We start from the raw sequence: 62250 nt of genomic DNA, 5'->3' as shown, positions 1-62250 counted from the left end.
CAAGCGGATATGGAAAGCATCTCACGTTTTTCAGTAGGAAGATCCCACGTTGACCACATACTAGTTTGTTCCTACTTCGTTTATGGGTTCAACACAAGGCAAATCCATCAAAGAAAGCTATTTTATGGGTATGAATTTAATAAGAGACTTTCTGAGACCAGGCCAAAAGCCAGATGAGCCAACACAACACCGAGAAGGAACAAAGATGGCCGACTGGGAATGTTCACCAGGACAGTGTTATTGACGAAAGAACAAACAAGCACATCGACGGAATAAAAGCATCCAAGCGTGGTCCAGACTTTATGGAGAATGGCATGGTGACTCTTAACAACTTTGTTTGAATGGAGGCAGCCAGGCGGTGATGCATAAGGCTGAGTTCACACACTATAGGGAGCAAGGACCCAGGTTCAAGCCTCAGGGGAAAATTTCAGAAGAGGTGAAGCAGGGCTGTAGGTGTTTCCCTGTCTCTCTGTCCCCTCCCCTATTTCCCCTTCCTCTCTCAATATCTGTCTCTAGCCAATAATAAGTAATTTTTTAAATATTTATTTATTTATTCCATTTTGTTGCCCTGGTTTTATTGTTGTAGTTATTATTGTTGTTGTTGTTGGATAGGACAGAGAGAAATGGAGAGAGGAGGCGAAGACAGAGAAGGGGAGAGAAAGACATCGACACCTGCAGACCTGCTTCACCGCCTGTGAAGCGACTCCCCTGCAGGTGGGGAGCCGGGGGCTCGAACCAGGATCCTTACGTCGGTCCTGGTGCTTTGTGACACCTGAGCTTAACACACTGCCCGACTCCCAGTAAGTAAATTTTTAAAAATACCTTTGGCATCCCAGAGACACACCCCACTAGGGAAAGAGAGAGGCAGACTGGGAGTATGGACCGACCAGTCAACGCCCATGTTTAGCGGGGAAGCAGTTACAGAAGCCAGACCTTCTACCTTCTACAACCCTCAATGACCCTGGGTCCATGCTCCCAGAGGGATAGAGAATGGGAAAGCTATCAGGGGAGGGGAGGGTTATGGAGATTGGGTGGTGGGAATTGTGTGGAGTTGTACCCCTCCTACCTTATGGTTTTGTTAATTAATCCTTTCTTAAATAAAAAAAAATACCTTTGGCAGTGCAATACCACTCCTAGGAATTCATTCAATGCACACAAAAGACAAACTGAAAAGCATAGCTAATACAGCCATATCCATAGCTTCAATATTCACAATAAAGTGTGCAAGCAAGCTAAACACATTACAAAAGACAACTAAATAAAGAAGCACTAGACATACCCTCAACAGAATACTACTTGCCCGTTAAAAAAGATATTATGGAGGCCAGGTGGTGGTGTCCCCCAGTTGAACGCAAACCTTGCCAAGCGCAAGGAGGAGTTTGAAGCCCCCATGAGGCAGTGCAAGAGTGCTCTCTCCTCTTTCCCTATCAACCCCCTTTAATTACGCGCTGTTCTATCAAATAAAGTAAATTAAATTACGTTTAGAAAAATGATGGCGTGGTATCATTCACGACAAAATCAATGGCACTCAGAGTGGTGATGCCAAGTAGAACCACTGAGTAAGTTCAAGTCACTCCAGGTCAGTTTCACTCACACATGAGGATGACTATGGTGGTGAAGAGAATAAATAAACCGTGAGTCAGATATGTCTCTATAGGCATGAAACCATAAACCTAAAATCGTGTAGTACTGAGGACCAATGAGGAATCAATGATTTTTAGATGAAAAGAATAAAGAACTCAGGGCTGGGTGGTGGCGTACCTGGTTAAGTACACATGCTACAGTGCGCAATGTCCTGGGTTCCGGCCCCCGGTCCCCAACTGTAGGGGGAAAGCTTCATGAGTGGTGAAGCAGGGCTGCAGGTGTCTGTCTCTCTCCCTATCTCCCCATTCCTCTCAATTTCTGGCTGTCTCTATTCAATAAAAATAATTTTAAAAAAAGAATACAAAAAAGAACACAGTCACTGATATCTGACCAAAGAAATAAAAAGCAAAACTTTGGGAATCGGGCGGTAGCGCAGCGGGTTAAGCGCATGGGGCACAAAGCTCAAGGACCGACGTAAGGATCCCAGATCGAGCCCCCGGGTCCCCACCTTCAGGGGAATCGCTTCACAGGCAGTGAAGCAGGTCTGCAGGTGTCTGTCTTTCTCTCCCCTCTCTCTCTGTCTTCCCCTCCCTCTCTCCATTTCTTTCTGTCCTATCCAATAACAGCGACATCAACAACAACAACAATAGTAACTACAACAACAATAAAAAACAACAAGGGCAACAAAAGGGAACATAAATAGATTTAAAAAAGCAAAACATTGGAACAAAGACAGTGTTCTCAGTAAGAAATGCAGAGAATACAGAGCCGGGGGGTGGTGCACCTGGTTCAGGGCACATGTTGCAATGTGCAAGGACCTGGGTTCGAGTCCCCAGTCCCCACTTACAGGGGGAAAGCTTCACAAGTGGTATACAGGGCTGCAGGTCTCTCTGTCTCTCACCCTCTCTACCCCTCCATTCTCTCTCGATTTCTGACAGTCTCTATCCGATCCATAAATAAAGATAATTAAAAACTAAATAAACGCAGAGAAAACAAGACACCCACATGACGTCCTTCATAAAACTTATCTCGAGAGGTCTAGGCAGACAGTATCACGACCGTGCAAAAGAGCCTCATGCTTGAGGCTCTCGGGTCCCAGGTTCAATCCCTCACACCACCATCAGCCAGAGCTGGTCTGCCTGTCTGTGTCTCTATATATCTCTCTCTCACTAAAATTTTAAAAATTAAAAAAATTTTCTCAAGATATGTGAGACAAAAATGGAGGGAAAGTTCGACTATCAGTATCAAACTCTTAGTAGATGACACTGGAGAAAAGCTAATAATCTTGGAATTGATCTTCTAAATGTAAAAGCAATGACAAGGTCCATAAGCTGTGCCTAGTAATGAGATGTAAGATGTGTTAAAGAAACCATTAGCATCAAAACTTTCTTCTTCGCAAAAATGAGACTCGGTAGAACATAGCACAGATCACTGACCAAGAGGAAATGTTCAGAAGAGACATTCTGATAAGGAAGGACTGAGGAACGTAAGACCATCAGACACAGCAAGCACACTCCTTGGTAATTATCACAAAGCGCATGAAAACATACACCCACATAATAGCCTTGTTTTGGTATGTTGACAGCATCCTGATCTCTACGTTTAAAAATATTTCCCGTAGGGAGTCGGGCGGTAGCGCAGCGGGTTAAGTGCAGTTGGCGCAAAGCGCAGGGACTGGCATAAGGATCCTGGTTCAAGCTCTGGCTCCCCACCTGCAGGGGAGTCGCTTCACAGACAGTGAAGCAGGTCTGCAGGTGTCTGTCTGTCTCTCCCCCTCTCTGTCTCCCCCTCCTCTCTCCATTTCTCTCTGTCCTACCCAGCAACAATGACAGCAATAACTACAACAATAAAAAAACAACAAGGGCAACAAAAGGGAATAAATATAAAAAATAATAAAAAAATTCCCAGGAGGGAGGGAGGTGTAAATGGTTGGATAAGAGACATCGAGAAAGAAAGAAGACAGGGCAACGCTCAGAGAAATTGAAGATGGGAACTGCCAAGAGAAATAATACCATCGAAAGAAACTACCTAGTGGCTGGACTCCAACTTTAGAACATTCTGGAAAAGACAAAAAGAAAGAAGGTTGGCAAAGAAAAGGAAAAAGTGCAGTGGTTGCCAGATGTTAGTGCAGACAAAAAACAACAGATGAGGTCATGGAGACGTTTAGGGGCAAGGAGATATTATTGTGTGACTCTACAACGTTCATGGTGGCTCACTGAACCATTCATTCCAAAGTCCTGGAATCCATATTCAGGAGTCTGAAAAGCTGAGCTTGAAGCCCTGGGATGTGCTCAGCAGGGTACTAAGAACCCACCCCTGCAGGGGTGCTGATGACGCTGGGAAGGGACTGGTTACGTAGACGCAGAACTCTGAACCTTCCCGTCACACGGTGCCCTGAATCTGCTGGGAGTAGCTAACAGAAAGATAGAGGCAGGGAGAAACAAAGAATGGAAGAGGAAGCGAGAAAGAGAGAGAAGTACTTGCCGCCCTGCTTCACTGTTAGTGAAGCCCCCCGCCGACCCCCACAGATGGGGGATGGAGGCTTGAACTCGGATCCTTGTGCCTAATAACATGAACATTATTTATTCAACAGGAAGCAACTGTTTATATATATATATATATACACACTACCATCTGACTAAATCTAAAAGCCTCCGACCATTGGAACTCAGCAACTGAAACTCTTAAGTCTTATCATTGGATCCACTTAATCATTTACGAACACAAATACAATTTACACTCAAAAGTCTTAATAGAATAACACTCACTCTGCCTCTGCCTCACTTCTGTTCCTGCTGCAAGCTCACGCCCCAAAGAGAAATTAGGCTAATTTGCTCTTCCTGGTGAACAGCACACCTACAGGCTTCACAAACGTTCCAGAGTCAGCACTGCCGGGCAGCTGCTCAGATCTGAAGGCAGGATGCTCTGCCCTGCGCTCACATGGACCACTGTTTATTCCTCCAGTGACTGATTGATTCACCAGCAGCCAAATCAATAGAGAAAAATCCCTAAATCCCACGAATAAGAACCTTGAAGTGGCCAAGATCAACAGGGTCGCACAGGTGGGACTAATTACTTTCCTGCCTCGCAGAAGCGCAGGACTTGTCTGGGATGCCCACTCCTCCCTCTCGGCGCTGTGGACCAGTGTTCTGAATGTGGTGCCTAATTGACTTCCTGCCATCTGAGTCCCGCAAGGAAACTCAAAAGTGGCCACCACCTTCTTGTGGGCATTGCCACAAGTGCCAACGACCTGGGTCAGATTAGAAAACGCTAGTGAGCTAAAGGTAATACTTAGCTAAAATATGGTCCACAAGTCAAAAATCAAATAGGAAGGTTGGGTGATGGTACACTTGCTTAGCGTTCATGTCACCAAGCACAAGGAGCTGGGTTCAAGCCTCCACCCCCCAGGACTGCAGGTGCCTCTCTTTTTCCCTTTCTTTCTCCCCTTCCCTTCTCAATCTCTCTCAGTCTTCAAATAAGTAAATCTTCAAAAAAAATGATAATAATGATAATGATAAAATACAATGCCAGTCAACTCAAAGAGAACAGAAATGCCACTGTCCTATTTTCGCTTTTTTATTTTGAAAAAATCTTATTTATTGATTGATTCATGAGAGGATGAGAGAAGAGAACCAGACATTTCTCTGAAACTTGTGCTGCTGGGGATTGAACTTGTGACCTCACAGTTGAGAATCCAACACTTTATCCACTGCATCACCTCCGAGACCACCCGTCTTATTTTCTTAAAGGACTAAATTGGAATGATCTTATGTTGTTTTTGTATATCATACATTCTACATTCTTCTGTAGGTCTATCCATTTTCATAAAAGAACCATAAAAAAAAAAACCACCCAAGATCCCCACCACCCAAAGCATCTAGGGGAACTTGTGTTCCCACACTTTCTACCACAGAAATACCAACCAAGACTTCCACAAGTGGAAAGTCAGCAGATATGGAGCAGAGGGGAAGCCTGAACTTAGACCGTTAGGTGAAACACAAAGCGAGTGAATGCCAAAGTCAAGAGATCGATCAATAAATCAATAAGTGAGATAATGCCAAAATCAATAAATCAAAAAATGTCAAATGCTACATGCTGTTACTCATATGACATCACCCAAGGATGATGTTACTCGATGATGATGATGTGGACAAAATCCAACTGTGGCGACTAACGGGGAAGGAGTGAGGGTGAAAGTGTTAAAACATGGTTGGGGGAGTGGGAGAAGGCAGTCGGAGTGTTGGGCTCTCAGGCACAAGGTCCTAAGTTTGATACCAAGTGTAGCATGTGAGGGGTTGATACGCTGGCTCTCTCTGCTCCAGCTTACCATCAGTAGATAAATAAATAAATACATGAATAAATAAATACATCTTTAATAAAACAACTAGGGGCGCTGGGCAAGGATGCGTCTGGCTGAGCACACCCGCTACCCTGTTCAAGGATCCAGGTTTAAGTCCCCAGTCCCCACTGGCAGGAGAGATAAAGTAGGTGTCTGTCCTTCTTACTCCCCCCTCTATTTCGATCTCCCCTATTCCTCTCAATTTCTCTGTCTCTATCCAGTAAAATAAAAATAAATGAAATAGGGAGTCCAGCGGTAGCGCAATGGGTTAAATGCACGTGATGCAAAGCTCAAGGACCGGCGCGAGGATCCTGGTTCGAGCCCCCGGCTCCCCACCTGTAGGGGAGTCACTTCACAGGCGGTGAAGCAGGTCTGCAGGTGTCTGTCTTTCTCTCCCCCTCTCTGTCTTCCCCTCCTCTCTCCATTTCTCTCCTATTCAATAACAATGACATCACAATAATAACTACAACAACAATAAAAAAACAAGGGCCACAAAAAAGAAAATAAATAAAATTTTTTAAATAAATAAATGAAATATAACAAGCAGCGGTAACAGACCATCTGAACAGAGGTGAACTGTGCTCCTAACGTACATATCATGTTGTAAGCCAATGTCACCCCAAGGGAAAAAAAATAGAAGAAAATGCCGCTAGAATCATGCTTCACTGTGCAGCTGTGCAAACTGCCTCGGAGGCATGAAGTGGAGCCACAGGCTTACGGTCTTGTAAGCCAATGTCATAACCACAGATTTACAGTCAAAAACGAGAGTGCAACTGTCTCCCTTCAAACACTCAAGGGACATTCGATTAATGAATGATTAGGTAGATTGTCACTACTGACCCAATGGCCTGTGCAGTCTCGACTGTTCCACTCAATCTGACTTATAAAGATACCTAACACCCAGGGCAAGAATCAGATATGGCTTCTCCGAGATCAGCCAGAAAGAGAAGGGTGAAGATGGGACGATCCCGGTGGTCCGGGAGGTGACGCAAAGGATAAAGCACTGAACTCTCAAGCATGAGGTCCCGAGTTCAAACCCCTCGCCCCCCACCCCGGGCAGCACACGTATCGGTATGATGTCTGGCTCTTTCTCTCTCTCCTCCTATCATTCTCATTAATAAATAAATAAAATATTTTTTAAAAAAAGATGGGAAGATCCCACTCATGGGCAAAAGCTGAAAAAGAAGAACAAAAGAGGAAAACCAAAAGACACAAAGAAGAACTCGGACTGGGTTTGGTGTATTTGGCACCAGAGTAAAGGACTCTGGAGGCTGGGGGTGGAGGGGGGAACATGATGAAGGAGGAGGAAGACCTAGGCTGGGGGGGGGGGGCGGTGAGAGTGTTTTGCAGAAAACTGAGAGATTTTACATCTGCACTAACAACTCTATATACTATAACCATTAATCCCGATTAAAAATCGTAATAATAAAAAATAGGGCCGGGAGTCCGGCGGTAGTGCAGCGGGTTAAACACACGTGGCGCGAAACGTAAAGACCGGCTTAAGGATCCCGGTTCGAGCCTCCGGCTCCCCACCTGCAGGGGAGTCGCTTCCCAGGCGGTGAAGCAGGTCTGCAGGTGTCTGTCTTTCTCTCCCCCTCTCTGCCTTCCCCTCCTCTCTCCATTTCTCTCTGTTCTTTCCAACAACAACAATAACAACTACAACAACCATAAAAATCAACAAGGGCACAAGATCAGAAGAGAAAACACAAGCAGAACCTGAACTGGAATTGGCGTATTGCACCAAAGTAAAAGACTCTGGGGTGGGTGGGTGGGGAGAATACAGATCCAAGAAGGATGACAGAGGACCTAGTGGGGGTTGTGCTGTTATATAAAAACAGAGAAATATTATGCATGTACAAACTATTGTATTTACTGTTGAATGTAAAACATTAGTTCCCCAATAAAGAAATTTTAAAAAAATCAACAAGGGAAACAAAAGGGAAAATAAATTTAAAATAGGGCTTAGAACATTATTCCAATAACGGATGTCCCTTGTACAGAATTGGGGAAATTATCTTTTGTGTCCTGTTTTCAGCAATAGCTCACCGAAATTCTACTTTACATATTCAATATTCACTTGCCTTTATAAGTAACCTGAATGTGTTTTTATTTGTACAGTTTTACTGGAAAGATGTTTGCTTAAAGACTGCTATTGTCTGGGAGTTTGGGTTTTCTAAAAGATTTTATTTTACTTTTTATTTTTTTAAAGGTAAATATTTTTAAAATATTTTTTTAATCTTTATTTATTTGTTGTATAGAGACAGTCAGAAATTGAGAGGGAAGGGAGGGATAGAGAGGGAGAAAGACAGAGAGACACCTGCAGCCCTGCTTCACCACTTGTGAAGCTTTCCCCCTGCAGGTGGGGACTGGGGGCTCGAACCTGGTCCTTGCTCACTAGAACATGTGCACTCAACCAGGTGTGCCATCACCTGGCCCCAAAGATTTTATTTATTTATGAGAAAGATAAGAGGAGAGAGAGAGACAGAGAGAGAGAGAACCAGACATCACTCTGGTACATATCCTGCCGGGGATGGAACTCAGGACCTCGTGCTTGAGAGTCTAATGCTTTATCCACAGCACCACCTCCCAGACCACGGGAGTTTTTAAGAATAAAAAATTTTAAGGGGCTATGGTCTGGGAGGTGGCGTTGTGAACAAAGCATGAGGTCCTGAGAGAGGTCTCTCCTATTTTTCTCATGAATAAATAAATCAACTTTTTAAAAAAGTCTTTAAGGGGCCTGTTTTGGCACAAGTGGTTGAATGCAAATGTTATCATGCACAAGGACCCAGGTCCAAGCCCCTTCAAAGGGGAAGCTTTGTGAATAAAGTGAGGTCTGTAGCGTCTCTGTCTCTCTCCCTTTTTTGTTAGGAGGACTGAGGCCACATTCACTAACTTCCTCACCACAAAAATGCAAGCTGGCCTAGGAATAAAACTTTTTTTTTCAGATAGGAGAGAGATAAAGAGGAGAGAGAGCACTGATTTTAAAAGCTCTCCATATGTTTATTAGTCCCAGACGTCACCCAGATGGTCTTCTTTTAATATTTATTTTCCCTTTTGTTGCCCTTGTTTTTTTTCATTGTTGTTGTAGTTATTATTGTTGTTGTTACTGATGTCATCGTTGTTGGATAGGACAGAGAGAAATGGAGAGAGATGGGGAAGACAGAGATAGGGAGAGACAGACACCTGCAGACCTGCTTCACCACCTTGAAGCGACTCCCCTGCAGGTGGGGAGCCGGGGGCTCGAACCTCCTGTCTTTTTTTTTTTTTTGGGTGGTGAATAAGCCAGTCACACCTCCTGAACAAAATCCTGAGGGGGTCTTGTCTCTATGCTTGGGCCTCACACTACCTCAGCACCATTGGACACAGAGGCTTAGAAAGCCACAGCCTAGCGCCGGGACACACTTCTCCTAAGTTTAACGCCTTCCAGAACTCTGAGCCCTAACAGCCTCAGAAGAAAACTCTGCATGCCATTACCTTTAATTGCAAGGTCACTGTCCTCAAAACTGGGGCTCTGACCTCAGAGTTTTAGGGTGTAATCAAGACTGTTGATTCAGAGACCCCAGTGTCCTCATCATTGGTCCCAGCTTGGACACCTCCCACTCAGACTCTCCATGTGCACTTAACCCGCTGCGCTACCATCAGACTCCCAGTTATCATGGTTGTTGTTGTTGGATATAACAGAGAGAGAAATGGAGAGAGGAGGGGAAGACAGAGAGGGGGAGAGAAAGACAGACACCTGCAGACCTGCTTCACCGCCTGGGAAGCGACTCCCCTGCAGGTGGGGAATCGAAGGCTCGAACAGGGATCTTTATGCCAGTCCTTGCACTTTGCGCCATGTGCAATTAACCCGCTGCACTACCGCCCGACTCCCTTTTTTAAAAAAATATTTATTTATTCCCTTTGGTGCCCTTGTTATTTTATTGTTGTTGTTATTGATGTCATCATTGTTGGATAGGACAGAGAGAAATGGAGAGAGGAGGGGAAGACAGAGAGGGGGAGAGAAAGACAGACACCTGCAGACCTGCTTCACCACCTGTGAAGCGACTTCCCCGCAGTTGAGGAGCCAGGGACTCGAACCAGGATCCTTACACTGGTCCTTGTGCTTTGTGCCACCTGCACTTAACCCGCTGCGCTACCGCCCGACTCCCTAGACCAACAAATCTGGGAACTAAGGTGACTGTTAAATGGAGGGGAAGGGGAGTCGGGCAGTAGCGCAGTGGGTTAAGCACACGTGGTATGACGAGCAAAGACTGGCGTAAGGATCCTGGTTCGAGTCCCCGGCTCCCCACCTGCAATGATGACGTCAATAACAACAACAATAATAACAACAATAAAAAACAAGGGCAAAAAGGGAATCGATCAATCAATCAATATATATATTTTTAAAAATTAAAATTAAAAAAATTGGAGGAGGGGGAGCCAGGGAGTTACAATAGTTAGGGGAGGGTGTCTCAGGTGTGAGGGGTCTAGAATTTATGTAATCATCAATACACACACACCCATTGGTGGGAGACTGTATGGCAAAACATTCTTCAGGACTACATATCAGTGCTAAGCTACAAGCTAGTCCAGAGGAAGTAAGTACAGATGAGAAGTTTCCAAGATCCCGAGTCTTAAGCCCCCAGTTGAAGACCAATATAGCAAATACCTTTCTCCTGGAGGAACTAATAGTCCGCATCTTTTTCAGTGGAAACTTACACATGCAAAGCAAAACATGACAGGCAATTGTCCTGAAATGCGCAAGACACCCTGCCATATTTTTTCACCAGGTTTTAATGGCACTGAGGCAGATTAATCATAAGCTACAATTCTGCATGGGTCCCGACTGGCGTTCATTGCTTTGATTTAGTGATACATCCATTTATTACTTTGAAAAAAAAATCCAAAGCAACCCCCATTAACCAACCTCCCAACCCACAAACATAAACTGTGGTAATTACTTACATCAGCCCCCTCTCTCCTTACTCACAGACTCTGCAAAAGCCATGCTCTTTGCAAAGAGGGGGTCGGCCGCGGGGTGTTCATTTGGTGAGGCAAACGCAGGCTCTCAAAGAGAAAGAAAGAGTTCATAGTTAGAGAATTTTAATGGAATCACTTCTTGCAGAATTAAATTAATCATAAACTCTGGTCATTTCATAAGCTCATCATGGCGCCAAGAATGCCTCTCCTCAGTTATTGACTTATTCAATTTTCATTTAAAATAATACCATGAGCACCAATGAGATAAGACGCATTATCTGTCATCACTATCTGTCTACAAACTCCCTTATTCATGAATTTAACAGTTCAGCGCCTGCTTTTAATGGCTCTCACTTGTGAAAATTGAATAAATGTAAATCTTTGTTTGATGGCAATAGGCTCACCACTGATGCACGAATTTTTCTGATTTATGCTTCCAATGATTCATTTATTTATTCATGTATATAATTAGGCATCAAGCAAATGAACTATCCATCCCCCTTCCCAATGAACTTCTCCCTGCAAATGTCTATGCGCCCTTTTCCCAGAGCAGGTAACCTCCTGCTCCAGACCTCTGCAGGGACAACAGCTGGCTTTAACAATAAGAAGAATTCCCTTTCACCCTTCACAGGCCACTACTGGCAGACCTGCTCTAGAATAACAGTCTGGGCCTGAACTTACTGCTTCATCCATTATGACGAATCACAGGAAAGAAATGGAACATGAGATAAAAACATTGAGGATGCCTATTTACATATTACACATTTAGGGCCTGGTCCTAACTGCCCAAATCCACACCTTTGGGGCTGGGGAGTGGCACATCTGGCTAAGCACAGACATCACAGTGCAAGGACCCGGGTTCAAGCCCACTGGTTCCCACCTGCAGGGGACAAGTTTCATGAGTGATGAAGGAGGACTGCAGATGTCTCTCTGTCTCTCTTCCTCTCTATCTCCCTCCTCTCTAAATTTCCTTCTGTCCTATCAAATAAATAAAGCTTTAAAAAGGTATAAAAATAAAATAAAATTGGGGCTGGATGGTGGCGCACATGTTACGGTGCCCAAGGACCTGGGTTCAAGCCCACGGTCCCCACCTACAAGGGGAAAGCTCCATGAGTGGTGAAGCAGGACTGCATGTGTCTCTCTATCTCTCTCTCCACTCTCCATTTCTGACTATCTCTATCCAATAAATAAATAAATATAATAAAAAATAGTGGTCCGTGGTGCAGTGATAAAGCTTTGGACTCTCAAGCATGAGGTCCCAAGTTTGATCCCCGGCAGCACATGTGCCAGAGTGATGTCTGGTTCTTTCTCTCCTGTCTTTCTCATACATAAACAAAATCTTTAAAAAATAAACGAATAAAAATAAAATAAAATCTACTTGGCCAGTGCTTGGCCCCATCCCTAGACTTTGAAGGTCACCAGTGCAGCTGTGGGGGCGGGGTGCAGGGAGTGGTGGTGGCTCAGTGCTGGGTACAGGACTTGCATGCAGGGAAGACGAGGTTTGCTTCTTGGCATCGAATATGAAAGAGTAACACTCTAGTTCTCTCCTCCAGTCTCTCCTACTCTCGGTAAGTCTTCAAATAATAATGAATGGACTCTCCGTTTATAAGACAGGAGAACTATCAATCTCATTTCATAATAGGGTCCATCACTGGTGTGTGATTTGTATCTTCCACATAAAATACGAAGCTAGTCACTCATTTATAAAAATGTAATTACACGATGTCATTATCATCCAAGATCACTGGACAAGTTCTGAGCAGTTTTCTGATGTGGTCAGAAACCCATGGCAAATTAAAAATAACTGTTGTCACAGGACATATTCTAGTCATTGGAATATTGTTCTCTTCAAAAATCAGTATCCATTAACTAACTCGTGCAAAAGTTTCCCTTTTCTTAACAAAAATAATAACCAGCAGCCCAGCATCAGTCCACACTCATGACATTCAATCTTGGTCAGACAAGTCTGCCACTGCTGAGGGCAGACCTCAACGGGAGTCGGGCAGTAGCGCAGCGGGTTAAGCGCGCGTGGCGAGAAGCGCAAGGACCTGCATAAGGATCCCAGTTCAATCCCCAGGCTTCCCACCTGCAGCAGGGGGTAACTTCACAAGCTTTGAAGCAAATCTGCAGGTGTCTTTCTCTCCCCATCTCTGTCTCCCCTTCTCTCTCGATTTCTCTCTGTCCTATCCAACAATGACAGCAATAACAACAACGATTAAAAAAAAAGGGCAACCTAACGGGGAAAAAAAATAGCCTCCAGGAGCAGTGGATTCATAGTGCAGGCACCGAGCCCCTAGCAGTAACCCTGGAGGCATAAAAAGAAAGAAAGAAAGAAAGAAAGAAAGAAAGAAAGAGCCTACCATGGCCTTCCCATTGACCCATGCTTGCCACTTTGTGTTGACCTTGATTTTTATTCTATTTATTTATTTTGGATAGAGACAAAGAGAAATTGAGAGGGGAAAGGGAGGTAGAGAGAGAGACCTGCAGCACTGCTTCTCCATTCATGAAGCTTCCCTCCAGCAAATGAGGACGGGGGGTGGGGACAGGGGGCTTGCACTTCATTCCTGGCACACTGCGGCATGCATGCTGTACTAGGCACACCACTGTCCAGGCCCCGTCCCTCCCTTTCGGGATCCCGTTAACATGCGTGAGTTTCAAGTGCCAAAAGCATGAGGAATAAGTCACCTGCACACTTGACCCTGGGTCACCCAGTGTTGCTCAGCAAAGCACCTCTGGACCACACATGTGGACGGCTCCATCAATAGCCACGTGCTTCAGGTCAGCCCGGTGCTGACACCGTGGGTCTCACACGTCCCAGATGGTGGCATGAACACGCATGAACTCCCCTCCCAGCTGCAACACTATTTTCCACTTTCCCATTTCTCTCTTTATATCAAGATTTCTTTTTTTTTTTTAGTATTTATTTATTTATTTGGATAGATTCAGGGGAAACTCAAGAGGGTTTGGGGATGATAGAGAAAGAGAGAAACATGGCAGGGGTAGATAATATCATGGTTACGCAAAGAGACTCTCATGCCTGAGGCTCCAAAGTCCCAGGTTCAATCCCCTGAACCACCATAAGCCAGAGCTGAGGGGTAGAAAAAAAAAAAAAAAAGGAAGGAAGGAAGGAAGGAAGGAAGGAAGGGAGGAAGGGAGGAAGGGAGGAAGGGGCACCTGTAGCATTACTTTGGCACTTGAGAAGCTTCCTGGCTGTAGGCCGACATTTTCCTATTTCCCCACCCGCAGCAAGGAAACCACCTGGAAGGGACGGGAGAGGGGCACATGCTTTGATGCCAAACTAAAACAGAAAATGAAGTGGCCCTGGAAAGGGTTGGATGCAAACATTGCTTCATTACTTACTTCCGTCTTTGGCTATATTCTCTGATTTTTTTAAATTTCATTTTTTATTATTTTTATTATTTATTTTTCCTTTTGTTGCCCTTGGTGATTTTTTTGAAGTTGTAGTTATTATTTTTGTTGTTGGATAGGACAGAGAGACATGGAGAGAGGAAGGGGAAGACAGAGAGGGGGAGAGAAAGACAGACACCTGCAGACCTGCTTCACCGCCTGGGAAGCGACTCCCCTGCAGGTGGGAAGCCGGGGGCTCGAACTGGGATCCTTACACAGGTCCTTGTGCTTTGCGCCACGTGCGCTAAACCCGCTGCGCCACCGCCCGACTCCCATATTCTCCAATTTTTATCTGGCTTTAAAAAACATAGTGACTCTTTCACCATCTTCACCACATCTTGGATGGAGTGTGAAGAATCCATGTGAAGTGAGATCAGTCAGAAACAGAAGGATGAAGATGGGATGGTCTCACTCAGAGACGGAAGTTGAAAAACAAGATCAGAAGGGAAATCACACACAGCAGAACTGGGACTGGAGTCGGTGCGCTGCACCAGAGTCAAAGACTCTGGGAGTGGGGGGGAGGGTTCAGGTCCTGGAACAGGATGGCAGAGGAGGACCTAGTGGGGGTTGAATTGTCATGTGGAAATGTACAAACTGCTGTATTTCATTGCTGACTGTAAACCATTAATCCCTCAAGAAAGGAATAAAAAGAGATATATAGTAATTTAGAGAGATGACAGATTATATAAATGTGTGAGCAACTGTACTAGAAACCATTAATGACCCCAATAATTAATAATAATAATAATAATAATAATAATAATCTTGAAAATCCATGCACAAACTTGCCAAAACAAGAAGACAAACTTTGGTAGTTTCTTTGATGTGTGTGTGTGTGTGTGTGTGTGTGTGTGTGTGTGTGTTCTTCCCCCATAGAAGCAGTAAACTAAATTCTCACCATTAGTGGCTGATTGAGTTGGCTGAGCTGTGTTCATGCTGTAAATAAAAAAAATCAATTCTGAACTCTCTTTATTATCTCTTTGTAAATGGACGTGAGTTCTGCGCTGCCAGATGAATCCTAAAGCCTGGAACACATGTCCAGTTCTCATTACTGGTGCAAAAGCCACACTCTGGTTCATTTATTAGCTTGTTTTATTTTTGATTCTTGGCAGTGCGGTAAACATCACCAGATCTAACACCTCACTCAAAAATAAGGTTTCTAACTATTAAAAGTGTATGACTTTATGCTCCCTAGCCTAACAGCCAATCTTATAAAATTTACTCATAAAGAACCAGATAGATTTTAAGCCTAGTACTGTAACACACACACAAAATTCTAAATTTGTCTTGCTTTATGACGTAAAACTTATCTGCACTTATCGGCCTTTTAACTGTAATTGAAATAACTTGATCTACTCATCTCCCTGAAATAGATATCTTCTCTACGACAGATAAACACATATAAAATCTAACCTAAAAATAATAAAGACAGTAAGTTAAATGTAATAAAAATACATACATGAAATGATAAATTATCCAGCTAAATCCCAGACATAAAATACTAAAATATTTAAGATCTGTTCTCAGAATACTCTATATAAACATTATTAAACTAAAATGTCAGATACTAAGAAATGCTAAAAGCACTAGTGAAGAGGATGTGATTGCTATTAGCATGTGCATATCTCTGTAATTTAATAAAGGGAGTAGGAGTCCATTTATGTGGGAAGGATGTGAACAGGATAAGATCACTCACACCACAGCTTCCATAGAGAATACAGTCTGTCCCCTTTTAAGCAAATCACTCCAATGTCACATTCATTCAATGATTAATAACTACAAGTAACTACCTGAGACTCTTAAGTACCATTTGCTGGAAATGAAAAGAAAAAAAAAAAAAAGCTATCAGCTGTCCATAAGCAGGAACAACTAAACTGATCTTGCCCTTTTCAATTCACTTTTTCAATTCATTTTTTTAAATAAAATTCAGGATATTAAAAACGATAGTGTATCTGTGATTTCAAAATTGATGGAACAGGGAGGATCATGCTAAGTGAGATATTGAAAGAGCCGAAAGACTAAAGGCTTTCGCTCAAATGTAAAATCTAGATAACTATCGCAAACTTGCAAAAACAAAAAAGTAATTAGACTATCTCCTGGGCTTTGTGAAAACAGTGGTATGTTTTTTTTGTTTCTGGGGAGAAGACTCAACAAACTTTGGCAGTGGATGTGGTGAAATAACCCCCCAAATTCTATAAACCAAGCGTAAATAACAATAAAAACAAATCAAGGGAGGAGTGGCAGCATAATGATTCTGCCAATGGCTGTCATGCCTGAGACTCTTTTAAGTTCCCTGGTTCAGTTCCTGGCACCACCAGAAGCTAGAGTTGTGCAGTGCTCTGGTTTAAAAAACATAAAATGGAAAAAAAAATTATAGAAGCTAACACTGAAGAGAGGGTGATGATCTTGGCCCTGATGATTGAAATAAGACAGTGCCCAGGGGTCAAAGCCCCAGTCCCCACCTGCAGCGGAAAAGCGTCACGAGCAGTGAAGCGGGGCTGCAGGTGTCTCTCTGTCTCTCCCCCATGTCCCTTTCCCCCTCAGATTCCTCTCTGTCCTAGCAAATAAAAATGATTAGAACATTTTTAAGAAGAAAAATAAGTTAATAAAGAAAAGGGGGGGAAGGGAGGGGGAGGCCTAAGGAGAAAACGATGGTTCTGCAAAGACCTAAGCATCCAAGGTCCCAGGTTCAATCCCCAGCACCACCATCAGCCAGAGCTGAGCAGGGCTCCTGTCTTCATGTCTTTCTCTCTGTGTCTCTGTCTCTCTAACATCACTCATTGGATCCTTCACCCACGGTGCCAGTGGACAAGATGGCGGGGTGCTTGGGGTGCAGATGGGCAGTCCACATGGTGCTTGTGAATGGCCTAAGTGCTGCACTTATTAACTGATGAATCATTCGCCTGTCTTTCCCACAGACCTTGTGGGCCACATACACGTTCCGCTCTCTCACTGTCCATTGGGATTTTCTTGTTGCAAAGACTCTACAGTGACTTGTCCAACTTGTTCACGACTGGGACCCTGGCTATACTTTCCAGCTGCCTGCCCACTCTCTCTCCTCAGTGATCTGACGCTCCAGATACTTGCTGTCTGGGCAAACCACTATCACCTGGGATGCAAAGTTAAAATGGAAGGAAGGACTGTCTAGACAGCTGGGGAAATGGAGGCAGAAGCCTCCAACTTGGTTTCGGTGATACCGAGACTGATTCACATTAACCTGTGCACGGCTGCGTGTCCCCAGTGCCCCCAGTGTCCCCAGTGTCCCCAGCACAGGCACGGTCGGCTTTCCCTGTGGGGAACCCCGCTCAAAACCCTGGGAGACTCCCAGGGACCATGACTAGACCCCTGCGAACCCACAGCAAGAACACAGACTGTCATTTACACGAAGTCCCTTTGCGGGAAGGCCTTCTTCGTGCAGAAATTGTAGCACTGACTGCTGACTGGGCATCTTCACAGGACAATAATTAATCCTGACTGCTCTGAATTATGTTGTTGTTATGGCATGATTTACCTGTTTGGGGGTGTTCCTTATTAAAATGTGGTGAATTTACGTCCGTTGTTCCCCCAGTATTTTTACTTATTTATTATTGGATAGAGGAGAAACAAAGTGAGAGGGCAGGGATGGATAGAGAACAAGAGAGACAGAGAGATACCTGCAGCCCTGCCTCACCACGAGTGAAGCTTTCCCCCTTGCAGGTGGGGACCAGGGGCTTGAACTCGGGTCCTGGTGCACTGTAGTGTGGCCCACTGCCTGGGCCCTGATACCTTTGCATCCTAAGTTGCCCTTTTCAGTGAGTCATGCTGAACCCTACTGTGTGAATTTCTTAAGAGAGAGGCAGAGAGCGTGAAAGAGACCACAGGACCAAAGCTTCCTTCAGTGCTGCCGGGGGCCGGGTTGGAACCTGGGTTTGCCCATGGCAAAAGCAGTGCAGTGTCCTAGTGGGCTGTATTTTACTGGCCTAAATTTATTCAATTTATCTACTCGTGGTTTTTTTTTTTTTTTGCTTGGTTTGTTTGTTTCCAAAGTGAATATGAAATTCTGTAAAGTCTGTGGCTGTCCGTGTTGAGCTTAATGGAATGTCGGCAATGACACGCTTCAAACTTGCTCGGTCAAAGGAGTCCAGGGGCTGACACACAGGACCATTACAGGTAATTGTCTCTATGCTCTTCAAGCGCATGGAAAGGGGGCCTAGGGGTGATCAGCCACCTAATGGCATCTCCTGGTTGGACCACATCTGACCTCTTGGGAAGTAATCTCTCCCTTATTATAGCTCATGTATACTAAGGTCATTAATATTCATGAGGCGACACCCCCTCCCCTCCAGGGAGAAGGGAACACCACCATCTTCTCCACGCTCCAGCCCCACAGAGCAACAGCACTAGGTGTGTTTTTCAACAAATGACACTAATGGAAAAGAGATAATTTCGCGTTCACCCAGGCTTGGCTTTCTGTAATTAGGCTGTTGTAGCGTTGATTATGTGTTATTTCCCTTCTCCTGAAAGCTCCTTAATGAAATGAAAGACAAAGCCAGAAGCATTCGTACTGTTGTTGTTATGATTCTAATTCTTATTCTCATCGTCATGAGTTACAGGTGCCTGTAACTTCCTTATCAACAAGGTCAGAGCCCTAGAATCTTACCAGAACTTAGCTCTGCAGGAGAAAAAAAAAAAACAAAAACTTGAAATACAATGAATTTCGCCTTGTTCTCTTCTTTCCTAGTTCTCTTTCGGGACCTACTCGAGCACGGATAAGGGGGGTAGGGGACGAGAGAGGCTGTAACTCAACTTTACTCAGATGCCAAGGTTCCCAGCTTCATCTGCCAACTGATTGGCAGGAGAGACATCACTAATTTGTTTGTTTCCATCCAAGTCCTGGGATCGGGGAGTCAAGACAGGGAAGCCATATGTCCTCCTTCACTGATGAATGACTAATATACATGAGTAACAGTGAATAAGGTCGAGGATGGTCCCCTCCTGCAAACCCAAATTCACCACAGTCTCGCCTGGCCCTCTTTCTTGCAGACTTTTTCATTTTTATTTTGCTAACTCATGGAAACATACATGAGCAAGAACACCCAGGCATGTCTGACGTTCCTCGACTGCATGTTCCCTGGTGCTTTGGCCCCCAACAGGCTAGGAATGTCAACTGTATCAGGAGGTGTCCTTGGACAACGTAGACAATAAAGTAAAATATTAAATAGCAGGGCTGGGCAGTGGCGCACCTGGTTAAATGCACACATCACAGTGCACAAGGACCCGGGTTCAAGCCCACCTGCAGGGGGATGGAATCTTCACGAGGGGTGAAGCAGGGCTGCCTCTCTCTGCCTCTCTCCCTTCCTATCTCCCCCTCCCCTCTCAATTTCCGTCTGCCTCTATCCAATAATAAATAAATAGAAAGATATTTTTTAACGTATTGAACAGCTGACATGGGAGCAACCATTTTCCTTCTTAGAATAAACCTTACTTTAATCAAAATCAGACTGACTTAAAATTCAGTCTCACGGCCAACTGCAACGCTCGTGTCCAACCTGCTTCATGTATCTATCTACATGCTGAATATTTGATCGAGTTAGCGGTGGATTAATGACCTCTGTGTTTATCTTTCAGAAGACCAGGAACAACAGTGGCTAAGTGAAACAGAGCAGTATGGACTGAGCTGTGGACCTTAAACCAATCCATCGAGCACAGACACCATTCTCCTTACGTCAGGGGTGGGCAATCTTCTTACCCAGGGCCATGTGGACATCCATAAATAAATTACAGGCCAAAAACAATTATCAACTTAAATGCTATAAAGAAGCACCTGCAGTGATTGGATTTGGAGTCACACCCGTGGGCGTGTTGGCAGAACCCGACCGGGTGACTGCGGGACCAGAGGCCACACGCCCCCCCCCCTTCCATTTCACCCCACGGCTCCTTGCTTCTGAAGCCATGGCCCTGCTGCGGCCGGCTTGACGCCCTTTTGGCTAACTGGCACTGGCACAACACTCGTTCCAACTACAATTAATAACTCGGACTGCAAAGACATTGGCCCCACACTAAACAGAACTGATCCCTCTCCAGCCAACCTGTTTCTCCCCCACGGAGATAACCTGAGAGGTCACTGCTGTTGTTGATGACCTCAATGAACAAACGGGTTCCTCACAGTTCCAGTCACCTGGCACAATCTCGGCCTTCCTCCAACTCTACGCCATGTAAACACCGGGCATGTTTCTTTCAGAAATGGGTCCTCTGGGGTTGGGCAGCGGGCCACTGGGCTAAGCGCAGATAGTGCGAAGTTCAAGGACCAGTGCAAGGATCTTGGTTCAAGCCCCCGGCTCCCCACCTGCAGGGGAGTCGCTTCACAGGCGGTGAAGCAGGTCTGCAGGTGTCTGTCTTTCTCTCCCCCTCTCTGTCTTCCCTTCCCCTCTCCATTTCTCAAAACAAAACAAAAAATGGGGTCTCGAGCTTTTGTCACGCTGCTGAAAAGAGATACGGATGAGAAAGCCAGGTTCACCCACAGGCCTCCGTCATCCCGCGGGGCCTCTTTCCTCACTCTGCGATTCACCTGGTGGCAAGTGAACCTTTAATTCACCAGGGTCCTCTGAGCGGAGGTCTGGGGGCTGTTTAGTGTTGGAAACCAATGGTTCCCACGGGAACTAGCCACTGCATGCTCCACACTGGATGCTTGCTTGACATTCTGATTCACTTCTGTTTATTTATTAATCAGCTATTTGCTCATGAAAGTCATTTGTTAGAGAAAATGAGTAAATAGCAACACATCATCATTCTAAGCCCACTACAGTAATCAGCACGCCCTGGTGTACAGGCCTCTTGCCATTGTCTTGTGGGCCTGGGTGCTGGGTGCTTCACCCAGTGGGTAACCAACGATGCAGGCAGTGCCCATAGGTTCACAGAGCCATGGCTGGGCTGGGCCCTGAGAACACAACACCCATCAGTTTTCTAGAATTTACGTTTTCAACAAGGCAAAAGAGCCTGCAGCAATCAAGTATAATTGCAGGTTTTCGTTAACGTGATACTTGAAATATTATCATTTGGAAACTAGCAATACAGATGAAGTCTTCTTTATTACTGATTTAATAGATTTACAGAATTGTAAGATCACAGGGATCTGATTCCACACGTTTCCCGCCCCCAGAGTTCCGCGTCCCCATTCCCTGCATCGGGAGCTGCAGTGGTTCTCTGAAAGTCACTATCATTTCTATAACTATCTGTATGTATATATATATATTTTTTTTTTCTTTTTATAACACTTTTTAAATTGTCTTTATTTATCTGACAGAGACAGATAGAAATTGAGAGAGGGGGGAGGAGGGGGAGGTAGGGGAGGAGGGAGAGGGACAGGCAGAGAAACACCTGCAGCCCTGCTTCACCACTTCTGAGCTTTGCCTTTGCAGATGGGGGCTGGGGGTTTGAATCTCGGTCCCTGAGTATTGTAACGTGTGCTCAACCAGCCATTTTCCCTATAGTACTGTTTTCTCTCCCTAAGTCATAGAAGTTTCCTTCCCTTTTATTTTATTTATTCATTTTTTAAATCTCTTCTCTCTGTGGGACCTGTTGTAGTTGAAGTTCAGAGCCTTCCGCTCTGCTCATCTTCCCCTAACATTTACTGCTCAGAATATGGACCAAAATGACAGATATGTTTTTAATGACACATTTTACATTTTTTGAACTATTTCTTCCGAATTCCCTTGTCTTTGCCTCACAGAATACGTGTTCACTTACAATAAGCACATGCTAGTGCTATGGACCAGTGGTGACAGTGACCACATGGAAGGAAAGACATCCATCCACACAGTAATTTCTCACAGGAATGATTCTTCTTATATGTATACTTTAAAAAAAAATTGCTATCTTTATTTGTTGGGCAGAGACAGCTAGAAATCAAGAAGGAAGGGGGAGAGAGAAAGGCAGAGAGACAGAGAGAGAGACACCTGCAGCCCTGCTTCACCACCAAGTTTTACCCTTGCAGGTGGGGATCGGGGGCTTGACATGTGCACTCAATAAGGTGCGACACCCCCCAGTCCCTGCAAAAATAATTCCCAACAGAATAACAGAGAATACTATTTCTCTTATTTTCCCCCACAGAATAATAGAGGAGAACAATTCTATGTGGTTCGGGCAGTGGAAGGCAGTCAGTAATCCTGCTACAAGGAAATATTCTAATTGTGGGCCTCTTCTTAGTCCTCTTTCTTTTACGTTTTCGTTATTTCAAAGGTGGTGTATTTAAGTCTGAGAGAGAGAGAGAGAAAGAGGAAACGGAAGAGAAAACAGTACATCTTCCAGTTGAGTGCAGGTTCAAGCCCCATGATTCCTATCTTTAAAGGGAAAGCTTCAGAAACAGTGAAGCAGAGCTACAATTCTCTCTCTCTCTCTCTCTCTCTCTCTCTCTCTCTCATTCTCTCTCTCTCTTTCTCTCTAGCTCCCACTAACCTCTCAACTGTGCTCTTTTTTATTTTTTCATTATTGGATAAAAAATTTAAAAAAAAAAAAAAAAAAAAAGATGGTACAATCAGCTAGAACAGCACCATTTTCTCTCACAACAGAAATGGACCACTGCTGTTTACTTTCCTGTGTGATACCGCTCCCCTCAGCTACTCAAGAACAGAGATCACATTGAGGTGTAAAAGTGCTGTGGAATATTATAATGCCAGGAGCATGGGTAAAATGGCATCAGGAATGATGCAGTTGTGTGGAACTGCGTTCACACCCGCTCTCCCTGCAAAGTGCTGTCATGTGAAGCCATGAAGCCATGGTCATCTTCGGTTAACATACTCAACATCCACGAATAAACATGGGAACCAAAAACCGTCACTTACATTCGTCTTGTCTCCATGCTCCTTAGGGAAGCCCTCGCAGGTCACAGCACACTTGTGTTGATTCTGTGGGAGAGAAAGCAGGTGTAAGGAAAAGGCCTGAGAGAGGAAACATCAGCTTTGCTCAGCGAGTGTCAGCTCTGCAGTACTGATGCCACAAAGCCCTTTGCACCTCGACCTCAGTCCACGGTGACCCTGCCTTACGTCACCCTCCACTGACGTAATCAATAACTCCCTGGGACTATTTCAATGCACACTTCCGGCTGACCCTGCCCCCAACCATCAGCACTAAAGTGATGGTTTTCCCCTGTCTTCTTCCCGCTCCCTCCTGTCCACAGCTGCTAAGAGGTTGCCCACTGACAGCAAGGAGAGAGCGACAGAGATAGCCCTCAGTGCTCCTCACACTCTTCCCAAGGTGGGGGTGGCCTCAGTGAGTACAATGACCACCTGAACACCAAGCTGACAACCGATTACGTATCGGGGGACCCACCCCTGGCGCACCTGGTTGAGCACACACACTACAGGGCGCAAGGACCCAGGTTCAAGCCAAGACCCCCACCTGCAGGGGGAAAGGTTCACAAATGGTGAAGCAGGGCTGCACATGTCTCTCTTTCTCTCTATCTACTGCTCCCCTCTCAATTTTTTTCTCTCTATATATATATCCAATAATAAATAAATGTATATTTAGAAAAGTCATAGCTGATAAGATTAAATCAATTCATTTCTTTGCCTCATGAATTGAGGGCATTCTTGATGGTACTACCAAGTTAATGGATTGATTCAGTCTATTTGATGGTCTATTTGATGGTCTATTTGATGGTATAGCTCTAGCTCTTAATTGACTCTCTTCAAATGAACCCGTGTACATCTATCTCATGCAGGAACATGCCATGATCCAAACACCCATCACAACTAATAAGAGTAACACCAATCTTGTGGCTATTTAATGTTTCTAAAATATTCTGTTTATTTGCATAGATAAAACAGACAGAAATTTAAATTTTCTAATTTTAATTGATTATGTCTTTTTCTTTATTTTTTAATATTTGTATTTATTATTAGATACAGAGAGGAGATGACAGGGGAGGAGGAGGTAGAGACAGAGAGACACCTGCAGCCCTGCTCCACCACTCATGAAGCTTCCCCCTGCACGTGGGAACCAGGGGGTTTGAACCTGAGTCCCTGTACAGTGAAATGTTTGTGTTTAACCAGTGTACCACCACCAGTCCACCCCACCCTTTTTTTTTTTTAACCAGAGCACTGCTCACTCTGGCCTCTGGTGGTACGGAGGATTGAACCTGGGACTTCGGAGCTTCAGGCATGAGCCATCATACTATCTTCCCTAGCCCTGTCTCTATGCATAGCCATCATACTATCTTCCCTAGTCCTAAAAAGAAAATTAGATAGAAGGGGGTAACAGAGATGGAGGGAGGGAGAGTGAGGAGGGGCGAGAGAAAAGACACACCACTGGCGAAGCTTCCTCCCCGCAGATGGGGACCAGGGGCTTGAAGCCAGGTCCTTGTGCGCTGTGATGTGAGCGCTTAATCATGCCTGACACCCAGGACTTTGTAAACTGCAACTTATAAAGTCAAGAGTATACTTTCAGTATGGAACAAATGTGTCGTCCTACAGAGCACTCTCTTTCTTACTCCCATAGGCCCTGCATCTTTCAGGCACATTCAGGCACCGTTTTTAATGAGCCAAAAGCAGACTCAGCCCAAATCCTGATCACAGACTATTAGCATTATTGGTTGGTCATGATTCTCAAGTTTTAATGACCAGCCATTTATCTCATGATCTTTCAACTCCCTTGTGCCTGCCTCCTGCTCACAGAGTCAGTGACCCGGACCTTGAATCACCCGTGAGGAAACCATGTACGTGCACAGTTGTCGATACAACACATCTGATGAGGAGAGTGAGAGAAATCAGATCATTTCTTAGAAGAAAATTATTTGAATTTTAACTGCTCACGAAACTGTTGCAGATTCATTAAGCAAGTTGCATGCCTGAACTCATGAGAAGACTTACAAGTGCCTTCTTTTTTTATTATTATTATTATTTTGCTATTTACTCCAGAGGAGAATTCAGAAGGAAGGGGCAGAGAGAGAGAGGGAGGAAGAGAGAGGGGCTGGAGAGACGGCATAATGGTTCTGTGAGGTTTTGCTGCCTGACATTCTGTCTGAGGTCCCTGGTTCAATCCCTAGCACCACCACCATCGGGCAGAGCTGAGCAGGACTATGGCTGGTATCTATCTATCTATCTATCTATCTCTCCTTATACCTCGATCTCTTTTGTCAATACAGCAAGTATTTAGAGAGACCTGCAGCAGTGCTTCACCACCCTCAGGCTTCCCTCCCTGAAGGTGAGCACTGGGACCTTGAACCCGTGCCCTGAGCTTTAGGACATGTGTGCCCCACCAGCTGCACCCCTGGCTAGACCCTGTCTGCCTTCTGACATGCAGATTAATGCAAAATTGGCTATTTTTTATCCAACTACAGAGCACAGAACAGAAATAGAAATTTAGGACATTCTCCTCAGCAGTTAAATTGTGGCTACTAGATTATTTTATATACTTCTGTCCTAAAGTCAACTTGTAGCATCGTGAGAAGATAAGATTATTCATTATTGGTGCAGGCGGGAGCTCACGGGGTTGAGCACATACAGTGCACAAGGACCCAGGTTCAAGTCCCCAGTCCCCACCTGCAGGGAGGAAGCCGTCCTGAAAGAGTAGTAGGCTGCAGATGTCTCTGTTTCCCTCCCCCTCTCAAATTGCTTTCTCAAATTCTCTCTGCCCCACTGAATATCAATCAATAAGTAAACAAATATTTTTTAAAGACAATGGATTACCATGCCTTAATACATTTTATAAATGGACCCTGTAGTTAGGAAAACAAGATTGTCTTATTCTGGTCTATGGGAATGCTATCATCATTCGCCCAGACTGACCCTCTCTTTTATAACTATTCATTCGTTTACCTAATTAATGATGACCATGGGGCAAAGATCTCAGAACAACAAAGACTGACCTTTATACGCCAAAATAAGACTCAAGAGTCTCAGAAATAGAGCATTGGACAAATGATACCAAGTTCCTTCTGTATAACAAGAAAAAAAAAAGCAACTGTCTCTTATTTAGATTACCTGGATTATTGTTAAGGCTCATTGTATCTGTGGAAATGAATTAATCAGCCTTAGTCTACAAAAAAAAAAATTATCCTTGTTGATCTAGGTGTTTGGCTTTTTCTATTTCTTTTTTTAAAGTACCCATCAATAATACTCGACAAACAGAAAACCCCCAATCCCTTACGTCTATTGTACACCTCTCTTACTGGCTTAAGAAATGAAACATCACCAGTGAAGATGTCCTGACATAAAGCATGTATTCATGAATAGTAAGATTCTATGAAAGAAAATGGAGTACTGATTATTTTTGTGTTGATGTCACAGCACTGCGTAACCACAATTCTCGGGCCATGCTGCCATGTCTTAATTAGCCTGTGTATATGACCCCTGTTTGCCTGTGCACCCATTCACTTTCTCACACATCATTAAGCTTACAACCCAACGCTCCACCCAAGAATGAGAAAAATAACAACCACGTGGACATCAACAGAACTCCATTATGCAGGGCTGTTCAACACGTGAAACACTAATGAATCATACATGTACACGACTGTCCTCCCTTTTCTTGCTCCTCTAAGAGAACAGTCTGTTGTTCTTTGTTGTGGTGAAGTTGTCCCCAATAAAAGTCAAGACTCATCATGACTCAAGAAACCTTCATCCCACTGGTCTACCATTGGTTTCACCATCTTTTCTTTCCTTTACCAGCTCACGTGTAACGAACAACTCAGACCCACCCACCAATGCCAACCCATCCTTCAAAGAGCGGCACTCACCATTGCCAACGTCAACTGAATCCCAGGACTCCTTTCCCAAGGGGATCTTCTGGGTGCACCCTGGGGCCGCCATTTTGAAAATGGTGGGGCCACTGTCTTGTGAATGCGTGGTAGGAATGTGAGAGAAGGAAATAAACAAGCATATCTTGAATGGTCGTCAAAGCATTAATGCTCCAGTTCCCTGGATGATAGTTTCTCCAACTCATTGCACGTATTTTGTTATACGAGAGATTTGACATTGAAGAGCACAAGCGCTGTCACCACAGCACAGGGAGAACCCCTCTGATCACACGTCCAGGCTTCTTCCCACAAGGGAAGCATCTCAGATCTTCCTAGTGGGCTCAGACACGCTTTCCTTAGAGATAACATCTCATCGCTGTTTAACCCACTTGTCTCTTTTATTGTTTTCTACTTATTTTTAAGCACAATAAACACACCAGTGCAGAGCAAACATATTGATTAGTGCTTCTGTTAAGACTGAAATGTCTTTGCTGCCTGATACAGAGGGCAGAATCTGGTTTTGTTTCCTTGTCTGAAATAGGTCCCCACACACGCATCCCAGGATGAGCCCTAACTCATGGTCTCTACAGAATTATCATAGAGGTCACTTTCATCGTGGGGGTCATTTGAATGACTTGTCTTAGTTCATTCATGTTTAACTCTATAGCAAATCATCTAGACAACACCATCTGGCCTGCAAGTCTGCAGAGGTTCTGTGGACCTGCGTTTGCACCTTGGTTAAGCTCACACATTATTACCATGCGTGAGGACCGAGGGGAGAGCTCTCACTCCCCACCTGCGGGGGGCTGGCTTCACGAGTGGTGGAGCAGAGCTCCAGGTGTCTCTCTTTCTCTCTCCTTCTCTATCATCCCCTCCCCTCTCAGCTTCAGTCTGTCCTATCAAGGTAGCGCAGCGGGTTCAGCGCAGGTGGCGCAAAGCACAAGGACCGGCATAAGGATCCCGGTTCCAACCCCCCGGCTCTACAACTGCTGGGGAGTCGCTTCACAGGCAGGGAAGCTGGTCTGCAGGTGTCTGTCTTTCTCTCCCCCTCTCTGTCTTCCCCTCCTCACTCCATTTCTCTCTGTCCTATCCAACAACAATAATAATAACAATAATAATAACAACAGCACCAATAAACAAGGGCAACAAAAGGAAAAGATTAACTAAATATGTACATTATATACATACAAAAGGGAAAAATGGCCACCAGGAGCAATGGGTTCATGCAGACATCAAACCACAGCAATAAACCTGGTAACAATAAATAAATGAATTGATTAATTCATTAAATTTAAAAAGAGCTACTAATCCTTAAGTGTACAGGTGTGGTTTGTATCTTAAAATCACAGTGAATGCGCTAGAGAGACAGCACAGTGCTTCTGCAAAAGACTCTCCTACCTGAGGTTCTGAGCTCCCAGGTTCAATCCCCAGCACTGCCATCAGCTAGAGTTGAGCAGGGCTTTGGTGTCTACCTGTGATTCTGCTTCATTGATTGGATGTGTTTTTTTTTTAAAAGAAACAATTTTACTGACCAGGTTTGTCCCTCCTTCACTTTTTGACGCTTTCACTTTCTGCTCCCTTGTGAAGGCCTGTCACATTACCACCCCTTATACCTGGCACACTCTCCTTGGCCATGAGAGGTCCCCTCGGCAGACACCTCCGACTGCCCCCTGCAGGAGGGAATACAGAGCCCTGGTGGAAAGAAGACATTAGCCCACACTTGTCATGTGCTTGAACTGAGCAGACCTGGACCAAGTGGCCCTCACAGGACACAGCCTTTGCTCTAGTTCTCGGTGACCTTGAACAACAAGACCAGCAACACCCTCCCCTGGGGACCCCGGCCCTTGGCCCCAGAGCCCACCCCTCTCTCCCCTGCCCAGCCTCCCTCTTATTCTCTGGTTGGTGAGAACAGTACCCCCTCCCGGGCCCTGGCCTGTGCACTCCTCTCTACCTCCCAGTCTGTGTCTCCTGCACCCCAAAGAGATGACAAGTTGGGGGTGGTGTTGGTGTCTTAGTAAAACTATTTTCCAAGGGCATCCCTGTGTGATCAGGGAGTGCCTTTAGCAGGAAGCCTCCTCTGTGTCCACCCAGGCCCCGCCTTGAACCCTGGGATGCTGGGTAGCCTGGGAGCCCCTGACTGACCTCTCTGGGCAGACGCCCTCTCCCCCGTGCCCTGCACGTGGAACCCACCCGGCTCTTCAAGGCAGCTGCCCCCCACCCCCGGGGCCCGCACCCAGACCTGCATCCCCTGTGCAGTGCAGACCCCGCTGTGGTGCTAGACAGACAGACAGACCAGGTTCCACCCCAGCAGGCACTCACGAGCTGTGTAACTGCAGAGACGTGACCTGGTCTCTCTGTCCTGTGCCCGGAGCTGACGTGGCTTGACAGTGGTCCATCGCGGGGTCCTCGGAGCCGCCCGCTCCCGCCCTGGCCCCTGGCCCCTGGCCCCTTGGGGACACAGATGCCTCCCACACCTGCTTGTGGCGCTGGACGATGTGGGACTGGACCCGAGGGCGGGGGAACCTCAATGTGCCGCGGCTCAGAGTGGCCGGGGGTAGCCGGGGGGCAGCTCAGAGATGAAGCACATTTTTCTCCCACGGGCGGCCCCGGGGTTCCACCCCCTGCACCCCACAAACACAGACTAAGATCTAGTAAGTAATTAAAATTAAAAACTACATTTCATAGTCAGGGCTTTACCGGGGGCAGAGTGGGGACCGTAAACCCCGAGATGCAGGTTGCTCAGATGTCGCCTTCTCTGACACTTTGAGGAAACGTAGCCCCCATCCCCTATCCAACCGACACCCCAGAGAAACAGGGATCAGATGGAGAGCTGGTTATGCTGAGCACACGCACGATGCCCACCTCTGGACACAAAGACGCCCCCAGGCGGGCGTCTCCAGAGGGGGTTGCCGAAACCCCATCACCCCTGGCCCTGCCCCCACCGGGCACAGGTGGCCCCAACCCTCCCTCCAGATGGCTGTGGATGAGAAGCAGTACGTTGGAGTGAGTGTGCACCCCAGCCAGCCGCATGCCCAGCACACATTATCTCCTGGGCCCTCTCCCAGCTCCCGCAATGAGGAGTAATCACCCTAATTAGCGGATTCTTATTAAGCGCGGACCTGCAGGGACCGCGGGGCTCCGCTGAGGCTCCGGGGCCCCGGGAGTGGACAGGTGGACTTGGTCCCATGGAGGAGGCAGGGCGGACTGGGAGGCGCACCCCACGCCTGGCCTGCGGGGGGGCTCGGGGCCAGTGTCACGGCTGCTGACCAGGAACCTAGAGGGGGAGAAGAGACTCAGAAGTCTGTGGGGCAGACGGCACCACAACGGGGCACAGCTGACAGCAGAGACAGGGACAGGAGGAAGACAAGAGAGTGGCGAGTCCCTGCTTTGCCTCAATGTCTCCTTGTTGTGGACACCCCCTGCTACCCCCCAAAGAAGACCCCCCCACACACACAGACTAGAGAGAATGTCAAACACACACACTCATATACGCCTCTGTACACACACTCACACGTTCACACACTCTCACAAACACATTCATTCACACACATGCATACAGGGCAGCCAGGGTCACACCATCAGCCTTGAGAGCAGAGACCAGTCCCCTTAACACAAGGACCGTAGCGAGGATCCCGGTTCGAGTCCCCGCTCCCCACCTGCAGGGGAGTCGCTTCACAAGCAGTGAAGCAGGTCTGCAGGTGTCTGTCTTTCTCTTCCCCTCTCTGTCTTCCCCTCCTCTCTCCATTTCTCTCTGTCCTATCCAACAACAATGACATCAATAATAACAATAATAACTACAACAACAATAAAACAACAAGGGCAACAAAAGGGAAAATGAATATAAAAGAAATACAATGAACTAGAAGAATCTCCTGAGAGCACTCTGCAGAGAGAATTCTGCACACAGGAATCCCAAGGTCTTGGGGATCCAGGAGGGAGTTCCCCTAAAATGGGGAAAATCTGGCTAAGGAGATGGCATAATGTTTCTGCAATAAACTTTCGTGCCTGAGGCTCCAAGGGCCCCGGTTCAATTCTCAGCACCAACATCAGCCACAGCTGAGCAGGATTCCAGATAATATAATTGATAATTGTGATTATTCAATTCTTATTGTTATTATTGTTGATGAGGCTGGGGAGATAGCACAGTGGTTCCGCAAAGGAATCTCCAGTCTGAGACTCTGAGGTCCCAGGTTCAACCCCCACCCCAGAGCTGAGCAGAGTCTCTCTGTCTCTCTCTCTATATATTATCTCTCATCCATTTTTTAAAGGGACAAGCCACAAGAAGCACTGCATTGTGTTTGCTTATTTTTGTTATGCATTGTTTTTTTTGTTTTGGTTTTTTTTGTTTGAGAAATGTCTTCAGGGTAAGAGGATTTGTGTTTGAGGTAAAGCTGCTGTGAGTTCCAGTCGGGAGCCTCTATCTGCCTCTGTGTGGCCCCAGGTGGACCCCACTGAACCCCAGTCACTGTTTACCCCAACCAGCCATGTCAACAGCCCTCAGGCAAAGTGGCAAGAGAGAGAGGGAGGGAAGGAGGGAAGGAGGGAGGGAGGGAGGTGCCGCTGGGCTCTCTGCTGCTGGGCAGAGCAGCTGGTGGTGAGAGCAGCATCCGGGACTCCCTCTAGCAGCTGGGCCCTGTGAGCTGGCAGCTCACCTGCTGCCCCAGAGACACCTGAGCCAGTCAGCATGACTGGAGGTTGGACAGGACATGGAGGCAGCACAGAAGCTCCACTTGGAGGTGCCTCTCCACAGAGGGACATCTTCCGTCTCGGTAAGTAGATGTCCACCTGTCTGTCCATCCATCTATCCACCCATCTATCCATCCACCCACCCAGCTATTCAACATCCATCATCCACCCATCCATTTACCCATCCTCCCATTCCTCCATTTATCCAGGCACCCATCCATCAACCTACCCACCCATCCATCATCCATCTATCCATCCATCCATACATACATACATACATCCATCCATCCATCCATCCATCCATCATCCATCCACCCATCCATCAGCCTACCCATCCATCCATCATCCATATATCCATCATCCACCCACCCATCTCTCCCTTTACTCATCCATCCATCCACCCACCTATCCATCATCCATCCACCCACTTCTCCATTTATCTAGGCACCCATTCATCAACCTACCCATCCATCCATCATCATCATCCATCTATCCATCCATCCATCCATAATCCATCCACCCATTCCTCCATTTATCCAGGCACCCATCTATCAACCTACCCATCCATCCATCATCCATCTATCCATCCATCTCTCCCTTTTTTCATCCATCCATCCACCCACCCATTCATCATCCATTCACCCATTCCTCCATTTATCCAGGAACCCATCCATCAGCCTACCCATCCATCCATCAACCATCTATCCATCCATCCATCATCCATTCACCCATCTCTCCCTTTATTCATCCATCCATCCACCCACCCACCCATCCATCATCCATCCACCCATTTACCCATCCATACATTCCTCCATTTATCCAGGAACCCATCCATCAACCTACCCATCCATCCATCATCCATCTATTCATCCACCCACTCCCCCATTTATCCATACATCCATTCAGCAACCCATCCATCCACCCATCCATCCATCACCCACCCACCCACTTATCATCCCCCATTACTCCATTTATACATCCATCATTCATCTATCCAACCACCCACTCCTCCATTTATCCATACACCCATTCATCAAACTATTCAACCTATACATCCATTCTTCCTTCTTTCCTCCCCCCTCATTCATTCACCCACCTTTACAAGAAGCTACCCATCTCTCTAGATGGATACAGGGACCCCAACTCTCCATTTACCCATCCATCCATCATCCATCCATCCCCTGCCCAAAGATATCAGACAGACCTGCCCAACTGAGACAGACACAGCTCTTCAAAGTATTGAGAAGACAGGGAGATTAGACACAGCTGGGAGAGGGTCTGAAGAGCTGGCGCCCCCTCCCACCTCCCCATGGGCCTCAGCAAAGGTCATTACATGCCCGTCTCCTCTGCTTTCTGCTCCCTCCCTGGCCAGGCTTCAGTGGGACCTTGGACTTGGCACCTTGAGAAATGTGCTGCAGTGTGCCAGCCCCTGTACCACCCAGAGCTGGGTGACAGCCAGAGCCCTCCAGGTCAGTGTCCAGGGTGCCGTCCACCGGGTTGGGCACCTATGGGGGCCTGCAGTGCAGGCTGCAGTGCTGTGGGTCTGGCTGCTACATGGAGATCAGCTGGACAGGAGGACCCAGCTCAGTACTGCAGGCTCCCTCGTTGGGATGTGGGGCACGTACTGTTTTAATCACCGAGGGGCCTGGACTGCCAGGAGCCTTTGTTTTGTGGAGGGAAGCCAGCTCTATTTTACCTACCCCAGCCCAGATCTCTAGAGGTTGGGGTGGGTGGGTGGGGGCAGTGGGGGTGACTTCAGAGCTCTGTCTGCAGGGGCTCTTGCTAAGAGTCTGAGAGGCAGGGCTGGGGGCTTCCTCTGCCCCTCATCTTCTAAAAGGACCTGGGGACAGAGCCAGACATGCCCTGCTTTTCAGCCTAAGGACTGAGACTTGCTGAGGCTGGGTTCTTGCCACTGGAGGTGGGGACTGTCCCTGTGCCTGCCCGCAGCAGGGATCCGAGCCACTGTCACCTCTCTGAACCCCAGGGTCCCTGGGAAGCGCAGGACAGAATTTGGACAAGGGTTTGCACAAGCCAACTCTAAGAGAAATGTATGAGTCAATCAAGGATCTATGAGCTCAGAGTGGATGCAGGGTGGTGGGGGGGGGCGGGGGGGGGCGCTGTCCATGTTTTAGCCATGAAGATGACACAGTTGTTGTACTATCAAACAGAAGAGCCCCTCAGTGAAAGATTAGGCACGAGAGTAAATGGTTCTTGGAGACCCTCTGTTTGCTCTGGGGAGAAAATGTTTGGGATTTAGGTTTGGAGCTCTCTGAAGAGAGGGGGTTAGACTTGAGGGTGACAGTCGGGGCTGCTGGCAGTGGTGAGCAAATTGTGCAAATCATGCCAGTTCTGAGGCAAGGGCATGTTATATCCCTGAGCTGTTTGCAATGTCTCACAATTAACATTTTTTTTTAAATCAACAAGTAAAAGTCAAGTGCAAGAAAGGAGGGAGTGGAGAGGAAGAAGGGCCTCCACCCACACACACACACAATTTCCAGGTGGACCCTATGTCTCAGGGACTTTAGGAAGCAGATTTGCAACTGCATCAAGACCCAGGAGGGATTAGCAAGGGGCTTGGATCACCAGGGGAAAAAAAAAAGAAAGAAAAAAAAACCTTTCAACTTGGGAAAATTCTGGAAAAGTGTAGGATACCCACCAGCTGTCTCCCAGACCTTCAAGATCACCCCCCCAAGATCCTCCTGATCCCCTTGCCCCCCGCAGGACCCCCAGAACCCCCCCCAGGCTCCCCAGAACCGCAAAGCCCTCGGTGTCACTCACTGGCTCTAGAACGCCTCTAAACTCCCGCAACGCCCTCCAGCCCCTCCCAGGAAGCCTCCCCCGCCCGCAGCCCCTCTGCAGCTCGGAAGGGATCTGGGGACTCCAGTCTGCCCACCAGCCCCGGTGCAGACCACCTGCTGCAGCCTGGCTCCTACTCAGCCGTTGCGCACGACTGGTGAGCTCACAAACGTTTTTTTTTTCCTTTTTTTTTCGTGTTTGTTTGCTTGTTTATTCGTTTGCTTTAGTTCAGGTCTTGGGTGGGGGGAGCACACTGGAGTGTGTGTTTTCTGCCCTGAAGCCGGGTGCCAAGCCTCCCCCTGCCCTGGCGTAGCCCCCCGCCCCCTGTGCGGCTTCCCATCCTAAAGCCGCCGCCGCCGCCGCCGCAGCCGCAGCCGCCGTCACTCACATCCCTGTAAAGTGACTCACCCGGGACCCGCCCGGTCGGTTCCCCCATCCCCAAGACCCCCCCCAGGACCTCGCTAGCCCCCTCTCCCTCACCTAGCCTCCAAGCACTTGCTTCTGCCACCCTCCCGGCTCTGCACCACCACTTTGGCTGCTCAGGGCGGGACAGCGCTCGGACCCTGCTCAGCTTCTGCACTGCAGTTCCAAGCCGGCCCGCAGGTACCAGAGCAAGCCGGGGCCACCCTCTCGCCGCCCTCGGCAGCCGCCAGGTGCCCCCGCCCCAGCTGGCAGTGCTGCATTCTACCCACTGCCGCTTCTCCTGGCCGGCGGCTGCCCTATCCCCCTCCTCACTGTCCGGGCCGGGATTCTGGCCCAGGCGGCCCCCTTGTGGCTTTTGGGGGCTCCACAGACACCCGGCCGGTGTCTGGAGGATTCAGACAGAGTCCACAGCACCGTGAGTTGGCACAATCTAAAGTGGCCTGAGTCTGGGGTCTCCTCCCGCCCGCGCACCCTGCTCAGAGCCCCCCCCCACCTCCTGTCATGGCCCCAGGGCTCTCTTGTTGAACCTGGCTCTGACAGGTGTCTGGGGAGGGGGAGAAGGGCGGCAGGGAAGCCTGAGGGGAGGGAGCAACAGAGTCTTTGCAGTGATGTTTGTCTTTCTACATTTACAAGTGAGGAAACTGAGTCTTGGGAACTTCTGTCATCTCTGTGTCTCAGAAGGGTCAGGGGTGGGAGGGGGCTTCCTGCCCAGAGAGTGAGGTGCAGCCTGGAGTGCTTTCTGGGGGGGGGGGGTGGAGGGGGGTGGTTTGCTGTCTGTGAGTCTGTCTTCTGCCCCTGGAGCCTTCAAGCACTGTCTGTGCCCAGGATGAGAGTTCTCAGAGCCCCCCCTTCCCTCCCCCTCCTAAGCTCAGTGGCCAGGCAAACAAGCCGCAGCCCCCTCCCTTCTGCCTGCAGTCTGCTGGAGGTGGGCAGGGCCCAGTTAATAATGCCATTTTATAAGCCTCTGCCCATAGGTGCTACCACCTAATTTTGAATCTGCCCTTCAAAGGGATTGGGCCACAGAGCAGCCAGGGATCTCAAACCCTGTGGGGAGGTGCTTATAAGTGATCAATCCATCCCCTCACTGCCCACTCGCCCCCCCACCCAGCACTTGCACAGCCTGCTGGAGCAGTCAGTCTCCTCAGCTGAGCGAGCTGGCAGCCTCGGACACCCTGGGTGCCACTCAGGTCCCTGTCTGTCTCCGACCTCTCAGCACTGGTGAGTGGGGGTCTCTCTGGCCCTGCATCATATTCTTTCCCTCCATCAGCCAAGCAGGTGGAGATCTGAGCCCGGTGCTTGGGGGGTGCCTGCCTCTTCATGGCCCCTGCCTCTGCTTGGCCCCGGCTGCCAGCCCCCCTCCTTGGTTTGCAGTGACTCACACACACTCTCTCTCTCTCTCAGCAGACTGAGCTTCGAGGACAGCAGCCAGCTGGTTTCTGTCAGTGACATCGACCCTTCGTGTCCAGTCTCCTAGGAGGACCGGGCCTGGGACAGGTAAGTGAGTGACCCACACGGGTAGAGGAAGGTGCCACTCAGCCTGTGAGGTGCCTGGATCCCTGTGCTGGGCGTTTTTTTTCTCCTACACGCCACCCAATCTGTGCCTGGTAGCTGTCCCTGGTACTTTGGTCCCGGGACCCCCCCTCACTCGTTAACACTTTATAACTCGCGACCGGGGTCTCTTACGCACATATATAAGTGTCTTTTCAGGTTGGGGGGCTTTGGGGAGGGGTCCGGGGGTCTTCCGGGGGGTCTGGGACACTTTGGGGGCAGGGGGGACCCTCTGTGTCCCGGATATCTTATGTGGTGGATGTCTATGAAAACTTAATGGGATTGCCTTATAGATGCTTGTTCCAGCTAAGGTGTCTGGGCTGGGGTCTGTGTCCCCAAGCCCCCCCTGCACCCTCAAAGGGGCACCCAGCCAGCCCCGAGCCTGTCTGACCCATGCCAAGCCACTTACAGGCTTATTTAATGCAGTCTTTCTTTACAGACTCTTGAAGGCTTTTTTCTTATCTGCAAGCAACCCAGCTTGGCGTCAGCACAGCAGCAGAGGGGTCCCCACGCCCCCAAATGGCAGGCTGGCATTCAGAGCAAGGCCTGGCTTTTCTAGACCACTGTTTTTTCCTAGACACACCTATTCTGTGCATCTCTGCCCTCAGACTCCCGTGTCTAGAATCTCACTGAGAGTCCAGGATGTGGGGGGGGGGTGTCACTCAGGCTCTGGCCAGGACAGGCAACATTGGGGGTGTCCCAGCTAGAGGGAGGGGGACCACCGGTGTGTCTGACAACCCTGCAGCCTGAGAGCCCCCAGTAGTGCCCCTGCACTAGGCTGCCTTGGTGATGGCCATGGAGATGCCATGCAGAGTTGAGGCTCCCACAGTGAACACAAGGGCGGGGGTCCTTCAAGAGCAGAATCTCACTGAAAACTAGCAAAGAGGACAGAGCAGAAAAAAAAATGCAAGATTGGAAAACTGCCTAGGAGACAGATCTCAGCACAGTTAACTGCATGCAAAGTGGCACATACACACACACACACACACACACACACACACACCTCGCTCTCCATGGGGCAAAGGTCTTGGGATGGGGTGGGTGAGGGAGTGACACAGCACAGCACAAGACTGAACAGCCCCCCCTTCTCAACAGCAGAAGGGGTGCTCCCCTCAAGCTCAGAAATCAGAGGGGGAGACCTTTGCTATCTGGGGTTGTTGTTATATGATCATTTTTGTTACCTGTCCACAGGTGAGGGCAGAGGAAGGTAAGGGAGGGTCCCTCAGAGTAGCCCCAGGTTCGAGCTTCCTCACCACCCCCCCTGAGCTGGCTGCTAGGGGAAAAAGGGAGCTCCCTGTCAGGGAAGGCCGGCTGAACTTGGCGGGCTGCAGGGAGGCTCCCGCCTGGGCTGGCAGCCCGCTCACGCCTAGGCCTCCCAGCAGCAGCAGTGCAGTCTGGGGTCAGAGCAAGGATGCAGTGAGAGAGAGGACCAGAGCTTGGGGGTGAGTGCTGGGGACAGGGGGCGGCACGGCGGGGCGCCCACGGCCAGCTCCCCGCCTCAAGTGGCCCAGCGTCTGCCCCAAGGGGGGTCTCCTGGGGGACTCGGGCCAGGGCAGAAGAGGGGTGTGGGTAGCCTCCCTGGGGTGGGGGTGAAAATGAAAGGGGTGCCAAGGCCCCTGCGGTCCTGGGAACGACGTGGCTCTTTTCTCTAGGATGGTCAGGAGCCCTAACTTCAGCCTGCCGCTGGAGCCTATCCAGGATGCTGGGAGGCGGGGGTCCTGAAAGCCCCCTCATGAGGCGGCAGGGCGGGCGAAGGCTGCCTGTGGATGAATGAGAAGCACGCAGAGGCCCGGGGATGGGGGCCTGCACGCCAATTCAGGGGGCCGAGTTCCCAGGAGCCCGGGCAGGCAGGTGGGGGTCTCTGTCAGGGGCCCCCCTCCACAGAAGCGGTGGGCTTCTTGGCTTTGTTTTCAAGTAGCACTTGTGTGCGTCTGCCGCCTGCCTGCCAACAACAGCAGGAGGACTCTGCAACCCGGGAAGCGGGGCCACCCCGGCTCACCCTTGGGTCCATTTCAGGACAGTGAGGCGGGGGTCAGAGGGCACAGAGCCCCTGGGACTCAGGGACACGGGCATCTCCCCGGGCGGGCGGTGCTTGTCGGCAGGTGCCCGGACCCTCCATGTGGGGGCAGTGTGGTGTCACTGGTGGAAGCTCTGTGCGCATCTGTGACAGACAGACAGACAGACAGACAGACATCCCCCACCCCTCAGGAGAAGGGGAGGAGGGAGGCAGCTCTTCTTGGCTGTTCTTTTTCTTTATTATTATCATCATTATTATTATTATTGGTTGCGTTTTATCACTGCCGTTGTAGCCATCGTTTAAGGAATGGCTTTTAAGCTGATTTGAAAATGTTTGGGAATAAACTGTCTGCAGCCTGCCCAGGGGCCGGGGCAGGGGCCGGGGTGGGGGCGGGGGCGGGGGCGGGGGCGGGCCGGGGCGCCCAAATCAGGGGTCCAACAGGGAGCAAACGTTGCAAAGGATGGGTCTAGCTGGGGTGGGTCTGGGGGCGCCCAGAAAGGGCTCAGAAATGCGTCGCACATGGATGAAAAATAATTTTTTAAAAAGTCGCCCACTTACATCCCTAAAGGAGGGGTGGGAGCAGAGGCGGGGTTGGGGGGGGCATCCTGTTACCCTGGAGATTTCAGGGGCAGGGCAAGTCCCCTCCTGTGAACATTTCCTTTTGCTCCCTGACTCAAACAGAGCCCCCACCTGCCCCAGCGCCCTTGGGCGGGCAGGGAAGCAGCCCCTAGGGCAGACAGCCTGGTCCAGGGCGGGAGCCTGCCCATAGCCCCTCCAGAGTCAACACAGTGTTTCCAGAGTGGGGGCTTTGTGCCCATGGCCACAGAAGCGATGGTGTAAAAGGAAACACACGGAAACACACGGAAACACACACACACACACACACACACACACACACACACATCCTCCCGAGAGCTAGCTGCCCCTGCACAAACACCTCATTTAGACAGCCCCGGCCCGAGGAACATTTTTTTTCCTGACCCCCCTCCCTCTGTGAAACTTAGGAGAAGTCAGGCTTAGCCAGAAGTTTTTCCAGGAATTATTAACCTCTGGAGACTGGGACCACTGTTCCCTCAGCGCTGCCACCACAGGCTGGAAGAGCGGAGGCTGAAACCCCCACCTGACGCTTTCTGTAACAGTTTTAAAATTAAAAAAAAAATAAAAATAAAAATAAAAATCTGATTCAATCACACCACACTTTTCAGGACCCCGTTCCCTGCCGCCCCAGGTGTGTGAAGTGGGGGGAGAGGGGCGGGGGGGGCAGGGGGGTGTCTGGCCCCCAGACCACTTATTTTTCCACCTTATTTATTTATTTTGGTCTGAAAAAAAAAAACAGCTTTGTCATCCCCCCACCACAAAGGCTGAGCCTCTCAGAGGCAGGAGGTGGGATGCTGGGTGCTTTGCTGGTTTGCGTGTTATTTATCTTAATATTGTGGGGGTGGGAGGGGGGTGGGCAATGCTTTCTGTTTACGCTGTGAGGAGACTGAGGCAGGACACTCATTCCTGGGGACACTCAAGCCCTCGGGAGCCTCCTGACTCTCAGGACGGGAGGAGACAGGGGATACAGACAGGGAGTGACAGTCTCCCCGCACCCCAAAGCTGGAGATCTTTCTAGAAGGTGGAGACGTCACTCTTGGCGTCTCTAATCCCTCTCGGTCAGCCGGTGGCGCTGTAACACCTAGGTCCTCCGACAAGGGGGCTACAAAACTCACAATTTAACCATTTCCAGACTGTCACCTCAGCACCTGGCCCCCTGTGCCCAGGAAGCCAGCGGCGGCAGTGGGGTGTGGTGTATGTTTGTGATTTTAATGGCGCTGGACCACTCACCCCGACCTCAGAGAAGACCTGGGGGTCCTCCACGAGCAGCCCCCCGGCACGGGGAAGAACAGAAGGACTCAGGTCCAGGCACTGTGAAAGGACAAAGGCACAGGGGTGATTAATGAGGGTCAGTCGCACAAGTTCCAACAAGATGCAATACATTCTCAGGACAGGGCAATACGCATCAGTGAGGCAACAGTCCCAGAGGCGCTCTGCTCTGCTCCGGCTCTGTCTCTGGGCTCTCTCAGGGGGACAGATATTTCCAGACAGGTCTGGTAGAAGATCGTGCAAGACAGCGCCCGGCCTTGGCAGGGGCTGGTAGGGGGCTGGCATGTGGGCTCAAGGGGATGGGGCTCAGACCCCCCAGGGTCCCAGTGGCAGGATCAAGCCCTAGAACCATGTCCTAGGAGCCCAGGGAAAGTGTGTGGGGGGCGGGGGGGGGCGGCTTACAGCCAAAGTCAGAATGGCTTTTCAAAATGGTTTTTAGCAAAAGTTTCAACCTCACCTTTGGAAAGTTGGGGCAAAGGGACAGCTGACAGATACAGTCACAGAATGTCCCCTGCAAGGGGGTGGCATGCAGAAAACGGGGTGCTGGAGGGGTCTCAGCTCACAGATAAATATGTATTCACTGCAGCCCGGCTTGAGGCATGAAGCCCTTTGCTACTGTGTTTTCTGCAAATCTTACCACTAAATGATATTCTTGAAGTGTACCCATTAAACACCCTGGGGCTGGCCACTGTGCCTCCCTGCCCCCCAGCATGTCTCCAGCTGGGACTTCCCACAATAGAGGAGGGTCTGCTTCACAAGGCTGCCTCCAGACCCCGGAATATTAAACAGCTCTTAAAAAGAATGGGACAGCAGAGACCCTTTGTCTCTTAATGGACCTCCCTGGTCTTTCACACAGCGCTGGGTTAATTATGATCCTTTGTTCCAGAGCACCTTCTAGTCCCTGGCCCAGGCAGGCCCCTCGTTTAGCCTGCTAATTTATGCGCTCCTATATTCATCACCGCAAACACTCCGGGGAGCCCACTCCTCACACCCAGACCCTCACAATTACCGACACCTGGCCCACCATCCCCCACCCTCACCACAGAGGGAGGGAGGGAGGGTGGTGGGCAGGTGGGGAGGGCTTCCAGCAGTCCAGGGGTTAACTCAGGCTGTCAGGATGCTAAGGTGTCATTATAAGGGATGGCGGGATCATTACTGTCTTCCAGCCGATTCCTGGGGGAAGAAATACAAGCTGCGGCAGAGGGAAATGTACCCCGTGATACAGTTTATGTAAAAAAAATAAAATTGTGCATTATCGGGGTCTAGCTACACACATATGCAAATTCACAGGCACAGAGGCAAAGCCTGACCAGCCTGAACTTAGCATTTGCTGGAAGGAAGGCTGAGCTGCCTATAAAAACCAAATCAGATCTTCTATTTCAGAGATCTATTTACATGCATATGCAAAAACGCAGGAAAACGTCGGGAACCTTACATCTGAAATTGCTGAGAGCCCATCCGGTGGCCGAGGGCGAGACTGGGGAGAGGGCTAACGTGACTTTGAAAAAAATACAATAATGATCCCAGGACAGCGAATTTCACATCTCTATTTTCATGCATACACAAACGCACAGAAAAATCTCTGAAGCCTTACAGCTGACAGGGCTAAGAGCCACTTAATATGGCCACAGTGAGCCTCGCGCCAGGGTTAACGGCAAGACCGCTTTTTATTTGTGGCGTTTAATTTGTCATAATGAGGATATTAATTATCAGTGCATTTACTGGAGAATTCAAACAAACACGGGGAATGCTTTTTCTTTTTCTCCCTCTCCTTTATGTCTTGTTTTGTTTTGTTTTATTGGTGGATTGGGGGTTTTTGTTGTTGCTCTTGTTTGTTGTTTATTTTAAATACATTCTGGTCACTGGAAGTGGGGGAGACACACAGGAGGGCTGGGGGAAGTCCAAACCCCAACCCCCAAAACGAGTCGTGCTGACACAGGGGGTCTATTTTAGTCCAGAGACTGTGCGTGTTTCGTTCCATATATGTTCACCAGCTCAAGCCCCGGGGCCCCCAACTGGCCTGGCTCAGACAGAAGGCTGGCAGGTGTGTGGCCCAGGGCTGAGATTTCAACATGTCACCCTGGGGGGAGGCTGGGGGCTGTGGGGAGGGGGGCTGTGCTAGGCACGGAGGCATGGAGATGTCTTTCCTTTTAGGTCTCTAAGAGACTCGGAAAGCTGATTCTCTGGCTGGTCTCCTGAAGGATTAGCTGGCTGGAATAAGAAGCGAGGCCAGGACACGGGAGGGGACAGAGAGGTCTCAGAAGAGCAGCCCTACGCTCGCGTGCTTCTGGACAGCCGCAGCTCCCTGGCAAAGGGCCAGGCCGATGCCCCTCCATGGGGAGAAGCCAGAGCACCCCAGCCCCCGCCCCAGGGGGACAACAGGGACCCACAGGAGCGGGGGAGGGGCAAGTGCACATCTCACATCTAGGGGGACCCCTGCAACCCAACGGCCCACGCAGAGCTGTAGAGCCCCCTCCCTCGCTCAGAGAGACTCCTCGGCCCCTCCCTGCGCCATCTTCTGCGTGCCTGCAGCTGTCTCTGCCCTTCAAGTCCCCAGAGCAAGCAGGGGACAAAGGCCCCGCTTATCCTAACCATGACTCCGTATGGAAGAAATGTGCACAGGTTTGGCGGGGTATAGCCAGAGAGGCCCCTCATAAGCCAGACGCCACTGGGGGAAGAGGATTAATGTCCCTCCCCCCCTGGTTTGTGGCCAGCTGAGTCCTGCCCAGTGCTCAGGGGGCTCAAGCAGGCAGATAGGAAATATATATATGGGCGGGGGAGACAGCATAATGGTTATGCAAAGAGACTCTTATGTCTGAGGCTCTAAAGTTCCAGGTTCAATCCCCTATACCACCATAAAAAAGGAAATACGTATATATATTTCCCCCCACATACATGAACATAAAATGAAGTACCCAGTTGGTCGTGTTCCTCGCTGCTTGAGGGTCCTTCCAGGCAGAGACACGCACGGGGGCAGAAGTGTGAGCAGTCCAGACAGAAAAACGAAAAGCCGATAAAATGTCAGAGCAGAGGTCCATGGCTGACCCCAACCCCCACCCCACAATAGTGAGCAGGGCTTTCAAACAGAAGGAACAAGCCACAGAAAACAAGCCACTGTACTGGGCTAAGTACCCCCTGTATGGGACACTGTACACCTGGCCCCACCCCAGGGATGAAAGCAGCTTGGCAGTGACCTGTGCAGGGTCACCCACCCCTTTGACCCATGATGGGCAGACCCCTGCCCCCCAGCCCCCCACCCACATCCTGGATGCCTGAGTTACGGGCAACCCTTTGATTTAGTTTTTAATATTGATTTAGTTTTTATTTTACTTGTCTTCTTAGATTTGATAAGATAGGGAGAAATTAAGGGGACTGGGAGAGAGAGACAGAGAGACACCTGCAGCCCTGCTTCACTCCTGGGAAAGTTTCCCTACTGCAGGTGGTGGGGACCAGGGGCTTGAACCTGGGGAACGAACGGATGAGCTCAACCAAGTGCACCCAAGGCCCGGCCCCTTAACTGGCACCCCCTTTCAGTCACCTCCCTTGACTATATGTCAAGACAACAAGAGTGACAGCAAGCTTCTGGCAATCTGATTTCTATCCTGATTGATGCTACTTAACCCCAAGGCCCCTAGGGTGCTCGACAGAGAAGGGGGGGGGGGGGGGGAGAGGGTACGTACAGTCAGTTGTGCATCCTGGAACCCTCTGGGGGGGACTCAGCATCCTGGGGTCTACACGCCTCCGCTGCCGGAGCCCACTGACCCACTGCCCAGAGAGGGGCAGTGAGCTGCAGCTGGGGAAATAGAGGCCTGAGTTAGTTCCAACCCAAGATGCCCCATGCCCCAAAGTCATAGCCACAGATGGAGCATATTTCTCAAAGGGGCCCTACAGACCTTTTTTCAGTCCTGAGCAGGGCGTCTGCCTCCTTCCTGAGGGTGAGGGGACGGACGCGTGTCTCCGCCTGAGGAGAAGACAGTGGTGAGGGGCTGGCAGTCGCAAAGCCAGCGGCCCTACTGTGTGCTGGGACACAGACAGACAGCAAGTACAGACTGGGTGCTCCCTTCAACCCCAGAGGGAAAATGGAGGAGAAGCCACAAAGTGGAGGCACCTACAGGCACAAGAAGCCACCCCACCCCATCCCCCCGGGTCTCCATCTCTGATGGGTGGGGGGGTTACACCACAAAAGACACCTCCCCAGCCAGCCAGCATACAGAGAGAGCATTTTAAGGGCCACCATGAGCCCCTCAACATGATTTTTTTAAAAAAAAAATAAGCAATAAAACATTTATCCTGTGACTTTTCAGGAAAAAAGCAAACAAACCGCGTTCCAGCGCACGGAACGGGAGCAGAACCAGACAGTGCCCACCTGCAAAGGTAGGACAGGGGTGGGGTCCCATGCTGGCCTCCCCCCAGGGTTGGGGGGTGGCTCGCGCCGAGGGTCATGGGAGTGGGGGGACGGGGAGGGGGGTAGCGCGTGCCAAGGATAAGAGATGGAAGGAGTGCGTCTGTCACCAAGAAAGGACACGGCCACTATAATTAGCAGAGCAGGGGCTGGCTGCTGGCCCCCTGCCCACACCTGAAGAGCCCAGTGAGCTGAGGATGAGCACATGAACTTTTTAGGGCGACAGCAGGGGACATGGGACATGAAGGCCCCGTCCCTCTGGGCTGGCACAGGGACAGGTCACAAGCTGACCGCCTGGCCTCAGGGAACTGAAGCATCGCTGTGACCTTGAGGGTCCTCGGGTCTCCAAATGGGCTCTACCCACTGCCCCCCTCCACTGGTGGCAGATTTTAGGGTGGGGAACCTAGCTTTGGATAGGGTCACTGACCCCCTCTTCCTGAGAGGAAACAGAAAGTGTGTTGGTAGGAGGACATTTTGGGACATTCGACCAACAGGGCTGGCCACGGGGGACAGACATCGGGATAAACCCAGGAGTCTGGGGTGTGGCCACTGCTAACTGCCAGCCTCACCTCTGCGCCACTACCTGCGCAGAGAGCCCACAGCACCTACCTAAGAGGGTCAGGTGCTAGGAGGCATGGCTCAGCCAGGCCCCCCCGGGAAAAGCCTGAGGATGTCCCACCACCTCGAGGAGGCTGAGGGATGGAACCGGGGCCTCTGCCTGCCCCCAGAGAACCCCTAGGGCACCGCGGAGACAACCCCTCACTCTAGAGTTGCAAGAGCACAGCCCACACCGTCCAAGGACAGCAGGGGACAAAGCCAGCAGGAGGCGCCGGTGGCCGCCTGTCCCCAGCAGCTGGCGCGAGCTGTCCACTGCCCTCTCGCCTTGAAAGGCAATGGCTGCCCAAGAAGCTGCTGATTGGTCAGTCCTGATGGGCCAAGAGCAAGGGCGGTGGTGTGTAAGGCGCCCCCTCCCAGGCCTGGCGCCCCTCCCGGGTTATTCCGGGCAGGGCATCCAGCTGCCCCCTGAAGCTGCCGGTCAATCAAGTGGTGGGAGGGGGAGCAGGTCCTGGAACATTCCGCTCTGGGGCACTGCTGGGTCAGGGGCAAGACAGCCGCTGGGGTCCCTGTGCACGGCCCCGCCTGGCCTGGGTTTAGCTCTGAGAAGCGGCCATAGTGCAGGCCTATAAAGACTCAGCCTCCACAAAGCCTCCCCAGCATAGAACAAAGTATTTAGGGGTCTTCACTAGAGCCCCAAGACAGGGGTCTGCACTGTTGAGCCCCCCAAAATCAAAAAGGGAGAGGAAGAGTGACCACACACCGGCCCCCACCGGGGAGGCCTAGTAGGGGTTCCAGAGATCCCCAAACAAGGCCACATGTCACCCCCAATGTTGGTTTCATAAACTCATTGATGACTAGAGACCCATGTCCCCATGAGCCCACCCTCAGCCCTAGAAGGACACTGGCAGGATTAAGGGGGGCGTCCACATTGAGGTGACTGAGCCCTCAAGCCAGGGCGGCTCTGACCCTCAGACACAAGTGTCCGTGAGTCCACCCAAGGCCAGGCCACACATGCTAGCACCCCCCAAGGCCCATCCTAGAAGACCCCTGAGTGGAGGGCACTGGTTAGTACTGCCCAATGTCTATGAGGCCCAGAAGGAGGCGGGAGGGGCACTGAGCATCCAATGTCCCCACTCCGCCCACTCTGTGTCCACCGCCTCCACCCGCACTGCCCTCACCTCTCTCCCAATTCCTCCGCCCCCTGCCCCCCGCCCAGCTTGGCTCCTAACCCTTCTCATGTCCTTTTCCAAGCTCTATTTTTAAAATCAGATTCCCTTTACTGGGAGATGACCAAGAAAGGTAATTGGCCCCTGGCCCCCCCAGGCCCCCCCCGCGCCCGCTCACCCTACATTTAGGGAGAGGGTTTGCAGCTCTGACCCAACAGGCCTTGGGCTCCCAGACCAGAGCGCAGCTGACCTGACCTGAGGAGAAGACTCTCCCCGGAGGCGGTGAGACTTGACTAGACCCCTCTTAGCTCTCAGGGGGAAGGGGGTCCCCCTCAGACACCCCAGGCCTGGGTGGTCACCGCTGCAGGTGCATCAGATCTTGGAGGTTTTATATATATATTAGATGTAAGGTGGAAATTACTCCAAAATAGCAGAACCCGCTAAGAGAAGCCCGTGGACCATCCCTTCGGGGCTGGTGTGTAGGGCAGGGTAGCAGTCAGTGACTGCTTGTCCCTCTGGGGTGGCGGATGGGGACGGGGCAGGCACCCTCAGGAGGGCTTGGGGACAAGAGTCAGGGAAGGTGACCGCATGTTGAGAAATGAGAGTCCCCAACAGTGCCCCAAACCTTGGCAGCAAAGGGACAGAGAGAGCTGAGGCCAGCTGAGCCTGGAAGGGGACTCCCAGAGGCAGGGGCAGCACCCCCTGCCGTGGGCATCCCCCAGAACCCCCCTCACCTACAGCAGGGCCACAGAGCCAGAAGGTCCTCTCGTCTCCTGCTGCTGACCATCTTCAACCAGGCAAGGTGTCCCCGGGGCTCTCCACTGGGTCTGCATCCCAGCGCCTGGTTCACAGAGAAGAACCAGGGCCTCATGAATTACAGGCTGGGGGCGGGGGGGGGGTGATTCAAAACACTGAAACAACATAGTTTCGGTGTACAGAATAAAAGCATTAAAAAACCAAGATGTTTGGGGTTGTGGAGGAGGGCAGGGAATGCGATCCTGGGTCTTTGGTTAGAAGGTTGGAAGCATGCAAGGGCCGCAGACGCCATCCCCGCGGAGGAAGATTCTCGTCTGAATAGCTCTCCGTCGAGCACACACATACATGATCCAAATTTCATTTCATGCTTAGGCATTTGCTGTGTAGGCTGTGGATGTGAAATCTGAAAGGCTTAAGTGGAGAATGTGGTGATTCGGTGTGGGTTCCTTGGTCAGATGGTAAGACATTTTATGAATGGTGAAGGCATTTTGAAAGACCTTAAATGGGGCGGGGAAGGTGGTGGTGGTGGTGGTGGCGATGGTGGTGGTGGCGGTGGTGGTGGTGGTGCAGTAAGGGAAAGGTCGCTGAGTAGATTGGGGACTTGGCACAAGAGATCTGGAATTTATTTAGAGGAGTGACAGGATCGAACTTTTGTCTCATGCTGAGGGGAGCGTGTGTGTGTCTGCGGGGGGGTGGGGGGGTAGTCTGGGGCATTTGCCAAAGTGTTTTGAGAAAAAATGATGGTGAGATTCCTACTTGTGGGATAGAAGTAAGCAGAAGAAACATAAAATGCCTTTCCAGGCTTACAAGTTTGGCTTTTCTATTACAAGGAAGAAATGCTGAGAAACTGTAGCTAGAAAAAGAACAGTCGCAGATTCAAGGATCATGCTCAAACATTTGGAGTTTCTGTGCTGAAGAGGAGCCAAAGTCTGACTCTGAGCACACCAGAGATTTGGTGGGGCTGACACCAGAGTTGAAAGACTTGAATCAGCAGAGTTGCATGATCAACTTTGGGGATATGCAAAGGGTTTTTGGAATTTATTTGCAGGCTCTGATTTTTACACATGCCTAGGAATTTGGTTTCAGCCAATAAAAAATTCCCAGAGAATGACAGGGTGATTTTTTTTGGGGGGGTGGGGTTGGGGGGGGGCAGATAGTTGATAAATTGTGTGCAAAGAAATTACAAAATAAAATTCACATTTTCCGTGGAGACCCGTGGGCTTGCACTCGCTAACTCCACAATTAAGAGCCACGGTGAGGTTTCAAAGGCGGAGTCAGCAGCTCAAATTTTATATGCAGGGTGAGGAAGTGGGAATTTTATTTTAAGAGATGACAAGATCAAATTTTTATATCATGCTAATAAGACTGGATTGGCGCCAATAAAGGGTTTTAAAAGAATAAAGGACTGAGATTGGGGGCTTGTTTTGTTTTGTTTGACCATTCAGAAGGTAAATCACAGGGTACAGCACTGGGCTTTATGGTAAGTAGCTGGGACTTTTTTTTTTTTTTTCCAGGCAATGAAGAAATCTCAGGGATTGAGTTGGGGGTTGCACAATGAAAAGTGTGTTTCCGATGAGCTACGAGTGAATTTTTTTTTTTAAATGGCAGAGATAATATGATTGGACTTTTACAAAATGCCAAGGAGATGAGATGAACGTGTGCGTGGCAGGCGTGCAAACAGTTCATTTGGGGGGCCGTGGGGGGGGATACGGTCTTTTCTGAGCCCTCCTACAAGAGGCTTTTGGATGGGAGCCAGGACCTGGTTTGAGGGAGTGACGGATGAGTTGTGGGTCTCGGGAAACTGACTAGTTAGAGGTGTACACAGAGACGTCCGGAGTCGGGGAGCCAGTTAATGAAGCAGAACAGTGGCACAGGAGGAGGTGACACATGTATCTTAAGTGTCCTGGAGGCTGGGACATGGCTCACTGATAGCAAGTACGGAGGTTGTGCGCATGCTAAGGAACTCGAAAAAATTTTGAGGGAAAAGATCATACTTTCATGGCAGGCTAAGGAATTTGGATTTCGGCCATTAAGAGATCTTGAGTGAGTGACATGGCAGGATTTCTGTGATTAATAAAAGCAGTCTGCAGACAGGTTACTTATTAAAATGTGGCTTTCTATGATGCTAAGGCGCTCGGAACTTTTCGTATACATGATTAAGAGGCATTTTAAGGCATACTTTTTTTTTTTTTTGGCAAGAAAGTCTGACCTTCTATTTTGAAGAATGACAGTCAAAATTTTTTAAATCATGCTTAAAAGTCTGGAATGAAGCCAATAAAGGCTTTAGGCAGGAGAGGTCTGGGTAAGACTCTGGGTGTTACATGCACAAGTTAAGATACGCTAACAATGTTTGTTTTGTGCTAAGTGATTGAAAGTTCCTATTATAGGCAATGAAAAGCAACTTGTAAATTTAAAGAAGAAAATTTTATGGGGTAGTTGTATGATGCTTGCTTAAACTTTGAACTTGGATATTAATGAGTAATTAAGCTAATATGTCACGGATATTAGCTCTTCCGCTAGAGGACAGGAAAGTAGAAAATTTTAGTCACATCATCAAATTTGTTATGTTTCAAGAAGTTTGACTTTAGAATTAGAACTTTGGTTGGTGGAGGTCTTGTTTATCATTATGGTTGGTATTTAGTAGTTTCAGATATAATGTTTTTAATTCACCTCACCAAATTAAGATTAAGTTTTAGCCCATAAGGACTTTTTTTTAAAAGAAATGGTGCTTTTAAATTTTAGCTAATTTAATTTTTTTATTTTAGCCACTTGTTAACAAAAATAATTTGTCAAAGTTTTAAGGAATTTGCTGACATTTCAATGTTTTTTCAACTTTGTTTTTAATTGTACTTCACTTGATTTTTAAAAAATTTTAGTCAATTTAAACGCTTAAATCTTAACTAACTAAAAAAATTAAGTCTTGGCCAATATAAATTTTAAATGTAGCCAATCAAGGAATTTAAAGGTATTTAGAGGTTTAGGGAGTTTTTAAATTTTACTCAGTTTATTTTTTCACAACTTAATTGTTTAAAGTTTGCCTATTTAATTTTAACCAAATTGATGTTTTAAAATCCAGTCAATAGATGAGCTCTAGAGATTTAAAGTTTTATCCAATTTATCACTTTTAAATTTTAGCTAACCTAACTGCTTACTTTTTAGTTAGTTTAAATATTAGCCAATATAAATTTTAATCACTCTAAATATTATCCAATATCAGCCAATATAAATTATAGTCTACTCAAATATTAGCCAATATAAATATAAAATTTTACCCAGCAATTTAGTCAGAACTATAGCTTCAGGATTTAGTTAGTGGGACTTTTAATTTTGTTTAATCTGTTTTTCCACATTTAGTCAACTTAGACTTTTAATTTCATAGAGTACAATTATAGTTAATTCAGACTTTAAATTTAAGTCAAACATATGCCATTAAGCTTATTCAATTCAGATTTTTAAATTTCATGCAACTTGAACTTTTTATCTTTAATTTTTATCTCTAATTTCTTTTAATCTTTAATTTTTATCATTAATTTATTTTAATTTCTTTTCTCTTTAATTTCTGACTCAAATACTGAAATACTAAATTTTTATTTTAGGTAGTTAATGAGCACAGAAGATTTTAGTTCTAAGACTTTAAATATCTGGGTGGTTGAATTTTACTCAACTGATTTTTTTTTAATTCTCAATTAGGGTCCCTTTCAATTTTTGTGATATTTAGTTGAAAATATCAAGTTTTAGCTCATTTGATTTTTTTTTAATTTGCTAGTCAATAAAAAGGGCTTTGAGGTGCCACTGAATACAATTTAAAGTTTATTTGCTTTCACCAATTAAAAAATGGTTAAGTTTAGCCGGTGACAGGACTTAGGAGACACCCCCCAGATCTCTTTCTTAAAAAGAAGTGAGTTTGCAGGTGACAGGGTAAGTCCAATTGTCTGTGTTCCTTAGAACGTCCACACACAGAGCAGGGGCAACAGGGGCTCTGCTTATGCTGAGAAGTGTGTCATCTATGAAGGTCGCCTGTCCTGGGGCGGGGGCGGGGGGAGGGGGGGGTCAGGGCGGCACATTACCTAACGTGTGTGCACTGAGAAGTGAACGTTCGTCTCCACTTTGGGGAAGTGATATGACCATTTCCCATTATTCTCAAGTCTTTAACGCTTTAGCCAAAATATCACATTGATAAGTTAATGTGTCGAGAATTTCTGTGATGAACGCTTCTGATTTAATGTCATTTACGGTAAGTAAACAGCCAAAGATCGGAATCAGGTTGCCTGGAAGGTCTGATTTAACAGTCCTTCTAATGAGGACATGCTTCATTTTGAGAAACAACAGATCAGAGTTTTCTTATCTCATTGGAAAATTTGGATTCTGGCCAACAAGGAGTTTGGCCTAGAAATGGAATGGTTTCTGTTTAGGGGCCATGAAGAAATATGAAGAGATAACCCCCAAAAGTGTTCAATATAGAAACCAATAATCAAAGTCAACTCGTTGGACGACCAGGACACATTGATCTACCCTCCACAGCACAACTAGGCAAAGACCCAAGAATCGTGGCTTTTCACAATCCATCTCTGCCCAGGCCCCCCCCCCCCAACACCGGATTTTGCAAAATCCACTAACATACAAATGAATATTAAGGATATTTCTTAGCCTCCCCTCACCCAATATCCCAAGATTAGCTGCCCGCCCCCAACATTGGGGTGACTCCAGCCAGCCCTCGAAGGCAGCTGGGGGTGGGAGTGGGGGATAAGTGACAGGGACATCATCTGCATGGGCTGCAGGCACCTCACAGCTGGGAAGGACACACCCTGGGATGCTGAGACAGCAGCAAGAAAACCTAGCAGGTGTCTTGGGAAAAGGCTCCAGAATCCGCCCCTGCCCCTTGCATACTCCCCAGAGCCTAGCTGTGCAGAACCCAGAGGTGTTTCAAGGCTGCTGACCCAACGGGCTGGACAGGGCCCTCGTGCTCTGGCCCCGGACTTGCAAAGCAGTAACCATCTCCGTTGCAGTTTCCCACCTCGGGCTGTCCCAGAGTCCCCGGCCTCCTGCCAGGGGACAGGCTTTGGATGCCACCGTGGCCTCTGGGACTCCCGGGGACCTGAGAAAGCGTGAGGTGACTGTCTCCCAGGGTGAGAGGAAGCAGCCAGGCCTTGCCAAGGGCCAGTTCTGGGCCCATTGCCCCTAAAGAATTTATGAGCTGTGAATTCCTCAAAATCCCCGTGGGGTGGAGGTGGGTAGGGGGAAGAGCTGAGCCCAATGCCCCCGGAGCAGACAGGGAGCAGACAGGGAAGCCGGGGACGCCAGCCGTCCCTTCCCCGGGGGGGGGGGGGGGGCAGAGATGCCGCCCGCATCTCTCCCCGACCCCTATGAGCCGGGCATCTCAAAGGAGTGCCCGGAGATGGTGGCCCTGGCCCGGTGTCACAGCCTAAACCGCTACCTCTGCTCTCCCCCGCCCCTCCTGCCGCCCCCCCAGGTTCTGATCTCAACACCTAGTCGCTAGCCAGCGCACCCCAACCTTACCATGTCTTCAGAGCACCCCTCCTCATTCGACGACATGATGGAACTCTCTGAAGACTCATTTGAGACGATGATGGAGCCTAAGAATCCATCATCAAAACAAATGGAGTCCTCAGAGGGCTCGAGCGACAACACCGCCAGCGCAGGGCAGGGCATCGAGCGGAAGCAGGAGCAGGAGCAGGAGGAGGAGGAGGAGGAGGCCGGGGCGGCCGGAGGCACCCCGGCCCCAGCGGGGGGAGAGCTGCCCTGTGACCTCCGCCAAGACATGGAGGAGCCATCCAGTGGCCCACGTAGCGAAAACACGGATCCACCCAATGACCTACTCCAAGACGTGGAGGGGTCCTACTCCGGAGCCCGGCCGGGAGAGAAGGGAGAGGCGCCTGCAGCGGCGAGGGGAGCGGCGGCGGCGGCGGCGGCGGCCCCCATGGGCGCCCACTGGGGAGACGGCCCCGAGGACGACACTGACCTGGATGAAGAGAGCAGCTCCGGGCAGCGGGCAGAAGGCTCCGGCGGCGAGATCATGGGCATGGTGCACTCCATCATCTCTCTGTACTTCCGCATGCAAGACCTGCAGGAGCAGCAGAAGGTGGCCGAAGAGATCCTGATGAGAGCCGTGGCCCAGGGCCACCTGCCCGCACCCACCCCCTTCTCGGGAGACCGCCGCCAGTACCGCGAGTTCATCGTGCTCTGCCAGCTCATCCTGCAGAGCTGCCCACGCGTGTTCCACAGCGACCGTCTGCGCGTGGGGTACGTCATCTGCCACCTGTCGGGCGTGGCCCTGGAGTGGGCCCAGGCGCTGGTGCGGGAGGGCAGCCCGCTGGTGGACGACTTCCCCGCCTTCCTGGAGGCCATGTCCGAGGTGTTCGAGTACCGCCAGGCACGCCGCCTGGCCGAAGACGCCGTGTTCAGCCTGCGCCAGGGCGACCGCGGGGCGCTCGAGTACGTCACCGAGTTCCGGGGCCTGGCGGCCACCCTGGGCTGGCCCGACGAGGTGCTGCAGGCCCACCTGTGCCAGGGTCTCAACGACGACATCCGCCGTTACCTGTTCCGGGTGCCGCAGCCGTCCTCGCTGGACAGCCTCATCACGCTGGTCCTGCAGATCGAAGAGAAGGTGGCCGAGCACCGCGCCATCCTGCGCCTGCCCCCGGCCTCTCGGCCCCGCAACCTCACCTGGCCCGACGCGCCCGCCCCCGAGCGCTGGTCCGTCAGCAGCTGGCTGCCGTCCGAGATGAGCCCCATCATCGACCGCAACCACCTGTTCCTGCTGCTGCTGGTGAGGGTGAACCCCTACCACAGCGTGGCCGTGCGCGCCCTGGTGGACTCGGGCGCCAGCGGCAACTACATGGATGAACGGTTCGCCCAGGACCACTACGTGGAGCTGTACGAGAAGACTTACCCCCAGTCGCTGGAGACGGTGGACGGAGGACAAGTGGGCAGCGAGCCGGTGTGGTTCTACACCGAGCCCCTGGTGTGTATCCATCAGAACCACCAGGAGTCGCTGGAGTTCGACATCGTGCCCTCTCCTAACTTCTCCGTCATCCTCGGCGTCAAGTGGCTGCGCACCCATCTGCCCGACATCGACTGGGTGAGGGGCCGCTGCACCTTCCACTCTCCCTACTGCCTCAAGAATTGCTTCCGCCCGCCGCCCCCCTGCATCGCCCTGGAGCGCCACGCCGTGAGCCTCCTGCCCGGACTGCCGCCCCTCTACTCCGACCTGGCCGACGTGTTCAACCCGAAAGAAGCTGAGGAGACATCCGACCAGCCAAGCTCAGACGGATCCGATGATCTTTCTGAATCAGAGCCCTCTGAGCTTCAGCAGGCTGGAGACAGTGATCACAGCAGCAGCAGCAGCGACACCTTCTACGACTGCTCCTCCACCGCGTCCTGGGAGCGCAGCCGCCGCCCCCACGTACCAGACAGCGACAGCGACACCGACACCTACACCGACGCCGAGACTGACGGCGAGTACGACAACCAGAGCGTGGGGTACGAGAACCAGAGCGTGGGGGAGGTGAGCCAGAGCAGCAGCGAGGAGGAAAGCGAGCAGGAGGAGGAGGTGGCGGCCGCCACGGTGGCGGCGGCGGGCGGCAGCGGGGCGGGAGGGCAAGGGGAAGAGGCCGCGGACGCCCAGGACATGCTGGGCGATGCCCACGACTCCGTGCAGATCATCCCCGAGCTGTTCGACCAGCTGCACGGGGCCACGCTCTTCACCAAGCTGGAGCTGCGGGGCACCGTCGTGGACCAGGGCAAGAACACCAGGCAGGTGGAGCGCGTGTGGCGGGCGGCCTTCGGCCTGGACGCCCAGCCCCGCAGAAACTACCGGCCCTTCGTGCGGGGCCCCGACCCCACCATCCGCCAGAAGGCCATCCACGTCATCCTGCGCGGCCTGCTGGGCCGCTTCGCGCTGGCCTACGGGCAGGACGTGGTGGTGTTCTCCATGAGCCAGGAGGAGCACGAGCAGCACGTGCGCCAGGTGCTGGTGCGTCTGCGCTACCACCGCGTCTACTGCTCCCTCGAGCGCAGCCAGTTCCACCGCCGCAGCGTGGAGTTCCTGGGCTTCGTGCTCACGCCCGAGGGCGTGCGGCTCAACCGCAGCATCGTCGGCACCGTGGCCGGCTACCCCATTCCCGGCTCCAGGCGCTCCGTGCGGGAGTTCCTGGAGTTTGCGGTGCCCTACCGCCACTTCATCCGGCGCTACGCCGTCCTGGCCGAGCCCATCGCCCGCCAGCTCGCCGCCGATCGGCCCTTCCGCTGGGGCGCCGAGGAGCAGGAGGCCTTCGAGGCCCTGCAGCGCGCCTTCCGCACCGCACCCCAGCTGCGCCACCCCCGGCCGCAGCACCCCTTCTACCTGGACACGGGCTCCACCCCCAGCGCCCTGCACGCCACCCTCGTCCAGGTCGATGAGCAGACCGGCCGCAGAGTGAGCTGTGCCTTTTACTCGCGCAGCTACCGCTCGGCCGAGGCCAGCTACACCGCGCTGGAGCGGAAGATCCTCCCCGTCCGGGCTTCTTTCATGGTGTGGAGCCGCTACCTGGAGAACACCGAGGAGCCCATCATGATCCTTACGAACACTGAGGACCTAGCCTCTTTGAATAATGACAGGCTCACCGTACTTCTCCCAGGGCACTGGGCTTTTTTCTTCTCTCAGTTCCACTTCGACGTGATGGAGCGGCCGGAGGCCGAGGACGGGCGCCCGCCCCCGCCCCTGCGCCACCCCGGCCGCCGCCGCCGCCTCCGCCCGTTGTCCCTGCAGGGCCTGCCCCAGCTGCTGCTGGCCCTGGCCGGCGTCCAGGACGCCCGCGCCCCCCACGGTGAGTCCCCCCAGGCCCTCGGGCTCCGCCGGGAGCTGCTGGCCCTGCTGCCCGCCGACCGCGTGCTGGGCAGCCTGCTCAGCCACCTGGGCCGGGCCCAGGTGCGCGCCGTGCTGCTGCACTTTTTCCGCGGCCTGCTCTACTTCAAGAACAGCCTGGCGCTCGCCGCGCTGCTGGTCCTGCTCCGACGCCCGCAGACCCCCGCGCTGCCCCCTGCCGCCGCCGCCAACGACGCCGCCGACTGGGACCGGGACCGGGACCGGGACCGGGACCAGGACCTGGACCGGGACCAGGACCTGGACCAGGACCAGGACCAGGACCGGGACCAGGAGGACGAGGAGGATGACGCGGACGCGGACGACAAAGACGACGACGACGAGCCCCCCGTGCCCGGCGTGGCCCGGCCCCTGCCCGCCCGCTCGCTCAGCATGGTCTTCGGCCCCGCCCACCTGACCGGCCCCGCCATCCGCACCGCCCTGGCCCAGCTGGTGGCCCAGATGCCGCGACTGGCCGGGCAGCACGCCGTGCTGGCCCGGGAGCTGACCGAGCTGTTCATGGGCCCCGGCTTCGCGCGCCGCAACGCCCAGCTGCCCCAGCTGCCCCGCCGCCTCCTCTTCACGCCCGGCTTCTGGCTGATGCTCTGCGACTTCTTCCACGTGCGGGCCACCCCCCGCACCCGCGCCCGCCCCGGCCGCCACGGCCGCCGCCTGGAGCTGCACGTGCGGCCCGACGAGGTGGTCGTCATGCGGGAGGCCCTGCAGGCCGCCCTGCACGGGGTCCGGCAGCCCGGCCTGCACGACGGCCGGCAAGACAGCCCGCAGGACGCCCCGGAGGCCGCCGCCGCCGTCGTGCCCGCGCCCGCGCCCCCGCCCGACATGGCCGCTGCCACCGACGCCACCAGGGGCACCGCCACTGGCGCCACAGCCAGCACGGCCAGTGACACCGCCACTGACGCCGCCAGTGGCATCCTCGCCGTTGTCCCCAGCGCGCCCCCGGCTGAGACCCCCGACCTGCTCTCGCTCGGACGCCTAGAGCCCAGCAGAGGGGGGCTCATGGGGGACATGCACCCCGAGGCCGTGGCCCGCTTCCTGTCGGAGGTCTGCTCCAACATGCTCACTGCCCACGAGGTGCCCCCCTGCCGCGGCGGCCGGGGGATCCGACCCGCCATTGGGGGGTGGCCCCTCGCCATCCGGGGGGAGCCCAGCAGGGCTCAGCCCCTGGCCATCAGGCCCCAGGTCTCCCCAAGCAGGGTCCAGCCCTACTCCATCAGGCCACAGCCCCCCGTCAGGGGGCACCCCTACTCCATCAGGCCCCGGCCCCCCGTCAGGGGGCACCCCCACGCCATCAGGCCCCAGCCCCCCACCCTCCGGGGCCACCCCCACGCCATCAGGGTGCAGCTGCCCACCATCAGGATCGAGCCCCCCGCTGACAGCGAGCCGGAGGAAGAGGGTCCTGAGGATGGGGACCTGCCCGGCCCACAGTGAAGCCCCTCGCCGAGCCCCCACCCACAACGCTGAGCCTCTCCCAACACTGAGCCCCCCACCCCCCAGAACACCTCGTGAGATCCTGCCCACAACCCAGGGGAGCCGTGAAGGGGACACACCCTGAACTCGCCCCACCAGCAACCCCCCCGTGGCCCACAGCCGGACACAGCAGGCTGGTCATTGCTCCAGGGGCAGCAGAGGGACAGCGGGGACAGCAGGAAACACCTCCCCCCCGGCAGCAGCCAGCCAGCAAGCAAGCAAGTGGAGGGACACCCCCGGGCCCACCCCGCCTGGCCTGGGACACTGACCTTGAATGCTTCAGAGACCTGTACCTCCTTGGTGCTGCTGGCCCCCCACCTCCTCCCCCACCCACTGGTGTCCAGCCTCCCCCCCCCCAAGCAAGCACCCCCCCACCCGCCCCAACACTGCCTGTCTGTCCCTGAACATCAACTCTTACCTGGACACTGTCCTCATCCGACGTGCCAACACTCACCTGTGTGGTCCCCACTCCCATGGCCCCCATGGGGCAGCCTCACTGCCAGGGCCCCTCCCCACTCCCCCACAGCACAGGGGCCCTGGAGCCCGAGACAAGGGGAGGGGGCTCCCCAGAGACTGACAGGGCCCCCACATCCCACTGTTGCCCTCTATCATGGGCACCCACCCCTGCCCCTCCTGCCCCCATCTTGTGATGACCCCTCAATAAAGCAGAATCAATGAGTATCTGGTGTCCTGGTTTGTTTGGGGGGTGCGGGACAAGAGGGAAGTAGGGTGGATGGAGGAAGAGATGGAGGGAGAAGATGGAAGGGAGATGGGGATGGAGGAGGGAGGAGAGGAGGAGGAGGGAGAAGATGGTGGCGGGAGGATGGGGTAGAGGGAAGTGGGATGGAGGGAGAAGATGGAAGGGAGATGGGGAAGAGGGGAGGGGAGGAGGGAGGGGAGGAGGAGTGAGGGAGAGAAAGAAATGGAGGTGATGACGGAGGGAGGGAAGAGGGAGGAGGGGATGGAGAGAGAAGATGGAGGAGGGAGGAAGAATTGGAGGGAGGAGGCTCTGAGGAAGGGCGGAGGATGGGCAGAGTGACAGCAGGGGCTCTGAGCTCTGGGCTCAGCACACACAGGCCCCGGGGTGCCTCTTCCTGAGGGTCTGGAAAGACTCCCTCCCCTCGCCTGGACCCCAATGGGGAGCAGCCACATGTGGCCTCGGGGCCCCGGCTCAGAATCTACCCCCGACAGCAACACCGTGAGACCACTGGGCAGGTCCCAGGTTTCGAGGTCAGGGGACCTCCCCCCCGCCCTCTCTGAACCCCACAGCCTGAGGAAAGCATGTCCCTCACAGCCCACCAAAGGGGGCTCATGCCCTGTGCTCTCTCACTGCCCCTGGGGGGACTGGCCAGAAATCCCCATCTGCCCTGGCCGCTGGCCTCTGCCCCTGGCAGCAGCCCTGGAGATCCCAGTGAGAACCCTGCGGCTCAGAGTCAGAGGTTCAGTGCACCCCACCTCAGTAACCCTCACATCTAGGGGTACAGCTCATGCAGCCTCTGTCCCCAAGAGTGGCTCAAATGAAGACTCCACAGCCCCCTTAGTGGCCATCTTGGGAGGCCCTGACCCACTGGCTATGGGGCACTGGCTTGGGGCTACCCACTGGGGGTGGCGGAGCCAGTCAACTCCACTTTGTCCACCATGGTGGAGGGGGAGAGGTGCCCAACAAGGGCACACAGAGACACACAGTGACATGCAGGCCCACGCAAAGACACAGAGACAAGCACACATGATCACATATATGAACGAAGACAGAGGCAAGCACACGTGATCACACAGAGACACGCACGTATGGACACAGGATCACACAGCATAAGCACACATGATCACAAAGCACATGAGCGAACACGTGATCATACAAAGACAGAAACACATGTGTGTTGACACAGGATCACACAAAGACAGAGACAAGCATGATGCTGACGTGTGACCACACCATGGACAGGAATCAGCACATGTTCTGACATGTGATTGCACCAAGACTTAGGTGTGCACTCACATGATCACAGGTGATTTTGCACAAAGACACGCAGAGACAGACACACAGGGTCACATGAGAGACAAGGACACATGCCCACAGGAGGTGACACACACACGAACATGCAGAGACAAGAACACATACTCACACGTACCTGCACACGTGTTCTCACACTCACACGCTCTCTCACACGCTCACACATGCTCTCACACGCTCTCACACGCTCACACATGCTCTCACACGCTCTCTCACACGCTCTCTCACACGCTCACACATGCTCTCACACACTCACACACTCTCTCACACGCTCACACATGCTCTCACACACACTCACACTCGCACACACAGGCACACGGTGGAGGGGACAGCACAGAGCTGACCACCTCCTATTGCAACAGAGTACAGTGTCCCGGCCTCGAAGTCCCTGCCCCCACCCAGCCATCCCCCCATCCAGGATGCCCCAGGGAAAGGGGAGAGCCCCTCAGGTCCAGAGAGCTGCTGAGAAAGCAAGTGGGGTGATGAGCCCCCACTCCACACCCACATGCCCCCACACCCCAGAAGAAGATAGACCCCAACACACCCTTGCTTTTACTCCTGAGAGTAAAGGAGACAAAACAGGAGCGAGAGGCATGCAGAAAGACAGAGGCCCGAGCCCTGAGGCAGGACTCCACCCCCCAGGAGGCCACGGCCCCCAGTGAGTATCACATGGGTCATGACTCCCCTGGGGTGCCCCCCAGAAACCCCCAGAGACCCGCCCTCCCTAGCCTCCAGGCCTAGCACATACTGGGCCTGTTTCTGGAATATTCCACAGCACACCCCCCACACATGAAAAGGACTTACCACTCAGGTCCGGACTGGCCCTTCCTCCTGCAGGCAGCTGTCAGGGGTCCCCACGAAGAGCCCCCCCAACTGTGGGTGGGGGGCAGCTTCACCAGAGCAGCATGAGGCCCCCTTAGGGCAAGGAGGAGCCAAGACACAACTCCCCTGAACCCCAAGGCCCTGCCCCCTCACGCTCTCCAGAAACATGGGACCCAGAGTGTCTGGCCTGACCCCAATGTGGGGTCTTCAGGACAGACAGGTATCAGTAATGCTTTCACCCCAAGACACCAGGCCTGAGGCAAAGAAAGGCCCAGAAGACAGCGGGCAGGGGTGCATAGTGGGCAGAACCCATCAGCCCAGGAGTGGAGGGGGGCAGAATAAAAGACAGCAGAGGCCTCCATCATGAACCCCCTAAACCAGGCTCTGGACAGGCCCTCAGAGCCCCAGTTCTGCTCCACCAGACCCAAGTCCAACGGGAGTGCAGGGAGAGGGGTTCTAATACCCCCACTCCACAGGCCACACCCCTCCGCCCCCCCAAACCACCCACAGTGGGACCCCACCCAGGGGCACGCCCACAAACTCTCCCTGGTGGACACACCACCCCCCCAACATGGACCAGCTTGGTGCCCACTGCCCCCTTTCCAGATGTGAGTGAGGATATCTGATTTGAAGGGACAAAGTGGGCAGAGGGAGGGCAGCAGAAAAGAGGGAGGAAGAAGGGGTCCCCTGAGCCCCCCCAGGAGTAATAAGCCTCCCCTCCCCACCCCCATCTTGCTGCCTGAGCTGGCCTGCAGCTGGTTAGTGGGTTAGGAGGTTGCAAGACTGCAGGGGTGGGGCGGGCACCTCCCCCATGCAGGACACCTAGGTGAGGGCACACAAGGGACATGGAGGTAGACCACCCACAGGTATGGCTGAGCCCAGGGAAGGGGGGGTGGGCAGGTGAGGGGTTCCTGAAGGGGTGGGGGAAGCAGGGGGAGCAGCAGGGAGGGGTCTGACAGGGGTCGGGGAGGGGTGCGCCGGCCTGAAGGAGAGTAAGCGGCCGCCTGTGAGGGGCCTCAGCCTCCTGGTCATGGAAGAGTCCTGGGGAGAGGCAGAGGCCCCTCGAGGAGACCCTCGGGGCGAGGCCGGGGGGGGGGGACACAGTGGGGGGGGGGAGCGGGGGGGGAGAGGAGGGTCCGGGGCTGCCCGTGGCTGCAGGGATGAAGAAAGGCATCGTACAGGAGCAGGACCACAGCGCACCGACTCCTGAAGGACGCCGTTCCCACCCCTCCCCAAGACACCGAGACCCTCCTCCAAAGCTCCAGAAACACCGTCGCTAGTGGTCAGTGAGGAGACAGACAGCGGGACAGCGGGATAGCGGGACAGACAGCCAGCCCAGGCAGCACCAGCAGACGGGGTGTCCCGAGGGTCCTCCTCGGGGACCTCTCTCATTCGCTAGAGTTTATTTTTTTCCTTTGCAAGAAAAAAACCTCAAGCTACCCTGGGGAACTGGGGGTTGACAGAGCCCAGCCGGGCTAAGAGGGCAGAGATGGGGCCAGCAGGCAGGGCAGCTCAGATGGGTGGAAATGCTCAAGTCCCGTCTGCTGGGGCTCTTGGGGATAAGGGGACCCCAGAGTCTCAGCCACACAGGACCACAGGGACCTGTCCTGCTGGATTCACCCTGGCCTGTCACCTCCATGGCTGCGGCCACCTGCTCAGACAACTGCAGCACAGGGTAGGTGATCAGTGTGGCAAAAAAGGATGGCAGGGAGCCCTTCAGAGGACCAGGACAGGGGGACTCAGGTGCTGATGACAGCAGGAGTGGGGGGAGAGGCAGGAGACAGAGTGGGCAGGTGACACTTGCGTGACAGGGGCTGAGGTGACAGTGGAACTGAGTGGTGGGAGTCCT

At 51.4% G+C, this 62250-nt stretch overlaps 1 protein-coding gene, 1 long non-coding RNA gene and 1 other non-coding gene across 3 annotated transcripts; 1 reads left to right on the top strand and 2 right to left on the bottom strand.

Annotated features, from left to right (window-relative positions):
* Positions 1-9433: 9433 nt before the first annotated feature.
* On the bottom strand, positions 9434-9505 carry LOC132535484 (small nucleolar RNA SNORD113/SNORD114 family). Its single transcript, XR_009547282.1, has one exon. It is a non-coding gene; the product is annotated as a small nucleolar RNA SNORD113/SNORD114 family (small nucleolar RNA).
* A 13277-nt stretch (positions 9506-22782) lies between these two features.
* LOC132535432 (uncharacterized) lies at positions 22783-27991 on the bottom strand. Its single transcript, XR_009547223.1, has 2 exons — positions 27003-27991; positions 22783-23172 (listed from the first exon to the last, which is right to left on the bottom strand). It is a non-coding gene; the product is annotated as an uncharacterized LOC132535432 (long non-coding RNA).
* Positions 27992-46668: 18677 nt separating this feature from the next.
* On the top strand, positions 46669-58249 carry RTL1 (retrotransposon Gag like 1). The gene is made up of 3 exons (XM_060181066.1): positions 46669-46746; positions 52691-56260; positions 56426-58249. Exons 2-3 carry the CDS (start codon positions 52739-52741, stop codon positions 57527-57529), a joined length of 4626 nt encoding a protein of 1541 aa, XP_060037049.1. The 5' UTR covers positions 46669-46746; positions 52691-52738; the 3' UTR covers positions 57530-58249.
* The last annotated feature ends 4001 nt before the right edge of the window (positions 58250-62250 follow it).

Source organism: Erinaceus europaeus, chromosome 22, assembly GCF_950295315.1.
Source record: "Erinaceus europaeus chromosome 22, mEriEur2.1, whole genome shotgun sequence".
Classification (NCBI taxonomy): Eukaryota; Metazoa; Chordata; class Mammalia; order Eulipotyphla; family Erinaceidae; genus Erinaceus; species Erinaceus europaeus.
This window is presented reverse-complemented; position numbering and strand designations above follow the sequence as displayed.

Excerpts from the sequence above, each read along its gene's own strand:
- RTL1 (XM_060181066.1), top strand. The coding sequence starts at position 52,739 with ATGTCTTCAGAGCACCCCTCCTCATTCGACGACATGATGGAACTCTCT. Across the intron at positions 56,261-56,425 it reads AGACCCCCGCGCTGCCCCCT|CCCCCCGTGCCCGGCGTGGC; the intron begins GCCGCCGCCGCC and ends GACGACGACGAG.